This window comes from Gobius niger, assembly GCF_951799975.1.
Source record: "Gobius niger genome assembly, chromosome: 14".
Classification (NCBI taxonomy): Eukaryota; Metazoa; Chordata; class Actinopteri; order Gobiiformes; family Gobiidae; genus Gobius; species Gobius niger.
This window is the reverse complement of record NC_136865.1, coordinates 1,637,187-1,688,653: the sequence shown is the minus strand read 5'-3', so window position 1 is coordinate 1,688,653 and position 51,467 is coordinate 1,637,187. Positions and strand designations below refer to the sequence as shown.

Genomic DNA, 51,467 nt, shown 5'->3' with positions numbered 1-51,467 from the left:
ATGTTGGAGCCCCCCAGTATAAAGAAACAGCTCCCACAAATGCATCAAAACATACAAATAATGGTACAATTGTACATTATCCTTAAACTTTACAGACAGCACTAAATCAAAACACTTTATATGGGCTGTAGTGTAAGTATGTGATGAATGTCTTAGAAAAGTATATTGTATTTTTAATTTTTAATTTAATCTTTATTAAACCAGGAAAGTCCCATTGAGATTGAACACCTCTTTTTCAAGAGAGTCCAGGCCAAAAGGCAGCAAAAGATACAGTTACTACAGTGGGAGGAAAACATGAGTACACCAGGTGGAATTTATTACATTTCTACCTAAATTTGTCCCTAAATGTGGTCCGATCTTTATTCAAATCACAGGAATGACTGAACTGCAGCAGTTTTGTAAAGAGAAATGGTCCAAGATTCATCCTGATCGTTGTGAGCGTCTGATCTGCAACTACAGAAAAGCAGTTATTGCTGCAAAAGAAGGATCAGCAGATATTTAATACAAGGGTTCACTTACTTATTCACATGCTGATGTGAATGTCTCAGGTTTTTTTGTAAAATATCTTGATAAACTTGTGAATTCATTTTTCCATTGATGATGTCACGTTGTCCAGGCCCTGAGGAAACAAACTAGCCCCACATGATTCTCCTGCTCCAGACTTCACAGTGAGGAGAGGGATTTGATGTTGGTGTGCATGAAGTTGTGTGTCCTCCCAAACTGTTCGACTTTGGTTTCTGAAAGAGCTCTTGGATGCTCCAAAATATTCAGTGGACTGATGGACCCAAAGTCGAATATTTTGGGAGGAACACACAACGTCATGTGAGGAGGACAAATGGAACAACATCAAAACCCTCTCCTCACTGTGAAGTCTGGAGCAGGAGAATCATGTGGGGCTGTTTTGTTTCCTCATGGCCTGGACAACGTGACATTATCAGGTCAGTAGGATTCAGGGGGTGTACTTACTTATTCCTCCCTCTCCTGTGAATGTTTATATGTTATGGCCAATAAAAATATGATCAAATGTAAATGTTTGGATGGTCAGATTAAATTTAGTGACCAATTTAGGCAGAAATGGGAGAACCTCCACACGTGTACTCACTTTTTCCTCCCACTGTATATATGCTGACATACACATTATAAAAAAACAGTTTCAGGCAAACAGCGAGCAATAAATGATCATTTGAACACAAACAGTAAGAGTCAACACTCCTCCTCTACTAAACATGCTCATGCTGCACTGGAATAAATGAACATTATTGTGGTGTCGGGAAAAAATATCACTTAAGTACTGGTATCGTGGGAAAAAAAAGTCACGGTAACCAGCCCAGTGCATGATTGTGTGAGTCGTGTTTTAATTGCTTCGGAATCCTCGTGGAGATGGCTTGGACAGAAGATGCTTTTGATCTTCTGAAGGGCTGGGGACAGAGCCCATTTGATCAGAAGTATTGGTTAACAATGAAACAAAAAAAGTTGGGAACCACTGTTTTCACGCCATAAGGAAAACTTCTTCTTCTTCTTCACTTTCACATTTATTGAAACAGTTTTGAATATTTGTATAGTATTATATGTCTGCAGACATGACTGCTTCACAGCTCTAACGCCCCCCCCCCCCGCTTGTTCCCTTGTGCACAGCTCCACAGCGCCCCCACACGGCCGAGGTGGTCATCTCCTCCAGCGCTGTCCTCACGGCTCTCTTTGCTTTGGTGGCTTTCATGGTTTACAGGTGAGAGCAGCCACATTTGTTTTATATAAAGCATTTATGATTCACAGAGATGATAGAAATATACTTGGTTTACAGAATCAACAAGGACAGAAAGTTTAGGTCATGGGCCCTGATTTCAAATACACTGAAGTCCAAATTGAAAACCAAAAAAGGAGCATGCAAATGTCTGGAACATACTGGGTTCATTTATGGTTACATGGTTATATTATAAACTAAGTCCAATAATAATTAAAGCCGCAAGTAGTGATCGAGGCCCTCGCCCTTTGGCGCAATTGTTAATTTCGTTGACTATAATATTTCATCACAATTTTCGTCAAAGTAATATTTTTGTTGACTAAAATGAGACAAAATCCACATTTAAAGTTGTTCATGAGACTAAAACTAGTCTATGACTAAAATGGGCCAGATATTTTGGTTGTACAATGAAAAGAAGACATTTTTTATCTTATGTAAGTATGTTTTGAGGTGCAGATAAATTAAATGTATTATTATTATTATTATTATTATTATTATTATTATTATTATTATTATTATTATTATTATTATTATTATTATTATTATTATCATTACTTCCAATGACAGTTTGAAAAAGCCTTATATCATTTAAATTCACTGCCAAAGGAACAGCTCTGAGCTTTGTTCATGTGGAGAACAAACCTGAAGCAGAGGACCATGATTGTGATGATTATAATAACATGCAATATTGACAAAATGCATTTTAGATTTAGTCGAAAATCAGACTTATGTGACTATAACAGAGTGAAGCCTGGTCGCGGGTCGTGAAGCCTGGTCGCGGGTGGTGAAGCCCGGTCGCGAGCCGTGCTCCTGAATGATTTCCTTTGTGTCCGCAGGCGTTACCGAGTGTACCGGCCGATCCGCAGGACGCTGGTGAACCGTGGCCTCGGCGCCGTCAGGGTCCAGGGCGGCGTGCTCCGTCTGCGTGACTCCCTCTTCCCCCCGAGCGAGGAGAGCCGTCACCTGCTCACCCAGCCATGCCCCCTATAATCTGCTGATGCTCTCCAGTCAGTGCTTTGTACATGGTCCATCCAGAGCTGCATGATGGGAGAAAAAAACCTTTGCCAAACCATTTCAACACATTATATTAGAATCATAATCACCATCAATTAGTTTTGTTTATTTTATGTCAGCAAAGTGTGTCAAAACAACAGCTGGACTTTTCAACATTTGAATAATAATGTAATATCCTGGGGTGTGCACCAGGGCCCCCCTTTATTACAGTGTCTGTCTGTATCTCTGCATTTGTGTGGGACGCTGCTCATCGTCAATGTAAACGATAGGGGAGGCCACGAGGGGGCACTGTGCATAATTATAAAGATTATATTACAACACCAAGAAAGAAAATACGTTTAGCTTGCTCTTGGGGAGAGACTCTGCAGAATGAATTACAACAACTATTGAGAATCACTTTGAGTTTTCTATCTTCATCTGGAAATAAGCATTTCTTTCTTTTGATGGCCATATTAGATGAAAGCAGAGAGGGTTTTGGATATCTTGACTCTTTGAATGAATCTGTTCAGAAAAAATAGAGCCGATCAATCAGTTTAAAACATTTAATTTGCTTTTGGGGGGTTAAACTTAATGAATGACCCTAGGAATCCTTGGACAACAAATCCTTCTAGGTATGAGACCGGAAACTGTTTTGCGTGGACATGTCCCTGTAGTGTGAGAGTGTGAGAAAATAATCATTTTCTAAAAACAGAAATACAGAAGTTCGAAGTCCCCCATAATGACATCATTGTTGTTGGATTCCAGCCTGAAACCTGAAGTCCACCTTAACACATTTACCTAAAGGTCTGCAGATTGTGCTCAGTGTTCAGTGTTCTCTGTAGTTTGCCTTCAGGAAGTGGCTTGGAACGAGCTGGAGGGCGTCTGGAAGAGCCACAAGAGGGCGCCCTCTGTTGTACACAGCACTGCTCTGACTATGTATTGAACTGTACACACAATAAATGTGTTCACCTTTAACTATGGTTTTGTTTATTTAACACCCAGTGAAACAAATACAATGACAGAACTTTTGCACATGTTGAATGTGAGCAGGGATCACAGGTTTAGTCTGTCCCAGGCAGAAGCCTCACTGACTGTGTGGATTATTCTGGATCATAGAACACACAGCTTCTGCTCACTCCCCGTTCACCATAATGACCATGTTCCAAAGGGAATCCATGGTGGGTTTACAGACTCCTCCTACACTGCTCCGATCGAGCAGGTTCCTAAAAAGAGCATAAGGGCAGAACCTCGGCCCTCGCGGGGCGTGTAGTTCATTAGTATACAAAATTGTTTGTTTTACGAAAACCCACCTGGTCCCTTTACTTGTAACTAACCCAGCGCTATCACCAGGCCCTACAGTTGCTTACAATGTGTCTAAAGTGCAATGCTTTCTAATGGAAAACTAGCTTGTTCTGCTGCCCCTGTATGGAGGAACTGCAGCAATGGCCCCTAGCGTCGCATCGACACACCAGACAGATGAGTGCACTGCAGGACCAGATTCTAGATTATAAAGAGGATTTTTGACCTGATCTATTTTTTATTTTCATGTTTTCTCTTTCCTTAAACTCTCGATCTGTTGTCCACCATTGCACTTCCCACAATCAATATTATTCTCTCTCTCACGCACGCACACGCACACACAGGGCAGTGGTTGTGATGACAGACTTCCACCACTAGAGGCTCCCATAGCACAACACTTCAAAGTATTTATTTCTTCACCGACAGAGCCCTCCATAATAAACACTTTAGGGAACTATGCAGATGCTACAACTTTAGACTGGTCTTTTTGTTTTGTTTGTCTATCGCATATTACTCGAGTACTGAGAAACGACATTGGGGCAAAGAGGAACTATCCATCTCTGCTTCATTGTTTGACGTCGGTGTCTTTGCTGGTTTGCACTGTTCCTGTCTGTAGATCAATAGGTGTGTTTAAGATGAGCGAGGCGCTGCAGGCGGCTGCACAGAGTGTCCAAACAAAGACATTTAAGGAGAAATAAAATCCAAATAATCCAAACATTTCCCTTTAGTGTTATTTTATTTCAGCAGCTGTTTCTTAAAGCTACAGCAGCAAATGATCCATGCGGCTTAAGTTTCTACTAAATGAAAACAAAAGCATTTAATCTGTTTCCTGAGTTTCCTCTTTAACACTGACATGTGACTGAGCTGTGGGGACGACAACATGGATTTATCACTTTTATAAAGTTTGGCTTGTGCACAATCTTAATTTTTAATGATTATTATTTTTTATTATTAAATGTGCTCCTGTCAATCAACAGTGGTTGTGCATGAATCACTCGAGGGTGGGGGCGAGGGGGGTGGGGGGTTTGGTGCAGTGGCTTGTGGGATGGCACATAGCTCCTAATCACCGGTTAGTTAGCATCAGAGGTCCCTATGCTAAAGTGGCTATGAGAGTTAGCATCAAGGCTCCTTTTCCTAACTCCTTCCTAACTGACTTACCAATTCGGAGGCAACTTGCCATGGCGGACGCTGACGCACATCCGGTTTGGCGTAAGAGCTCTTAGCAATCTGACCGTTTCGGACGCAGCACGAGGCTGCATCTAATGTCAGTTCAAATACAGCTGCTCTGTGATGGTCTCAGGTCTGTTAGAGACTATTGTGGAGCAGAAGCATCATGAAGTCCAAGAACACACCAGACAGGTCCGGGATCACGTTATTGAGAAGTATAAAGCTGGGTTAGGTTATGAAAAGATTTCTCAAAGTACAGCATCCAGGAATGGAAAGAGTATGGCATCACTGCAAACCTACCAAGACCCGGCCGTCCTCCTAAACTTACTGACCGAACAAGGACAGCACTGACCACAGCTGTTACCAAGAAGCCTATGATGACCCTGGATGAACTGCAGAGAGCTACAGCTCAGGTGGGGGAAACTATTAGTCGTACACTGCACAAATCTAGCCTTTGACAGAGTGGCAGGAACAAGACATTTTTTAAAGAAAACCATGAGAAGTCCCGTTTTCTGTTTGCCAGAAGCTACATAAAGGCTCCTGGCAAACAGAAAACAGGACTTCTTATGGTCTTTTAAAAATGCCTTGGTAACCCAGCTTTATACTTCATGATGCTTCTGCTCCACAATAGTCTCTAACAGACCTGAGACCATCACAGAGCAGCTGTATTTGAACTGACATTAGATTACACACAGGTACGATTTAGTCACTGGGTCAACATGTGGTCATTCAGAAATCATCAGGAAACTTCTGAAGGCAGTTGGTTGCACTAAAAGGAAGGGGGGGCCTATACTTTTGCACATCACATTTTTTGCACACTTTTTAGTTTAAAAAAAAGTAAATCATGTATACATTTCATTTCACTTCACGATTGTGTGTCACTTCGTGTGTGTCTTTCACATAAAATTTCAATTAAATATGTTTATGTTTGTGGCCCATAGTACGGTAGCCTGGTTTTACCAGACCCTTGTATTTACTTATCAGGTGGGAGGGGGGGGGAACTCCTTTGAATCAATTGGATCTGATTTTCGCTAGCGTTTGGTCGTGACATATGTAATGCGCTCGATTGGGCTTCAATCTTAATTTCTGGATATTTGGGAGCTGAGCCAGGACGGATCGAAGAGCTTCCATTACTTTCGTATCCGCCGCCATCGCCAAACTACAACCAGCAAATGCGGCGCAAATGCTTGACGTCACCTACAAGCCCCGCCTCCCCCGCTCGCTGAATGGTAGGTAGAAAGTCAACCGATGTAACGCGGCCACTGAGATCAGCCCAGACGTACATGTAGGGAAATTATAGTTGACCGGAGTTCATGGATGGCTAAGGCCAGGCTAATAGTTAAAGGGGGGCCCATACTTATGCATAACGCTGTATCTCAGTTTTGATTTTTTTTCAAAAACCTTTTGGATATTTGTCACGTACTCTTTAGTACTCATTTAGATGAAAAGTAAAGTTCTCACATTTAAGACAAACACCACCATGGGAATTTGATATACTTTTTTATTCATGTAGAGGCATTTGACAAGTGGTGCTGTGAGCGACACGAGCATGACTGCTGAAGGGAAGAAAACAACACGCTCGTTTCCAGTTCAATCGGAGTCCATTCACTGAAAGCCAAGAGCCGCACCGGCCCACCTTTACAACTGTCAAACCAAAGAAAACTCAAGGATTTGCTCCTTCTACTACCAAATGCAAAAACCAGAAAGAAAAAGAGTTCCGATATATGTACGCCACACCACTGAGAAGAAAGCAGGAAAAAAAATACTTTTTTTTTTTTTTTTAAGTTTCAATTAAGAGGATATTCAACAGCGGAAAGAAAATATTTAGGAGACTTTTCATTTATTTAGGGAAAACTGGGTTCAAAATCATAAAAGAATGCCTCTATTTCATATATGTGTCTAAGGAGGTAGATCGGACGAACGCTCGGGAGGGGGACACTGCCAAAACTATGTTCACAAAAACTGAGGAAAACTAAACCAAAAAACAACACTTGAACTCAAAATTTCCAGTAGTTATTGACAGGACTTCTTCTTAGATGTTTTTTCTTTTCTTTTTACTTTAAAGCTATTTCTGCAGGTTTTGATACTTTTTCTCTCATACTGAAGAAACTTAAAAAAAACTGCCAATACAAAAAAAGGATCACTTTAGGTCTGGAAACTAACACGCAGACGTTCTTTTGTGTAGTAAAACTGAGCTGCCGTTGATTTTCACTAAATTTCGCCGTGAAGTGGCATAAAGAAATCAATAACTTACGACAGAAGAGAATGACTTGTTCCACAATGATATACCACCCATATAACTTCATAATTAAATCTAGATTAGCCAAAACTACACAAAATTGTGGTTTCAAGTGTGATAAACGGCGCGTTTCTTTTGGCAGTGTGGACCTTGTGCCCCTCGGTGTAGTGCCCCCGGTGGACGAGCTGAGGTATGGAGCGCTCGGGCTGAGGTAGAGCATTTTTTTCTACTGTGGAAGCGTGGACACATTAAACATAACCATACATTCCGCTAACCAAATTTTTGCCAAGATCATTGCCTTTTCAGATTCCTTTCCGGCCTGTGTCACAGAACTGGGGCCGCTTGTTTGTTTTTTTCTTTCGTCGTTTTACAGATCACATATTGATACGTACTGAAGGTTCTAATTAGCTAAGTCCTTCTCATAAACACAAAACAAAATGTCTCTTATCCGTGTGACGCCCCCTACCCTCGGCATGCGGAGATATTCTTTACAGGTGACGAAAACAAAAGGCAGTCCAGAAGGCGGGGAGGGGGGCGGGGCCGGACCGGACCAGGGCGGAGCCCAGGCCCGGACCTGGCAAATCAAAGTACCGATAATGTTGAGTCCCAAAAATCAAATGGCATCGCTGCTGTTGGGAACGGTTGGCATGGTAACTAGTCTCGAGTTGGTTATTCTGGGATGGAGCCTCGGGAGAAAAACCAAGGTCATTTTGTGATCAGCGTGAGCTGCGCCAAGACGACCCGACTCCTGCCACCTACAGCGTGGAAGGGGAAGGGCAGGCGACAGCGGACCCAATTTTAACTTTTCTTAAAAAAATAAAAAATGTTCAAAGACTATCAGCTTTATAAAGTATACAAAATACCACAAAAGCAAAATAAAAAAGAAAGGAACATTTTTCCATATATATAATCATTTTCTTTTTTCTTGAGGTACTAGATCCTGAGGTAGTTGCGTATAATGCATATTCAATTGCTTTTTCAGGGCAGCAGCGGGCACCATTTCACTGAGTCAGTGCACTGCCCTCACCTCCAAATATATATACTTCTATGTGTATAGGTCTATCTATAAAATGCATCCGAATTTATAAAATGCCCCTATCGTCAAGGCCAGGACCCCGAAAGAGCCCCACTCTGAAGCTAATCTTTTCCCATACTGGCAACCCAATCAGAGCCAACCCTCCCCCCCAAATAAATCTCTATGGCCCAACATGGACCTCCATCGCAATGCCTTTTTCCCCAGAAAACGGAGCCAAAAGCTTTAACAACCACTGAAACACTAAGGAGAAACCAAAGATACTGTCGAGTCCCCGTCAGGGCTGAAGCACCACACCACTGAAGGGGTACGTGTGTGTTAGGGACCAACTGAAAAGGGCCTCTAGGACCATGAGGGTAGTCTGAGGTCAAGGCAATGACTACAGGCGCCACAGACAGTTCAAGTAAGATCCTTCAAGATGATGGCACCTCCATGTGGCAGTGTGGACCCTGGAGCCCTCACTTCCTGCGGGGGACCGGGGGCTGGGGCCCGGGCCCGGGCCCAGGGCCGCCTGGGGGCTTCGCCTGTTGCTGCTGCCTGCGCACCTGAGCCAGGATCTCCTGGATCTTCCTCTGGGCCAGCTACGAAGAGACAAGAACGGTTAGACACCTACCTCACATAGTCCACATGGGAGTGAATTATAAAACTAAACCCTCAGACCGGGCTCCGCTAAACCCTCAGACCGGGCTCCGCTAAACCCTCAGACCGGGCTCCCCTAAACCCTAAGACCGGGCTCCGCTAAACCCTCAGACCGGGCTCCGCTAAACCCTCAGACCGGGCTCCCCTAAACCCTAAGACCGGGCTCCGCTAAACCCTCAGTCCGGGCTCCGCTAAATCCTCAGACCGGGCTCCTCTAAACCCTCAGCCCGGGGTCCGCTAAACCCTCAGACCGGGCTCTCCGAAACCCTCAGACCGGGCTCCGCTAAACCCTCAGCCCGGGCTTCGCTAAACCCTCAGCCCGGGCTCCGCTAAACCTTCAGCCCGGGCTCCGCTAAACCTTCAGACCGGGCTCCGCTAAACCCTCAGCCCGGCCTTCGCTAAACCCTCAGACCGGGCTCCGCTAAACCTTCAGCCCGGGCTCCGCTAAACCCTCAGCCCGGCCTTCGCTAAACCCTCAGACCGGGCTCCGCTAAACCCTCAGCCCGGCCTTCGCTAAACCCTCAGACCGGGCTCCGCTAAACCCTCAGACCGGGCTCCTCTAAACCCTCAGCCCGGGCTTCGCTAAACCCTCAGACCGGGCTCCGCTAAACCCTCAGCCCGGCCTTCGCTAAACCCTCAGACCGGGCTCCGCTAAACCCTCAGCCCGGGCTTCGCTAAACCCTCAGACCAGGCTCCTCTAAACCCTCAGCCCGGGCTCCGCTAAACCCTCAGACCGGGCTCCGCTAAACCCTCAGACCGGGCTCCGCTAAACCCTCAGACCGGGCTCCGCTAAACCCTCAGACCGGGCTCCGCTAAACCCTCAGACCGGGCTCCGCTAAACCCTCAGACCGGGCTCCTCTAAACCCTCAGCCCGGGCTCCGCTAAACCCTCAGACCGGGCTCCGCTAAACCCTCAGACCGGGCTCCGCTAAACCCTAAGACCGGGTTCCCCTAAACCCTAAGACCGGGTTCCCCTAAACCCTAAGACCGGGTTCCCCTAAACCCTAAGACCGGGTTCCCCTAAACCCTCAGACCGGGCTCCGCTAAACCCTAAGACCGGGCTTCGCTAAACCCTCAGTCCGGGCTTCGCTAAACCCTAAGACCGGGTTCCCCTAAACCCTAAGACCGGGTTCCCCTAAACCCTAAGACCGGGTTCCCCTAAACCCTAAGACCGGGTTCCCCTAAACCCTCAGACCGGGCTCCGCTAAACCCTCAGACCGGGCTCCGCTAAACCCTCAGACCGGGCTCCGCTAAACCCTCAGACCGGGCTCCGCTAAACCCTCAGACCGGGCTCCGCTAAACCCTCAGACCGGGCTTCTCTAAACCCTCAGACCGGGCTCCCCTAAACCCTCAGACCGGGCTCTCCTAAACCCTCAGACCGGGCTCCCCTAAACCCTCAGACCGGGCTCCGCTAAACCCTCAGACCGGGCTTCTCTAAACCCTCAGACCGGGCTCCCCTAAACCCTCAGACCGGGCTCCGCTAAACCCTCAGACCGGGCTCCGCTAAACCCTCAGACCGGGCTCCGCTAAACCCTCAGCCCGGCCTTCGCTAAACCCTCAGACCGGGCTTCGCTAAACCCTCAGACCGGGCTCCGCTAAACCCTCAGACCGGGCTCTGCTAAACCCTCAGACCGGGCTCCCCTAAACCCTCAGACCGGGCTCCTCTAAACCCTCAGCCCGGGCTCCGCTAAACCCTCAGACTCACCTGACAGGCAAAAAAGTGTCCGGTGATTTTGACCACAACTTGGTCGTTCTCGTCAGGCGTCTGGTCTCTGGGCACCACCACCTCGGCACAGGACAGGTTCTGCAGCTCCGTCACCTACAGACGTTCACACGTTAAAACACAGGTGGAAAACAGCCATGGCTTAAAGGGATGTTTCAGGATTTTTGACATAGAGCCTCATTTCCTCGTTATCCAGAGTGTTGCTGATTTCTGGAGATATTTTTTTTGTTTTTCATGCAGTTCTTATGTTTGAAGAGTTTCGTGGCGCTAGACTAGTACAAGGCTAGCACATTTCTATGGTATCAGCTAGCCTGCATTAAAAACAGTGTGACCCGCTCCACAGTGCACCTGAGGCAAATCATTTATAACACCAGACTAACCATATAAATGTCTGTGTCCATAGAATCATTTTTTGGAATATAACTGACCTGCATCACATGAATGACCGCATTTTGAGGGACTATTTTCTAGCAGATCACTCCGCCGCTGCGTAGCTTATACAACCATGAAGCTGATGCTGCTCAAATACAAGTTATTTTAAATACAAAATGGTTAAAATTATTCTATCGACACATACATTTATATGGTTAGTCTGGTGTTATAAGTGATTTGCCTCAGGTGTGTGGAGTGGGTCACACTGTATTTAATGCAGGCTAGCTGACATCGTAGAAGCTAGCCTTGCACTAGCCCAGCGCCATGAAACTCTTCAAATATAAGAACTGCCTGAATTACAAATAAAAAATGAAATATCCCTTTAAGTCAGTTCTTCACACTGGAACACTCCCATCTGCTGCTCTGTGCTCAGAGCTTTGAGCTGCTAGTGCATCTGCACACCCAGTGGGATGAGCAGGTTTTCACTTTAGTCATGGTACTGTACAATTCTACATATATACCATTGATCTAGTGGCAGTTGGCACTACTGGCTTGTACGGTCTTTTATTCTGCATGTTTTAGGGCTGGGACAAAATATTGTTTGTATTGTAATGTGATACTTCCTCAAATATGACAAGACTTTCTATCCTTGTGTTAGGAGGCTTTTTTATCATCACTCCTTTGTTTCCAGTAACAGTTACACAGCACTTTATAACATTAAGTTTTAATGCACTTTTCAATCTTAACACTTAATAAATGTCGAAAGCATTTTATTTATACATTTTGGACAAACTACTGTTTCTTTTTACACATGTTAAGGTTAACATATTACCCCTCATAGTTACTTATTGTATCGCAATACGTACCAGATCGGCCCTGAGTATCGTGACAAAAGTGGATCGTCCGATCCCTGGTATTCCTATTGTGCATTTGTTGAAGAGCTGTGCCTGCACGGTCATCCTGCCTGCAGGCTGCATTCTGACAGTACACATGTGGAGGCGGCACAAGCTCAATCTCATGAAGGAGCCATCTCCTGCTGCCTCCACTGATCTATGTGAAATCCAAACCAAAAGTGGCTTTGGTGGCAACGACAGAAAAACATGAGGCATGCTGCTTCATGGTATGCTGCCACATACAAACACATCATTTTTCAAAAGTAAATATTTAGTGGATTTGTGGTGTGCTTGATTGGATCGGACTCTTACCAAGTTCCCTGCATTTGTGCCCAGAGCAAGTTTCCCCTTGTGGGACAACAACGTTTATCTGATCTCATTTTAGAAAGCACATGTTGTGATTTTTAAGAAAATTAGTCCTAGATGATACATGTGTAATATATTAGATATTGTTACAAGGTAATTTAGCATTTTCAAGACCTTAAAAAAGTTTTTTAAGGTTTTGTAAATGTTTCAGGGGATCCTGAATCCCCATGTGGGTCCAGTGGGCACATGGGAATCCATGGGGATTCAGGATTGTGACGTCATATCGCTAAGCATCATGGGATTTGCAGCAAGCTTTTCTCTTATAAACAAAGGGAGATTTAAAAGTATAGTACTGCAGTTACTGACAATAAAACATTGGAACACTACAGTGTATTTACCAGCAGTGACTCAGCAGTGAATGGAGCTGTCCCATGGCTTTTTTCTCCCCTTCTGTTTTAACTAATGTTATTTAGTCTATGTAAAGGTTTGCTAGTACAACAAACATGGCAGATCTCCATGGTAGCAGTGAATTTATAACATTCCAGTGCAAACTCTATTAAGAGCATGCTGAACACAATCAGGAAACGTTCATCCAATAATATACTGAACAAAATGCAGAGTTTTCTCTTCTTGTTTGCTATTCTCTCAGCCTGTACCTCCCAAATGCAAAACGGGCGAGGAATAGCAACATGAGGCACACTAGGACCCTGTGGGAACGGCATCTGCAGCCAGAGAGAAAAGCAGCAGCACAGACCCTCTGTCGACCGATGTAGAGTGACGTCTTGTTTGTTTGGCAAACCAAAACTTTTGCAAGAAATGAACTGATAATTCTACTAAACTGAGGAGTGGAAAGGATTTGACATGCGCAGAAATCAACATACTCTCGAATAAAGCATTAAGTTTGCACGTTAATGCATGTTTGTTCAGATTTGATTTGATGGAGTAGGATTGTTGCATTACCGTTTTGCCGCCCTTCCCGATGACGCGGCCGGCAGCAAACGAGGGAACTTTGATGTGCGCTTCCAGCTTCACCTCCTCTTTAGGTCCAAAGAAGTTCTCCTCCTTTAGCTTACTGAAGATACGGCACTGGGCCTGCAGGGGGGAAAACATCAATGTCATGCATCAGGCCATCTTAAACTAGACAGTTCAAAACTAGCATTTGATATTTTCAACATAAAAAAAAAAACACACACTGCAGCCCAATAAATGTGTGTAGCTGCATTTAATTCATTCAGCCGTTAATTTGGCTGAAAAATACATCAAACGTGACTTCACCCCATTGAAAAAATTGATTTATTTAGGATGATTATTTGTGCGTCTATTGGCTTGGTGTTACTCCTACTGACCCGGACATGGACGTATTCTTCAACGTGATGTTTACATATGACTCAGGATTGTCCATCAGGAACTCACTCCTAATCCTGAGGTATTTCATAATTGTACACTATCACTTCCATACTGAGACATGTTCCTACCTGAACTACTCACATAACTGTATTTAAATGGGGAAAACGTGGAAGAGCTCCATAGAGGAGAGGAGGAGAGGCTACATGCTAATCGTTGGTCTTTTTGCGTGACCGAGCGCATGCGTAGAGACCAGACAGTTGTGCACTGGTCTCAGGTAAGAACATATCTCAGTGTGTAGAAACGGCGGCCTGTTCCCTTAATATGGAAATAACGAGAGGAGAAGTCACGTGACCTCTGGAGAGTTCATTCTGGATGGTTGACCCGACACTTTATTTTTCAGGGGCTTTTACTCAGATACTCTGTGACAAGGCAACATGAAGGCTCAGGGAACTCCCTACATTCCGTGTGGTTTAGTAAGGTTTCCATAGATTTGCATTTGTTTACCTTGGACCGGTGTCAAGAGTTTGCAAGAACAGAAGGTTTCAAATCTGTTTGAACATGGTTTTCATACAAAAGTATTAGAAACAGCTTTGGTTTAGTTGTAGTTTTGTCATAGCCTTCCTGGGGCTAAAAGCTCAATAATTAGAGAGCGGTCTACAGCGTGGCTTTAAATAGAGACAGAATAGCAGAGGGTAGGGCGGTACCTTAAACTGTGCCTCTGGGGGGCCCACGATGATGGCAGTCCGGTGCTGACAGTCCTTTCCTTCTGCAGGCGCAATCTGAGCACAAGCACCAACACTTTTAGACACTTTTTCACCTGGAATCTTTAAATCAGGCAAAACCAACACTTTACTGTTGAAATGCATTATGTTGATCTAAGGAAAGCTTTTATACTGAGGAGTTGCAGTATTGTGATGCCTTTAATAATAATAAGAATAATAATAATATCATCATCACGTTGTGTTAGTGTGTTCTTCTATAGACCACTAGATGTGAGAAAATTATTTATGACCAAACCAAAATGTATGTCTGGATGGGTTTTCTCCGGTTTCCCTCATCACCCCAAAACATGCACAATAGGTGAATCCTCGAGCCAGGTGATTCTGACCATCAGCCTGGCTCCACTGTTCTTTATAGGTCATCTCAGAGGTGTCGAAGGATGGGTCGAATGCAGAGGACACATTAGCATTAGCTACGGGACAATAAAGTTCACTTTGTGTTATGCAAACTGGGACCATCTTGGTCCAAACAGTACACGCATGGTCTCAAGCCAAACAAACCCTTTTAAACCCCCGTAGATCATCAGGCCCTGGCGGTACCACCACTGCAATATACTTGAAAAGTACAGTATACTAAGCTTTGACAACTTGATCAGGTACACGGTGATATCCACTTGGTTCACAAAATCCATAATGTACATATGTACATATGTACAGCTATGCTCAGCTAACAAACAGAGCATTAAGGTCTGTATGCAGGGGTGACTGCAATGTTCCTAAAAGAAAGTCTGCAATGTTCCTAAAAGAAAGTCTGCAATGTTCCTAAAAGAAAGTCTACCATGTTCCTAAAAGAAAGTCTGCAATGTTCCTAAAAGAAAGTCTGCCATGTTCCTAAAAGAAAGTCTGCAATGTTCCTAAAGAAAGTCTGCAATGTTCCTAAAAGAAAGTCTGCCATGTTCCTAAAAGAAAGTCTGCAATGTTCCTAAAAGAAAGTCTGCAATGTTCCTAAAAGAAAGTCTGCCATGTTCCTAAAAGAAAGTCTGCAATGTTCCATAAAGAAAGTCTGCAATGTTCCATAAAGAAAGTCTGCAATGTTCCATAAAGAAAGTCTGCAATGTTCCATAAAGAAAGTCTGCAATGTTCCATAAAGAAAGTCTGCAATGTTCCATAAAGAAAGTCTGCCATGTTCTTAAAAGAAAGTCTGCATTGTTCCATAAAAAAAGTCTGCCTTCTCCCAGTCAGTCTTTCCCTACAAAGCCATCAAAGTGGAACGGGCTCCCAGACAATCTAAAGCACAATGCAGATGTTCACAGCTTCTCTCGGGCTCAAAGACTGGCTTTGAGACCACCAGGCCTGCCCACACTAACAGTACCAGACAGGTATTTGGCATCAGATGATCCCCTCGCGGGTACCGTCTGATGGCTATTACACTGTATTGTGTTTTAATGTGTAATGAGGATTTTGAAATAAAAATAAAGTGCTACACACTGTTAACACTGCACACTAATTGGTAATTTGCACTTCTTACACTATTTGTATATTGTACTTTATTTGTAAACTGCCTTTTTATATTGTATGAACTGCCTTTTGTTTTGTAATTTTAACTCTTATGGAATTTTAATTGTGTAGGTCTACAGAGTGCTAAATCTGGTGCAGACATATTTTTAATGTAACTGCACATTGTCAGCGACCACAAGGGGGCAGCCCAAGTCCACGCATCACCTCAGGCAAACCACCCCTGTCTCCCTTGTTAGGGTTGTGTGCATGTTAGTGCTTGGGCTGATGCCTCTGATGGATATAGATGGAGGTGTTGATCAGGGCTCACCTTGATGGAGGCCCCGGCGAAGTGCGACAGCTGCCTGATGTGCTGGCCCTGCCTCCCAATGATGGCCCCCACAGCGTGAGCCGGGATGAACAGGTGCACAGATTCACACTCTTGCTGGGACTGAGGAGAGACACCATTGGCATTCTTCAATAACCAGGAAAAAAACATTACAATAAAGAAAACAGATAAAGCATAATATTAAGCTGACCGACCAGCACCACTCGCTCACTACATTCACCCATTAGTGACTCATCATTACACACATCAGTCTGACACTGTATAGACAAAACACAACACAAACCACTTGTATTTGTATGACTTTGCTGAACACTTTGTAATAGTAATATTAATACTAGTAAATCCAGAGTCTATGTTACACTGGGCAGTGAGGCCCCATTCATCTCACTGCTGTAATGAGGGGGTAAATATCAAACTCATTTAGAATCAGGTCGAAAAGAATCATTCATTGCACGCTATTGCACTTCCTGAATTCTACACTGCATCATGTTAGACCTAAAAGCTGACAAAAAAGTACAGTTCCATCAATGATCCAAACCCATGTGATGAGGAATGGTGAGGCCTTACCCCGAAGGACGAAGGCCCTCCATGAGCCCCCGGGGGCATGTTGGACATGGAGGGGCCCATACACGAGGCCCCAGGAGGAAACAGACCCAGAGCGTTCAGGTTCAGGCCTGGGATCATCGTCGACTGTAGCTTCAACACAAAACACACAGTCACTCACAAACGGGGAAGAAACGTGTGCACGAGAGATCACAGAAACGTAAAGACCGCTTTGTGTTTCATTTACAAAACGGGGGATTTGTTCTGAGGAACAGTTTTCAGTTCCTGTTCTCATTTTGTCCTTGTGTACAGTATAATAATCACAGAAATGTGTCTAGAATCTCTATGAAGAACTGTGATTTCAGGCGCACACACTAAATTGTTAAAGGATCCGTTTGCCGCCACATAAAGGCCACACTCGTCCATAAGCTGTAGCCGTCCACACAGGCAGCAGCAGAAAAGCTTTTCAATTCTTTCAATTCTTTAACCTCTTAACCTCGGCCTGAACATTTTCTTCAGCTCCGCTTTACCCAAATCTAAAAGCTTCTCGGCTGGAGCTTACTACAGGCCAGTGGGACGCCTCACTTGAAAGACTTTTCCTCGTGTTGTCATCACGTTTGCGCTACTTATTCATCCCTGTTTTGACGCCTGTTTTGCTTTTGTTGCCGTTTAGATGTTTTTAAAAGACGCTTTTTAGATTTGGGTAAGGTCGAACTGGAGGAAATGTGCTTGGTTCAGGCGGGGGTTAAGAGGTTAAACCCCTGTGCGTTTACTCGGGGCCCTGTCCCAATACCGATGATGGGTGCGAGTGCGTAGGGCGTCCCAATGCTCCAGAGGGGTCTTTGGTCCCGCCCCCTTTGCACCCCTGATCCGCACTTCGCCAAAGCCTGCATCCAAGGGGACTTTGGTCTGTACCGCAAAGAATTATGGGCTGTATGCTTTGCCAAAGAGACAGAACAATGGCTGCGGGTCTTGTGCCAAAATATTTCAACTTTTCTTACGCTGTATATGCGTAAATACAATCAAGGTTACTTGGAAAGAAGCATAAATATCGGATGAAACCGGTATTTATTTATTTAACAATTTCATTGCTTTTTTTGTGCAGTCGCTCATATAAAAATCTATTTCAACTTTTCACTTCAAAAAACTTGGGATGTATAAAAACATAAAACTTACCAGATACCAGTTAGTCACCCACTCCACGTTTAAAATTTCAATTACACAGCGAGCTCAAATAAATCCTTAATATCCAATATACATTTATTTTAACGTGTTTTAACACTTCAAACAAGTGCACACTTCATAGAGGAGCGTAGGGCGCAGTGTGGGTATTGGGACGGGCCCTCCCAGGGGGTGTGGCCGTGTTTCCAGCCGCCCTCCTCGGCCTGTCTGCGCTCGCCGGGCCCCTGGTGAACCGCTCGAGGCTAGCTTTTGACGCGTTTAGCTTGCGCTTCCCCTTCTCCCTCCATAATATTCCAGCAGTGCGAAAAGTGATTGTATTTATTTAGCATCCTGCTGGCCCCGCCCCGTGTGCAGCAGACAGACATGGGGTTTGTCTCCTGTCTGTTATTGTGCAGATGAGTGGGAGACGTCTGAAAGGAACCAGTGAGAGTCTCCATCATCCCCTCAGCTTTATGTTTGGATTTGGAGCCGTTTCTCACGCCGGAGTTCTTTCATTAGAAATAACTGTGTTTTTGGATAGTTATTGGTAGCGGTAGTTATTGGTAGCGTGACACAGTGGTAATTTCGTCGACTAAAATATTTAGTCTTAATTTTAGTCAAAGTGATATTTTTTCCGACTAAAATTGGACTAAAACTAAATTAAAAGTTTCTCATGAGACTAAAACTATGACTAAAATGTCCAGATATTTTAGTCGACTAAAATAAGACTAAATAAAAATGAAGAGGAGAGACTAAAATCATCCAAACTTCTATTGAGCGTCTGAAAGAGCCTCATATGTAAATTCTCTGCCAAAGGATCAGCTCTGAGCTTTGTTCATGTGGAGCATGAAGCAGAGGAACCAGATTAAACATGATTATAATGAATATTATCAATGCAAAGTCGACTAAATTAGTCTTAAATTTAGTCGACTACATTTACTTGCAATTTTAGTCGACTAAAACTAGGCTAAAATCGAATTACATTTTCGTCAAAAGACTAAGACTAAAACTAAATTAAAATATGTTGTCAAAATTAACACTGGCGTGACACAACATTCAGTATGACCATAAAATCTATTGTTTAAGCTGTAAGCATCAAAGCGTGTGAAAAAAGTGTCAGCTTACAGTCCGGAAATGACGGGAATCATCCCCTGCTTTAACTTTGCGTGAACATTGCAATGTAGAAAAACCTGCGTGGCTGAGCGGCTCGTCACTTACACTCATGGCAGACATGTCGCTGTCGTAGGCCTCGCGGACCTTCTTCATCACCTCCTCCTGAGCACTGGCGCAGTTCTCAATGGGCCCCAGGGTGGTGAGCGTTCTCTCCGGGTTGTGCATGGTCAGGTCATAGAGACTGGAGAACGTGAAAAGATGCATGTTGAATGCCTTTGCTATAAAACATCCAGGAAACAGCTTTGCTCATACTCAAGTCTGAGATGTGCTCGTTCTGAATTGTATAAAAGTATCACAAGCCTACACACAACTGCAAAGGGCATCATTTTCTTCAGCCACAGTTACAGTGAGTTCAGAGGCTTTTCAGACCATTTTAAAATATAGCCATCTGATACTAAAATGCTAGATTTATTTCCAAACATAAGACGTAGAAGCCTTTCATTTTGTTCAAAAGAGCCCCTTAGTTGATGACTCACTATAACAACTTCCAACAATATATCAAAAATCTGAATGGTCAGATAATCCTGGACACATGTGAAGATTATCAATGGAGCTTTTTGTATGAAACTACATGAGATTAAAGGTTTAAAGGGGTTTGGCCCTTTTAATTGACTTAACAAAGGCTTTGGATTCTGTAAATCATCAAATACTGTTTAAGCAACTACAGCACATTGGATTTGATTTAAAAAAAAAAAAAAGCCTATAACTGGTTCTCAAACTATCTCTCAAACAGAACACAAGCAGCTGTAGCGGATTGCTTTAAATCAGAGTTTTTAATCAAGTCAGGAAGATTTTGATGAAATTCAAAATTCATTAATAAAACTTACTCTCCCTTAATACCCGCAAAACGTAAGCATATGTTATTTTCTGGGAGGTAAGAAGCTCAACCTTTACATATCCAGACATTTGATGGCACAGTTATAGAACGAGTTTCCTCTTATAAGTACTTGTGTTTTAAAAGTCAATTTCTCATCCAGCCAGAAACCTATGTTTCAAAACTATGCCCCAGCCTTAAATCCAAATGATCATTTTACTGCAGAAACAAATCCTGTATTCCATTGAAATATAGAAAAGAAATTGTTCAAGCTACGTTTTTATCAGTTCCTGACTATGGCGTCACAGTTTATATGCACACTTCACCTTCCGTTCTTAAACCTCTCGATGCTTCTGTCATTCTGCTATTGGATTTATAACTCATCCCGGTCTGCTGTTGGACAAACCGGAGAGAGCAGACCTGTAACTTGTGTATTTAGAAGGGACTTGTTGGGAGGCTTCCTGATTATTTCACATGTGAACTAAACTACAGCTCAAGTCGATACAACACTAGGTCACATGTCTGTTTAGTTCTAAAAAAACTCATAAAGAGGCACAGGAAAAAGAGGCTTTTCTTATTATGCTGCCCACAAGTGGAACAAACTACGAAGACTTTTACAATTGAACTCTTTAGTGCCTCTGTCACATCTAAAATGCTTCGTACGATATTTGTATTAACATTTTACTGTAAATACTGTATTGTTGCGCTCACTGGGCCTTCCCTGTGCTGTGTCGTGATGGGCAGAGTAACCATGTAATTCTCTTCCATATCAGGTCATTTCTTTGAGACAAGAGAATTAGTGATGCATGTATGCGGCAGGTGGCGGTGACAGTGGCATTGTGACTATAAGGTGTTCCTGTTCATGACACTTTGATGAAGACTGAACGTCGCCTACAGAGCTGCTGGTGGTGTGCCTCGCGATTTTTTCAATGAAAAAAAATGTGCCTTGATCTAGAACCTTTGATTTAACAGACTCACGAGGAGATGGTGATGCGTGTGCCCGTGTCCAGTTCAATCTTCTTCAGGTTGCGGCCCTCCTTCCCGATCAGACGGCCCACAAAGTTATTATGCACCAGTATCTTCATGGGCACTTCTTCATTGCTGTGGAGAGAAGGAGGACGTTGAAATCAGCTGCAGCGAGAGCAGGGTGGATCAAACAGCTCTGGTTTTGACTGGGAAGCAGAGAGACTTTGCTGTGTGTATATTACAAGCCTGGCACAGCAGCATAACGCTCCACTCCGGCACTGGCGTGGGCTCGTACCGTTTAAGTTGGAGCATTTTGGGTTGACAATGGGCTCAAATGCAACTCAGGCCTTTGTGACAATTTCCAACTTATCTACATTTATTTAAAAAAAATTACCAATACATAGCATCTAGAACTGCTAGAACTCGAGATCCAATCATTCTTCGCAGGGAGGTCGTGCCTTTTCTGATTTCTCAGACTGTTGCGAAGAGGGAGCTACAGACAAATGTGGCGCTAATGTGGTGCTAACGTGAAGCTCTGATGTGGGGTAATGTGGAGCAAATACGGAGTAAATGTGGTGCTAATGTGGAGCTAATGTGGAGCAAATATGGAGTAAATGTGGTGCTAATGTGGAGCAAAATGTGGAGCTAATGTGGAGCAAAATGTGGAGCTAATGTGGAGCTAATGTGGAGCTAATGTGGAGCAAAATGTGGAGCTAATGTGGAGCTAATGTGGAGCAAAATGTGGAGCAAAATGTGGAGCAAAATGTGGAGCTAATGTGGAGCAAAATGTGGAGCAAAATGTGGAGCTAATGTGGAGCTAATGTGGAGCTAATGTGGAGCAAAATGTGGAGCTAATGTGGAGCTAATGTGGAGCAAAATGTGGAGCTAATGTGGAGCTAATGTGGAGCTAATGTGGAGCTAATGTGGAGCAAAATGTGGAGCTAATGTGGAGCAAAATGTAGAGCAAAATGTGGAGCTAATGTGGAGCTAATGTGGAGCTAATGTGGAGCTAAATGTGGAGCTAATGTGGAGCTAATGTGGAGCTAATGTGGAGCAAAATGTGGAGCAAAATGTGGAGCAAAATGTAGAGCAAAATGTGGAGCTAATGTGGAGCTAATGTGGAGCTAATGTGGAGCTAATGTGGAGCTAATGTGGAGCTAATGTGGAGCTAATGTGGAGCTAATGTGGAGCTAATGTGGAGCTAAATGTGGAGCTAATGTGGAGCTAATGTGGAGCTAATGTGGAGCTTATGTGGAGCTAATGTGGAGCTAATGTGGAGCTAATGTGGAGCAAAATGTGGAGCTAATGTGGAGCAAAATGTGGAGCTAATGTGGAGCAAAATGTGGAGCTAAGGTGGAGCAAAATGTGGAGCAAAATGTGGAGCAAAATGTGGAGCTAATGTGGCACTTTTATTTTATTTTAATAGAAACAGAACTATCAAAGGGCACAAACAAAGTGCTAAAAAATGACACTAGCTTGGAGTGAATCGGACACTATGGGGGGGCTGATCAATTACCAATCAATGATCAATAACTCAAAAACGAAGTGTGCACAAACGCTAATTTTGTAAGCACAAACAAATGACACTATTTTGAAGCAAATTGGACCCTATGGGGGGCTAACTTCACACGAGTGATATATCGAGCGGCTGTAATGTGGAGCGAATGGCACTAGTGCTAATGTGCGCTTAATGCTAAACACTTACAACTTTGTGTCCAGGGCTTCTTTATGCATGATCTCCATGATGATCTTGCAGGCGCTGGTGCAGCCTTCTGGAGTGGAGTGGATAGTGATGGGCTTCTCCGCAGCTCCAGCATTCTCCTTTCTGTGGATGTCGATTCTAAACAGCACAAGAACAATTTGTTCAGTTTCTTTTGACAAAGGGTTTTGGAAACATGGAAACACTGCAAAGGTCGTTCTTTCCTAGCAATAAATAGGTTTTTTTTTGCCATGCGTAGGTTTACACGTCCCCACCAATGTTTCAGTATGGCCAAGTTGTCCCCACCAACTTCATTCACATTGTGTGATCTTTCACAAAGACTTGACTCAGATGTGGCACTTTCGGCTTGGGAGAGGACGATCGGCATCACAACACGTTTTGTTTTGTGTTGATTGGTCAAATATTCACGGAGAAATGCATATTTTCAGGTTGTAACGCAGCTTCTGTCTGTGTATGAAGCCTTATTACGTGAGAAGCAGTTACGTGTCCGACGGAAACAAGCCATGTTTCTCCTTTATTTAGGTCGGATGTTTCACTCAACGATCGTTGGTATGCTTGTTCCATAACTTATTTTATTAACAAGTTAAGTGGGAGAGGACAGGACAGAACAGGAGAGAACAGGAGAGAACAGGAGAGGAGAGGAGAGGAGAGGAGAGGGGTCAGGAGAGGAGAGGAGAGGAGAGGACAGGAGAGGAGAGAACAGGAGAGAGGAGAGGACAGAACAGGAGAGAGGAGAGGAGAGAACAGGAGAGAGGAGAGGAGAGAACAGGAGAGAGGAGAGGAGAGAACAGGAGAGGAGAGGAGAGAACAGGAGAGGAGAGGAGAGAACAGGAGAGGAGAGGAGAGGACAGGAGAGGGGTCAGGAGAGGAGAGGAGAGGAGAGAGGAGAGAACAGGAGAGAGGAGAGAACAGGAGAGAGGAGAGAACAGGAGAGAGGAGAGGAGAGGAGAGAACAGGAGAGAGGAGAGGACAGAACAGGAGAGAGGAGAGGAGAGAACAGGAGAGAGGAGAGGAGAGAACAGGAGAGAGGAGAGGAGAGAACAGGAGAGAGGAGAGGACAGAACAGGAGAGGGGAGAGGAGAGGAGAGAACAGGAGAGAGGAGAGGACAGAACAGGAGAGAGGAGAGGAGAGAACAGGAGAGAGGAGAGGAGAGGACAGAACAGGAGAGAGGAGAGGAGAGAACAGGAGAGAGGAGAGGAGAGAACAGGAGAGGAGAGGACAGAACAGAACAGGAGAGAGGAGAGGAGAGAACAGGAGAGGAGAGGAGAGAACAGGAGAGGAGAGGAGAGAACAGGAGAGAGGAGAGGAGAGAACAGGAGAGAGGAGAGGAGAGAACAGGAGAGAGGAGAGGAGAGGAGAGAACAGGAGAGAGGAGAGGACAGAACAGGAGAGAGGAGAGGAGAGAACAGGAGAGGAGAGGACAGAACAGGAGAGAGAAGAGAACAGGAGAGGAGAGAACAGGAGAGGAGAGAACAGGAGAGGAGAGGAGAGGAGAGGAGAGGAGAGGAGAGGAGAGGAGAGGAGAGGACAGAACAGGAGAGGAGAGGAGAGGAGAGAACAGGAGAGGAGAGAACAGAAGAGGAGAGGAGAGGAGAGGAGAGAACAGGAGAGGAGAGAACAGAAGAGGAGAGGAGAGGACAGAACAGGAGAGAGGAGAGGAGAGGACAGGAGAGAGGAGAGGAGAGGAGAGGAGAGGACAGAACAGGAGAGAGGAGAGGAGAGGAGAGGAGGGGAGAGGAGAGGGGAGAGGAGAGGACAGAACAGGAGAGAGGAGGAGAGAGGAGAGGAGAGGCGAGGAGAGGAGAGGGGAGGAGAGAGGAGAGGAGAGGACAGAACAGGAGAGAGGAGAGGAGAGAAGAGAACGGGAGAGGGGAGGAGAGGAGAGGAGAGAATAGGAGAGGAGAGGAGAGGAGAGGGGAGGAGAGAGGAGAGAGGAGAGGAGAGGACAGAACAGGAGGGGAGAGGAGAGGAGAGGAGAGAACAGGAGGGGAGAGGAGAGGAGAGGAGAGGGGAGAGGAGAGGACAGAACAGGAGAGAGGAGGAGAGAGGAGAGGAGGGGAGAGGACAGAACAGGAGGGGAGAGGAGAGGAGAGGAGAGAACAGGAGGGGAGAGGAGAGGAGAGGAGAGAACAGGAGGGGAGAGGAGAGGAGAGGAGAGAACAGGAGGGGAGAGGAGAGGAGAGGAGAGAACAGGAGGGGAGAGGAGAGGAGAGGAGAGAACAGGAGGGGAGAGGAGAGGAGAGGAGAGGAGAGGAGAGGACAGAACAGGAGGGGAGAGGAGAGGAGAGGAGAGAACAGGAGGGGAGAGGAGAGGAGAGGAGAGGGGAGAGGAGAGGACAGAACAGGAGAGAGGAGGAGAGAGGAGAGGAGGGGAGAGGACAGAACAGGAGGGGAGAGGAGAGGAGAGGAGAGAACAGGAGGGGAGAGGAGAGGAGAGGAGAGAACAGGAGGGGAGAGGAGAGGAGAGGAGAGAACAGGAGGGGAGAGGAGAGGAGAGGAGAGAACAGGAGGGGAGAGGAGAGGAGAGGAGAGAACAGGAGGGGAGAGGAGAGTAGAGGAGAGGAGAGGAGAGGACAGAACAGGAGGGGAGAGGAGAGGAGAGGAGAGGAGCGGCTTCTGTGCCATGTTCTCTGAGTGCAGCATTGAGGGGAGGGGCAACACGGGGAGTTTAGAGACTGATTTTCAGTAACAAAACAACTGCAACAAAGAGTCATATTAATATGACTATGTGACAATGTTTGACAAGTCTGGAGGCATTATCTTTGTAAAAAAAATACATATATTTTTTTTTTAACATTTATTTATTTTATATTCAAAGTGTCCCCACCAATAGCAAGAGCAAACCTAGGCCCTTGTTTTTTGCAGTAGCAGAGCCTCCCCAGTGAGAGTATTTACACACTGTTGTGGGTGTTAGCACTAGCCGCGTTAGCTAGTGCATTAGAATTAGCCCATTTATTAAGGAACCATAGTTATGGCTTTCCTACAAAGATGGTGTAGCCATACAGCAGGAGCTAATGTGATAAATAGCTATTTAAATTAGTGACCAGGTGACAGTGATACAGACACAGTCACAGTGACTTAATCCGCTTACAAATGTTTGCAATTTTACACAGATTATGCAAATATTATATGCATTCTATATTAGTTAGAATAATATGTTATAAACCAAACATAAAAAAAAACGTTCATTATTAATTATTATAAATGACTGGTCAAATACGCACTTCAAATTCAAGACGGAAATCCACATTCACAGAAAATTGAAGAGTACGGTCTAATAATGCATTTTTCTTTAAAAGACATTTTAAGACCCCACAAAAACCTTGTTGTGCTTAGTAAGAGGGCCTCAGGTAGGAAGTTTTGCCTTATGGCGGGTGTACACTGGGGTGTTTTAGCCGTCTGCGACGTACGATCACCGGTCGTGAGAACAATCGCAGGTCTACAGTCGTACAGTGAGACTCTGTTATACGACCGACATCAGGCAGTGTCTGACGAGACGCAGAGTGAGCCTCCTCTCGCTGCAGAGTGAGCCTCCTCTCGCTGCAGAGTGAGCCTCCTCTCGCTGCAGAGTGAGCCTCCTCTCGCTGCAGAGTGAGCCTCCTCTCGCTGCAGAGTGAGCCTCCTCTCGCTGCAGAGAGGATCTCTGTCAGCGTCTGTCAACATGTCAGCCAGAGTCAGCCGAGGCCGGGCATGAGCGGGTCCGATGACATATTTTACAGGATTTTCCCTGCGAAAGTAAACCCTACGAGCATGTGGCGCTCGCCTAAACACACGCCTTCTGGAGCCTCAAACTGCTAAACCTTTGATCATGGCCGTGATTGGAGACGAGAGCAGCTCACAGTTTTACCAGCCCCACGTCGTGCAATGTCTAAAAATCAAAAAATAAATAAAATATTAAAAATATAAAATAAATGAAAATGACACAGCGTACACCCGCCATAAGACACACTGAGACCTTGTCAGACCCTGCGGACACCCTTCTATGATCAAATCCTTACTGGGCCGAGGGGGTTTTATGCTGCTGGACCACGGACGGCTCGAACTGAAGCGTGGTCTGGAAGGTCCCCGATCCAGATCTTTCATTACATCTATGGTGAACACTTGACACTGGAGGAGCACGCCCTCCAGACTTACTTTGAATGTGTCTGCTTGGTGATGTTGCGGATGGTGGCGCCCTCTTTGCCAATGATGGCGCCAACAAACTGCGTGGGCACGAGCATGCGTAGGGGCAGGTCTGAGTGGCCCTTGGGTCGGGGGCTCATTCCAGGGGAGCTGGAGCGAGGGGTGCCCCTGGAGTTGAACCCTCGCCTTGGGCTGGGGCCTTCAGTAGCGTTCTCATCGGGGATATAGGACACCTTGAGAGCGTAGCTCTCCATCATGGAGCCGTTCAGCTTCTCCACAGCCCTGAAACAGAGCAGGCATATTCAAACTAAACACAACACACAGTATAAGACAATACCGATGGGCCAAGTGATATACAGTGCATGCATAGTTTATTTTAATCTATTGCCATTTTTGCTCCAAACAGTGTGAAAGTTCAAGAAAAACAAAAAGGAGTAAAAAAACAACAACAACAAACCAGCCAAAAGGTATATGGCCAATAACACCGAGATCAGTGGTTCTCAAACTTCCAAGTGCCACTCAATAAAATATTTACCTTTCAAAATATCACTAGGCCTGGATCATTTTTATAGTGGTTATTTTAAGATCAAGTGCTTTTCAAACTTTTTCTTTCTTTTTTTTAGCTTTAGAGTTGGTTTCTATGGCATTTTAAAAGGCAATATTTCCGTGGCTAAAAATACCAAATTTGAATTTCTGTAATGGTGACAGGCCAGGGCGGACAATAGGCTGCTTTCACGTTCTAGAATTTGACAACACCATAATCTCAGATGGAGGGCAGGGGCCAATACAACTCCATTGGACAGAGGCAGATCATTGACAAACAGAAGTGTCAGAAAGGCCAGCTGCCCACCACCTCATATTTAAACTATGGGCTCTTCCAATTGTTGTGACGTCACGTGAACACAGCCTATCACCACATGTTACGGTGACATGGGGAGGAGATTACAGAACAGTTGTACTTACAGCCGGGCCTGGTCTCTGGCCGAGTATCGTACATTCACTACAGCTGTTTCCGTGTCTGTGTTCACTGTGGAGCAAAGACAATGTTCAGTCAGCACGTCAACTGCAGATCATTTAATGGGTGTCAGTCACAGATCATGTAAAACAAACTGTGCACACATTAGAACATTGCATAAGCACATCCTTCATAGTTATTAGAACTAAGTTCTCTTGATTTGATTTTGCAGTGCAACTTTCAGAGATAAACAAACCGTCATTATTATTAATGGGTGAGGGCGTTGTACACGTCGACAACAGTTCCCACTCTCTGAAAGCCTAGTCCTGCTGACGGCACTGCTGAAAGCTCTTCATGTACACTGCAGTAACAGCGTTCATAAGTAACACTGTTAGAAACTGCGTTGATTTACCAGAAACAAGTAAACGCATTCATTTCTATTTCCTCGGTTAGACGAGCCATTGAAATGATTCTCCCCAGTGTTTATGATAATTAAGGATTTGATCATGGCTCGTCTCGTCCCTTGGATCCTGCTCCTGTCTCAAGCTCAGTGTTTCAGGAAGTGATAAAGAGCAACAGTGACGGTGATTGGCTGACACAAGGGACCAATCAGAGCGAGGCGGCGACATCTCGGACAGGAATCTGACCGACATGCACCTCATGTGTTTCGCGGCTCAGAACCTTCTCTGAGGGGAACTGTAAAGGCCAAAGGGATGATGGGAAATGAAGTGCAGTTAGCACAGTGGACTGACACACAGGTCTGAACTCATCAGATCTACTTTGATCTGCAGAAATGCTTCATATGAGACAGAAAGTGCCAAGGATAACACATAGATTTAAATAATCCTTTATCATCCATTTTAATCCTAAAGTGTCCTAAACTGTTTGTCCTTTGAACTCGTGGTGAGGCGTCTGGTGTGTGAGAGAACAAACTTTTAAAATATGTAACTGACAAACTAACAAACGTGAGCCGCTGAGTGACCTGCCTCCTCTGCCTCCTCCTCTGCCTCCTCCTCCCTCTGCCTCCTCCTCTGCCTCCTCCTCTGCCTCGCCTACACTTCATCTTAAACACACCTATGCTTTGTTTTAAGCACCACGCGGGCTGTTGTTCCGTCTTCTCCTGGAAAACTGGAACACATGATGTTGGCCTGGCCAAACAAATTTAATTTCATCACTTTAAAAAAATAGTATTGAGAAGCAAAAACGGCACAGGGCCTTTTAAGTCTTTGTCATGTGTATCAGGGAAATGTTAACAAACCCTCGGGCTTTAAGAGAACCTGTTGGATATATAATATTGGGGGAGTTTCCAATACAATTGTTAAATTCTGCTTTGCAATGTGATGTGATGAAAATGTGACTCATTACTGCATTTAAAAGCTCATCATAAGATAAAGTCAGTATGTGAGCGTATTTACCTTGTTCACAGCTCTCCACTGTGCCGTGCTGAGCGAGCATACTGTCCAACACCTGAGAGACAGAGAGGGCACGTTAGACACATGTTCACCTGCTGAGCCTTTTACCAGCCTGCTTTTACCCCTAATGCTTCATTCCTCCATCTCAAGGCTGCACCAAACAATAAAACAGCAATAACCATGTATCTATTGTCCAGGCAAAAATAATGTCCAAACAGAGGTGATGCACTGGCAGATCATGCGTTTGTTTGATCGAGGCTGGACTACTGGAACTTCCTGCTGGCAGCGTGTCCTAAACGTTCCCTGAGAAGTTTTCAATTAGTTCCAAATGCAGCTGCAAGATTGTTAACGCGGACAAAGAGAAGAGAACACCTCACACCTGTGCTAAAGTCTCTCCTCTGGCCTCCTGTTGAGTTTAGAATCAAGTTTAAAATCCTGCTCCTCACATTTAAAGCCATAAAGGGTTTAGCTCCGCTCTATCTCCAAGACGCTGTTGTTCCATATCAGCCAACCACAGACTCCGCTCTCAAAACTCTACTAGTGATTCCTCTCTAAAGTCTCTAAAATTACTATAGGAGGCCGAGCTCCGGTTTTATGGAATAGGCAAGAGTCCGAGCTAAAAAAAAAAAAAGAAGAAGAAAAAAAAAGGCTGCTATTGGAACACACTTCAGAGGTGGCAAAGAGATAACTTTGATGCTGAGTGGGCTGGTGGCCTGAGGAGGCTAAAGACTAAAATAGGACAAGCTAAATAAAAAAAAAAGCAATGTTTTTGTGGGCTAATAAATACTAAAAAATGGAAAAGGGGACAACAAAAATAGGATAAAGGATAGGATCAATTAAATTCAATGCCCAAAAAAAAAAAAAAAATATTGGCCCATGAAGCAGTGCCATTTGTTTGAATATGTTTGAATAAGATCCAAATCATACTCAGGTTTCCAATTGTTGCCTAAGACTGAAGACCTGAAATGAATTATTTGACCAAAGCTACGGGACACTGGCTGGCCGGCTGATGAACAAGTCAGAGAATGTATTTCTATTCAGGTTCCATGTAGCTGAAACAGCTCTTCATCATCTTCATACGGTTACGCTGGTTCATGTTTAAACTTTGTGAGCTGGAGCAGATGTAGACCGTCTGAAGTCTGTGACCACGCCCACATCAGACCGAGGAGAGGCGCCGAGGCCAGAGGATAGAACAAATCCTCAAACCCATTTTTCAGAAATCCTTTTTCTTTAAACCAAATTCCCTTTTTATTCTTTTATTTTTGTCAACATAATCAATGGAAACCCTCCTGGAAAACGCAGACGTCGGCAGATAATGGGCTTATCTGAAACACAAGGTTATAGGCCAGGGGTTCGCCAATTTTACAGCATCACAATAAACATCTACGTAAGCAATTGTGTTACATTTTTTCTTTTTTGATAGATTTGTGCTTATAATTTGGCCTTTCACAAATGGAACGGCTGCTTTCATTTGAGGGTTTTATTATAGTGTCAATATCTCCTCTTGACATTATTTTAGGATCCCCGACTCGGAGCCTCTCCTCCCCCCTGGAGGGTCCCGGCCTCCGCTTTGAGACCCACTGTCCCATGTTCAGGCCACATTTGGTGCTTGTAACACATTCCAAAGGGATGATTTGGTAAGGGACTCCTTGTTCACTTTGAGCACGGTTCTGGCAGAGCTCACCGCGAGCTCCCAGCGGCTCTGACCATTCGCTGTTCCCTCTCTCCCCCTTTAAGCCACGCCCCAGTCCCTGCCCCCCCATGCTCCACCCCCTTCTGTCGGTCCTCTCCTCCCATTGGCTCCGCTCGCTTTACCTCCAGCCTGAAGATAGTGAGCCCCGACAGGACGGCGCGGCTGGCCGTCACGCGCCGCGGCCAATGAGAATCCAGGCCAGTCCGGAAAGGGTGGGGTGCATTCCAGCCGGAGGAGGAGGAAGCTGCAGCGGGGGTGGGGGGCTACGTGCCCTGTGAGTCGGGCAGTGCGGAGTGCAGACAGACACCACAGGGCTGCACGCATTCAATCACACGCAGGAGGTTTGCAATCAAAAGGGAAAAATGCAAAGCAATATCCATTTTTTCTGCAAACCACAATATGATACATAAAAACAAAAAAGGGCCGACTCTGCTTACTCACTCTTACAAAACTGCACTTGGGTTTCACTGTGTGTGAATTCGATGTGTAGAAAATTCCCCTTTACTTTCCAGGATGAGACTGAGCCCTATTATTGCCTCTTTATTTAGGCTGAAGTGTGTCAGGGATGGGACGACCTACTAAATGGGCCGTTTTCACTTTACATTGCGTGTGGGGAAAAATCTAAATGTTTCGGTGCAGACTTGGAAAGCCCAATTGCACCGTTCTAAAGCCACTAAAACACACGAGCACTCTGTGTAAAATATGTGCTGTGTTAGATAAGGCTGCCTAAATCTTTTCAATAAATGATGAAAACACAGTGAAAGGGTTGAGTTGGTGATGGGACTGGAGGACAGTGATGAGAGACGGGCAGAACAGAGGAGCCTGCACTGTCCTGACCTCGGACACCAAAACAAGACTCACATTAGGGACGGCTGGATCCATACCACAGTATTGACATATCGGTTATTTGGTGCTAATTAGTATCGATACTTTTTGCACAGATTTAATGCTTAAGTATACTTTTTAAAGTACGGCAGCAATTCTAAACACAAAAGGACAACGGACTTCTTTGCTGCTGTGGACTGAGGCCTGGACTGAGCCACTTTAGCTTTCGTTTGATATTAAAGTATTCATTTCATTTATTCTTTGTTTATGTATGCATGTTTTCACATTAACAACGTTAAATAATTAATAATAATTTACATATTAATTATATTTAAAAAAACAGTTGTAGAAATGTATATTTTATTTATTGAATGCATTCACCTATGTGAAATTACCAGTATGGACAAAAATGACCAAAAGTATTGATTCCAGAAAATGCAGTATTGTGCATCACTAACTCTAACTAACACCAACAGTTTAAGTCACATTTATATTTGAAACCCAAAAGCTTTGATTTGTATAAACGAACAGAAACAACCACTGACATAATATCAATAACTGAGGGTCATTTACTAAGACTGGAGCTAAACTGCGAGTAGTCCTTAAAATCCGTTGGCCGTGGTCGGCATTTTACATTTTCATATTTGATAAACATTTTATTAAAATCCTATAATCAGCAAAAACAATGTCCATGAGCAGTGCATTGCTTCTCTTGCGCTGTAACAGATCTATCATTTTATGAAACCGAGTTAGAGGCCTGTATGCATCAGCTGTTGCCGACCATTCACCAAAACATCCGGCGAAAATTGCGGAAGTATAAACAATAACAGTGATCGCTCGTATTAGCGAGTGTGTGTGTTATTAGTGCTGCACATGTGATATGCAAATGAGTTTACTGCGTGAACACAGTCAGCGCAAAACTGCTACTGCTGTGCAGATGTCCACAATCAATAACAACAACTCTTCATTATTGTTATAGCAACCCAATCATCTTGGCTTAAAAATGGCCTTTAGACACTGGCTGATTTAATGGTGGAAGTGCAGGTGTTGTTGCTGGAAAAAGAGGAAAAACAAACAAACTCTGCGCTCTCCACGTGCTGGTCCAAGGAGCATGAACGGCAGCGCCCGGAGCACAAGGTCACATCAGGGACTTAAACCAGCTGGAGCAGGAAACAGAATGTTTGTCCCAACATGATGAGATCTCTTATTATGGACTCCTTAAAGCAGCAGGAGGAGACAGAGGCCCGGGCCGGAGCGGAAGGTGAACAGTGAACGTCCTCAATACGTCACCGCGCTCAAGCCCCTGCGGATTTCGTAAGGATTAAAGACTTTAAAAGGACGTGGGACAGACTCGTGGAGCCTTTTCATGGACAGCGGCTGTGAAGTGCATCTCCATGTAGAGGCAGAGCCATGGGAAACAACGGGTACTGTCTCTATAACCATCAAAACAACCCGTTATCATATTATCTATGCAAATGAAGCAGACACACCACACTGTCTTATACCTGCTTATCATGCCATGAGAACTATGACAGCGCTCCCCAAACGCAATCATTTGCCTCACCTCAAATTGTGGCAAAATGCCTTCATTTGCATATTCAGGAGGACCACGCGCTAAGTTTTTTTAGAGACGCAAATCACTGCACTGGCTTTTTGCTCCACTCCAGTTCAATCGCTTCGTAAATGACCCGGAAGATGTTCACTATGATTTAGTATTACAAATAAATGGTGACGAGTACACACACACGGCACGGTAGCACAGCGGTTAGCGCCTCCGCTTCACAATCGTCCCGGGTTCGATTCCCACCAGGACGGGGCCTTTCTGTGTGAAGTTTGCATGTTCTCCCCGTGTCTGCGTAGGTTTCCTCCGGGTACTCCGGTTTCCCCTACCACTAAAAACATGAGCCTGGGTCCCCGGGCGTGGCACTGCCGCCGACCACTGCTCCTTACGGGTCGCCTCAGCGGCATCGAAGGATGGGTTAAATGCAGAGGACTAATTTCAATAAAGCACACACACACACACACACACACACACACACACACTAGATAAAATGGTTCATCCCCTGGTTAAAGCAGCGTTATTAACAGAACCACTCTGGTGCGTGAAGGGAACACAAAACACAATCTGTGCCGTTGCAGAGCATCACCAAGCGGCGCAGCAGTTAGCACTCGTGCTTCACAGCGAGAAGGAAGAAGTTTGCATGTTCTCCCCGTGTCTGTGCCTCTCTCTGCCCTGACCCGCCTCTCTCGGTCCCACAGAGGGAGGGCGGGTCATGGTGAACGTCACAAAAACACCCGGGTGCAGCCGCTCACAGACGCCTTCCCTCTCCATCAACAGAGTCGCTTTAGCTACGAAGGGCATGGTTTTAGTCCAGACGCCCAATGCACCTCCATCACGACCCAGCCAACTGCTGAGAGCCGACAGTGCTGCGACTGAAGACTCTTTTGGAGAGTTCCAGGTTACGACATTTTCCCCTGGTTGTTCAGAATGACTTGCTCCACAGATTACTCTGACATGCATGAGTAAAACCAGGCACCAGGTCTGTTTGCGAGCCATGTGTCAGGCGCTTCGACCTTTATGTCAGAGCAATTTTGACTAGATGAAACCACCGATGATCAAACTAAACAAGCCAACTCAACACACCCAGCCATATCTGCATGAGCATTTAGCCAGTTCGCACTCACCTCCCACTGCATGTGAGGCGGGATGTTCCTGATCTGCAGCTTACAGCTCCTGGAAACACAAGAGTGGAGAGGAAAACAGTTAGACAGCGCTTTACACAGACGGATGGTAGATTTGATTGTTGGACCTCAAGGAGCTACTTTCCTTTATTTTTTAGAAATGTCTCTCAGCTGTTTTTTATTTTTTATTGCTTTTATTTATCAACTTAAACCAAGTGTGCACTGTGAACTATCTCTAAGTATTTCCTCATAAAGGCGTCCGAAAGTGGAGACAATATTGAAAAAACATAAGCGGGATGTTGGTCAGTAGAATAAGAAAAAAGTGAATCCACACACTGTCAAATAATGATCAGGGAAAACTTTTGGACATTTTCTTTATGGGAGAGAAACCATTTTTGAAAGAAATTCCCATAGAGTAGTATTGGCCCCTGCTCCAACTCAATATTGCCACGGTTTCACTACAAGTGAAATGCAGTTTTGTTCTTAAAATAATTGCTTCCCCATGCAAGCGCTCCATCACGGCTGCTCGAACCTGCGTTGGTTAAGATCCTGGGGGCCTGTTTTAAATCTCGTCTTAAAACCCACTTTTATTCTCGCGCTTTTAACACCGCGTGAGTTGTGTGGTCCTCTGTGTCTTGTTCTTTTCTTTTATTGTTTTAATTTTCTTTTATTGTTTTAACAAATTTTGTTAAATTTCTTTTATTATTGCATCTTATTTATGTTTTAAACTATTTTATTGTTTTAGCTGAATGTATAGTTTGGTTTCACTTGATTTTATTTATTTATTTTTTATTCCTATATTGCCGATGTGCAGCACTTTGGAAACACTTGTTTATAAAATGTGCTATATAAATAAAGTGGATTGGATTGGATTGGCCTCTGGAGGTGGTCATGTGGGAGGGTCCATAATTTAGCATTTAGCCGTTAGCACAAACTCTTAAGCAGTTTTTCCACTGAACACAGTTCGACTGCGCATGTCACGATCCATGTGCTCAAATGTATCAACCAGTTCACGCTTGTGTTTCCACAACACAACCCCAGCTGTTGTGGGTTCTGACGGGGGTTATGGAATCATCCAGAGATGCTAAGGCTAATACTAGAGGAAAGAAGCAGCTAAAAGGAAACTATGCCAGCTAAAGTTGCGCTAACAGCAGCTGGATGCTAATGTCGGCAAACCCCCCTTTTAGACCAGTGGTGTGATGTAGTGAAATATTTAGACTATAATCCACATTACGTGCATGTTAATAGTGGCTAATCAGAGGTCAGCGTATGTTCACGTCACGTCAGTCAGTTCAGCGCTTTGGCCAGAGGTCGGTCCTAAACCGATACCTGGTCAGACTGGTTTGGCCCTGGCCTCGGCAGTCGAAAAGCTTGCCCAACCGGGTTGACCACTGGTCACAGCTGGACGATGTCTGTCCCCAAAGTCCTGGCGTCCATTTGGTCAGCAGCTAGCTATATTGTGTCTAGAATGTGGTCTGTTTGGCAGCAGCCCTTCATGCCTGCAACATCTCGGAGCAAGCATGACTTTGACTTTGTGTGAAAATCTTGGGCACATTGCAAATATACTAAAAAAAACAAAACCAATGTATAGGTATATTGATAAATTAGGCAGACTTTAAGAAAAAACTGACAATACCTAAAAAAAAAAAAAATCTATATCTATCTATATGAACACCAGACTAACCATATAAATGTCTGTGTCGATAGAACAATTTTTGGAATAAAACTGACCATCGCATTTTGAGGGACTATTTTCCAGCAGATCACTCCGCCGCTGCGTAGCTTATACAACCACGAAGCTGATGCTGCCCAAATATAAGGTATTATAAATAGGGCTGCTCGATTATTGAAAAGATAATAATCACGATTATTTTAGTCATAATTGAAATCACGATTATTCAAACGATTATTTGTTGCCTTTTTTTTTTCTTTATATATTTATTAACCAAAAACTGTGCTGAATATTTTCTGTTTTCTGAACAGTCATATAAGTACAAATGATTCATGTATGCCTCGATTAATATAAGGAGAGGTCTCTGTTTCACACCTGCCCCCTGCTGGCCAGCCCTCACACCTGCGCAAGTAAACTGAGCAGCGCAGCCTGATGACATCATCACACAGCGCTGTTTGTTTTTATGTCAGGCAGCATGCGAAGGGAAAATAATCCCAGCGCCATGAAATAATGCAAGTCTGCTTTGCAAAAAAAATAAAAAAAAATCATGGAGGAAAAAAAATAAATGATTTTTTTGTTTTTGTTGATGATGCTAATTTTGTAATCGTTTAGTGTAATAATCGAAATTGTAATCGAATTTCGATTAATTGCACAGCCCTAATTATAAATGCAAAATGGTTATAATTATTCTATGGACACAGACATTTATATGGTTAGTCTGGTGTTATAAGTGATTTGCCTCAGGTGCTCTGTGGAGCGGGTCACACTGTTTTTAATGCAGGCTAGCTGATACCATAGAAATGTGCTAGCCTTGCATTAGCCTAGCGCCACAAAACTCTTCAAACATAAGAACTTCATGAATTACAAAAAAAATATCTCCAGAAATCAGCAACACTCTGGATAACGAGGAATTGAGGCCTGTGTCAAAAATCCTGAAAAATCCCTTTAAAACTATACTTAAAAGTATGAATATGTATGAAATTTTGGAGGACGTAGTGAAATGACAGCATGAAAAAGGCAGGCACCATATTTGATCATACTTCACTTAAACCTAAAGTTCATTAGTGCCCGTTGCACCTGTTATTCATACTTACAGTATTCTCTTGACTAAAGAACCAAAAAACAGCAGTGCTATATTATAATGTAAAGAAATATCAGGCAAACAGTGTTGGAGGTGACTGACCCTATGCGACAGCCAATGAAGTTCTTTTAGAATGGGGGGGGTGCGGGTCAGAATACTCGCATGAAAGCAAACTATTACAATAGTCTAAACGTGAAGACCCAGGCTCACTTCCTGCCAGCGGCCCCGTCTGCTCCTCCAGAGCGTCTCTTTTTCTCAATGCAAACCAAAGTGATAAACTAACCCGCCTTTTGGTTTGGCCCCGGCGCTGTGTCCGCTGGGGCCCGTTCCTCAGAGCACCTTCTCCATCGCCGCAGCGTGGGGTTCTGTCCATTTCAAGCACCAGCGTGACAGAAAACAGATGTTCTCCTCCATGAATGCTCTCACACTGAACTCCGAGTCACCGCTGACCGTCGGAGGACACGCTCCGCCGCATCGTCCACCAGTGACAAGCGTGAAAGACGTCGGGTCAGAGATGGTCAATGTGTTGGAATTTCAGTGAAGCGATATCAGCCGATGAGGAAGGGGCAGGAGGAGGAGGAGAATGTGACGGATACTTGTGGCCTTTTGCCGTAAATGAGAGATTTCAGACCGCCCTGCCTGATTGTGACGCATCTGAGGAGACGAGCAAATAAAAAAGCTTTTGTTTTTGTCAAGCTTTAGTCAAATAGAAAAACTGAATCTTGAAATTTCTATGATTTGACTTAAACATTCAGGCAAACGTCACTGCTTCATGGAGCACCAAGGACTGGATCTGTTTGATGAAACCCATCCTGTATCAATTCAATGTCTACTATTTGATTTATTTTCAGTCAGTAAACCCCCCCCCCTCCTCAGCAGACCATCCCCTCTCCCCTGGATGACACATACAGTATCTTCCTTTTTCATTTTGCAGCGTCACTTCCTTTGCCTCTGAAGTGTGTTCCGTTAGCAGATCTTTTTGGACCAGGGTGGGACAAAGCCAGTGACAGGGCACGTCCCACACAGGCCACACCGGAACAATTCCCCTTAAAAACACTACATCGCTCCATCATATTCAGTATTCACCATTCCAGTTCTCTCTCCGACAGAGCTCCACATCCTGCAGCTCCAACAGAACCATTCTGTCCAACAGGAAATGAAGATGTAAAAGCTCCATTTTACTTTCCTAATTTAGTTCAATCTTAGCCTCGTTTCGGCACAATTTCCTGAAAAACAACTGTCTCGTCTCAATACTGGAGGCCGATAGATCAGGACGATATTTGGGGATTTTACAATATTGGCCAATCTAACGCCGAAAAAAGCTGATATCTCCAGGACTGAAGGTGGATTGGAAAGAGCGAAGTCAGGGCTTTAAAACGAGCTCCCACAGCTCCCTCAGGGACAAACATCGCCACGGAAACTGATCAGCTACAAATGTGTTCAATACAAGCTTCACTAAACCTCCGGCGATATGGACATGCTGCAGGTCAGAATTCAATCGCTTAGTTTTAACCTCCGCAGTTGTATTTTTCATCATCGTGCAAAATTCTTCAGCTAGCAACAGCATGCTAATTGCAACTAATAAGATAAGATAAGATGGTACTTTATTGATCTCACAGATGGAGAAATTGCATTCGATGAGAGAGCATCCGGCAGCAGCACCCATTCAGTGCGCACCACTCTTTTTTTTTTTCCTTTGTGAAAGATCGTTGTGTCGCGGCCGCCATCTTCACTGTTTTGGTCACAGGAGGAGCACTGGTCAAAGCTAATCAAAGGAGCACTAATCAAAGCTGGGACAAAAACTATGATTGGATCAGCTTAAGTAATATACTAGAATTAGTATTTATGTTTTCTACAGGACTAGACCAGACAAAATATCTGCATTTTTATCAAATAATACCGATTTGAAGCCATTTGCAACAGGAATCTGATCTTTCTACAGTGTTTAAAGAAAAACAATGCAGGATTAGTCAGGCAATGTTTCCTTTTCCCCCAAAAAGAGCAGCTCTGCCCTGAACATGTCCCCGAACAGCAGGCAGTGGCTCCCGCTAGGGCTGGTACTGGGGAACACCGGGGCCGGTGCTGGGGCACACCGGGGCCGGTGCTGGGGCATACTGGGGCTGGTACTGGGGAACACCGGGGCCGGTGCTGGGGAACACCGGGGCCGGTGCTGGGGCTGGTACTGGGACACACTAGGACCAGTACTGGGGAACACCGGGGCCAGTGCTGGGGAACACCGGGGCCGGTGCTGGGGCATACTGGGGCCGGTACTGGGGCTGGTACTGGGGCCGGTACTGATGCCGGTACTGGGGCTGGTACTGGGGCTGGTACTGGGGCTGGTACTGGGGCTGGTACTGGGGAACACTGGGGCTGGTGCTGGGGCTGGTGCAGGGGCTGGTACTGGGGCTGGTACTAAGGGCTGGTACTGATGCAGGTACTGGGGCTGGTACTGGGGCAGGTACTGGGGCACACTGCTCCAAAATGTGTGGAATTTTCCAAAATTCTAAACTGTCAAAATGCTTTGTTTGTTTTTTTGTTGGCTAAACAATTGATGAACTATTATTAAAGGGGATTTCAATATGACCAGACCAGTTCCGAGACTGGTTCATTTAGGGAGGGGCAGCCCCCGCAAGTTTATGTTTCAAGTGACTTTCGGGTAACGGGTCTGGGTGGTTATGGGAGTCGCCGAGGACATTTTTGTTCATGTGGCAACAATCACTGCCTGATATCACTGAGCTTTAGTCCTGCATCAAAACCTTTGTGTCCGCCATTAGGCGGGGCAGAGCGTTAATCTACAAAAAATACTTATGTCATTATTCTATATTTTATATTTGCCTTTTATATTGAACAGCAATAGAAAACTCTTGTAAATATTTTCCTAAACGAATTTCTAAAATAGACGTGAATAACGCCTGCCCTCCTCTGATTGGCCTCTCAGTTCAGTCCACACAGAAGTGAGAGTAAAAAGCAGCAGTTCATGTGCTTCCTGTTAACTTTCACTTTTACAAGATCAGACCAAAGTTAAGAAGCGACAGCGGAAAGATCGTGGCTGTGTTTCAACCGTGGGAATAAACTTTTACCTGGACATGGAAACACTTACGGCAAGACTTGGATCTATTTTCATATTATTTCCTGCACTTTTCGGATGTGCGTCCTGATCGTCTGTGGACTTTACACATGAGGACTTTATCTGGTGTAGCTGCTTCTTCCAAGGCTAAACCAGCACCGGTAAATCACAACAATGCCCAAAACAAGTAAGATTATTATTCTAAGTGACAGCCTCGTGAATCCAAAAAGGCCTCGCTCCTGTCATTTAGGTAATAAGAAAGAATGTATGGGGAAAACTGTTGTGCAAATCAAACTTGAAAAATTGAGCAGTACAATATTGACAAAAATATGAGAAAAATATATGATTTATTGAGTGTTTTCAAATCATATTCAGGCATGTGGGCTGAGCAGAGAGGGCAGAGATTAGCCATATATTTTCTGTGAACAAGTCATGATAGAGTCTGGTTTAAATTTGTGAAGGGAAAGATAACACAAAGGCCTGACCAATCAGAGCGGCGACTTAAATGATAGACTTTTAAAACAACATATTTAATTATACATTATACATAATTATAATGATGAATATATGCAAGACGGATCCGAACATGGAATAAGTCTGTTCTATTTGCAAATGCCCTTGTTCGTATCAGCGACACATTTCTCAGCTCATCTCTGCTGCGATAGATATTTCAGTGTAGAATTATCAAATCTCATTTTGAAACTTGAGTTTATATCAGTATCTAAACACCTTCGGGTTTGTTAATTCCCTCGGAAAATTTCCAAAATTGAAAATCCCCAGAATTTTACAACCCTGTTAAAAATGTTTAGGAACTACTGTGTGTACCGAAAAAAACAAAGTCACAGGGGCAGCATTTAAGGAAAGGACTGTTTCAGCTCATATAAATGATATCTAAAATAAAATGTCTTTTATATATTATATTTAACATCAGTGTATTATAGTTCTATCTCATTCAGGTGTTGCTATTGAAATCTTACGTATCATTAAAGAACTGTGTATAGAAAAGTACCGGTCCCCAGGAGCCGAGGCCCCCGCTCAGACCCACATCCTGTACCGCGTGGTGTGACTGCAGCAGCTCCAGAGGACCACACCACGCCACTTCCTCCGACACAAGTTCAAAGGTTAAAGCGCTGCGACTGGCCGGGCCCCCAGCTGATGTGTGGACAGGAATGTGAGGGGCCCCGCTCACCAGTACCTCCATTACGCGGGTTCACATCTCATTTGGGGTCCACGTTTTGCCGTTATGTGAGCTGATTCAGGACAATACTGTATTTTTACTGCAGACATTTGACAAAACACTGCAGTCTAAAAGTCCCTGACACCATCTTCAGCTCCTGTCGAGGACCATGAGGTTTAGAATATCATAGAATATCATAGAATATCACTAGAAGATCATAGAATATCATAGAATATCATAGAATATCATAGAATATCATAGAATATCATAGAATATCATAGAATATCATAGAATATCATAGAATATATTAAAGAATATCATTAGAAGATCTTTTGCATATTTCATTTGGTACGATTTGTAAATATTCAAAATGTTTCTGCATTTGTGGTATTAAAGATATATATTCAAATGGTATTACTAAACATTCATTTGCCCGGCTGCTGCTGTAGATCAGTGCCTTAGAGGTTAGTGTGTGCTTGCAGATTAACACTATATCTTATTATAGCATTATATATTATTACATTATACATTATATCAACTACTTCTTCACGGTTTCAGCTCTGTGTACATGTCCAGTGTGTTTTTATGTTTTGTTTGTACATCCACCTGCGAGCGGGTCTGCACATGGAAATGAACCCGAGACATTTACTGACACGCTTCCCCTTTTATCTTAAATATATAGAAATAAATAATAAATAGGGCTGGGCGCCATTACCGGCACTTAAACACACTCAAATATGTCAAATATGATTAGAACCAGCAAACAAAACAATAGTGTTTATTTATTCCATAAAAGACCTTTTTCTTTTAAATGTGTAGCATTTATTTGAGCTGAAACAACCCAGTCACTTTAGTGCCGGCCCTGGACCAACAGCATGGTACCACGACAGCATGGCACCACGACAGCCTGATACCACGACAGCATGGTAGCACGACAGCATGGTACCACGACAGCATGGTACCACGACAGCATGGTAGCACGACAGCATGGTAGCACGACAGCATGGTAGCACGACAGCATGGTACCACGACAGCATGGTACCACGACAGCATGGTACCACGACAGCATGGTACCACGACAGCATGGTACCACGACAGCATGGTACCACGACAGCATGGTACCACAACAGCATGGTACCACGACAGCATGGTACCACAATAGCATGGTACCACGACAGCATGGTACCACGACAGCATACTGGTGTCATTTAACAGTAGCCAGACACTTTGTATACAGTCATTCCAGACTGAGTTAAACCAGGTGCACTTTCAATGGTCACAGTTAATGCTAAATATTTGAGTAATGTCTTAAAAGCTGCTGACCCGGAAGTGAAGGCCGTTGTGTCAGGAAAAGAGATGTTGTAGCCAAATAAATACATTTCTGCAGCATAACACTATATAATGTTATATATTAGATTAGAATAACACTGAATTCCATTTACGATTTCAATGAATTAACACTTTGTATTTGAACCCATGTGTAACAGGAAACTAAGCTTTAAACAGTGTTGAAACAAAGACAAAAATGGACAGATTCATCAGGAAATGTTAGACAGTAAACGGGAAGTGGCGAAGAAGCTGATACAGTATAATATAAGATAATATAAATATAAATAGAATAAATGAAGACCGTAATTCAAATGAAAACCTCTCAAATAAAGAAAGCTCCAATAGCGACTAAATGGATCTGATACGGCACTAAAAGCTCAAATAGAAAAATGTTGGTAACGAGTTGACATGTGACCCAGTGTTTTTAACCAGTGTCTCTCACACACACACACACACACACACACACACACACGGTTCCCAACACCGAGGGCCCACGAGGCACCGAGCTGGGGGCCCGTTCACACACTATTATGGTTAAGGGGGGGTCCTGTGTTGTGGGGGGGGGGGGGGTCGCAACCTGAAAAGTTTGGGGGAAACTCGGGCCCAACAGCAGCACCAGCTCCCGCTCCCCCTCCGCCATTTTCAGCTCCACGTCACGCGCAGTTTACGATCGAACTTGTTTCAGGTCAGAGCTGCGGCCACGGGCTCGACGCAAACACACGTGGATCCAAACTCGACCCGAGCCCTCGTCACGGGGGCCGAACCGGGCCAGATCAAAGTGCAAAAAGCGCATTCTGGAACTCTGCGCGCTGGAACACTGGGGCTTCTGCGCGCACCAGGCCCACAGCTGACACACGGCCGTGAAATCCAATTAAAACAGCACCAAATCAGTTCCAAATCGTGGAAAATACAGCAACAGGAGATTTGTTTTGTTTTGTTTTTTTTTGTGGTGGGGGGTGGGGAGGGGAGGAGGGGGGGTAAATCCATGTGAAAGCTTGAAACCTAACGAGGGCGGAGGGGCGGAAGCAGCACGGACACAGCCTACACGTATCCTCCCCCCGTCATGGACGACTCCCCTGTGCTAGCAGCCAGTACTCGGCTCCCACTCGTGTCCAGGGGCGTGTAGGCCCGTTCAACCCGGGCACAACCGACGTGGGGGGAAATGATCCAAAAAAAAAAGTCCATTTCAAAACACAAAGCCCTGAAACGCACCGAGAGCGCGCGAGGACCGAGCGGCGGCAGCAGCAGCAGCAGCAGCTACGGTCCAGAGAGCGGGGGCGCATGGCGAGGACCAGCACAGCACGCTGCACAACGCCCCTCTCCACAGTGTGACCCCCAGAAAAGAAGCGGAGTCACGGGGGGGGGGAGGAAAGGTCAAAACCCCGTCGACTGCGGGTGAATTCCAGAAGAGCTCCGGCCTGTGCGCGGGGGAGTAACGCGCCTGCCCCGGTGACCCCGGCACAGGATAAAAACACTCGTGTAGTAAACTGGTGCCTACCTTTGGCGTTTAGGGACCGAGTGTTCCACTTCCAGCGTTTTCCCGTGAAGCTCAGCTTTACCTAAAACAAGAAATACATTTAAAAAAAAACAAAACAAAAAAAAACACGACAGCCATGAGTTTCATTCATTCATCGCCCCCGTTTCCTGCTCCTCGCCTCCTCGCCAGTGTGGCCTCAGACATGACACCTCTGCTCCAGGGAGTGTAACCTCCTGCTCGGGCTGGGGAAGACTCTGTATTATCGGTGCCATTAGTAAATAAAGACGTGACCTACTTTTACGCCACGAGCTCCTGCACAAACGGGAGCCGTAGTCAAGTGTGCGGGTCTTTGGGCAACATTAGAGGAGGGTTCCAACGCTTAGAACACAAGACAAATGGTGCTCGAGCTGCGGAGGGGCCCGGGGGCTGCAGGGGCCTACGGTTCAAGCCTCCGGGGTGGTGGATGTGGGGGGATGAGCGAAGACTGGATCACCGGTTCTGTCCAAACTTCTACACACACACACACACACACACACACACACACACACACACACACACACACACACACACACACACTGAGCCTCCCCCTCAGACCGGTGTGTGAGCTGCCGTGTCAAAAGGCCAAGAAGCGGAGGATGCCCCTCCAGCCCCGCGCGGCCACATGCCCTCCGCCCTCCGCGGCCATTGGGGACACACACACACGCATCCTACGCTACAGAGAAGCCACTTCACCTGAGAGGGCGTCGATGGCCTTCATCGCAGCCTTGTCGTCCGGACAGTCCACGAACGCGTAGCCGGTTTTGAGGAGGAACGGGCCGCTGTAGGGGATCTGCTTCTCCTCAAAGATACTTTCGAAGTCCTTCTCCGTGGCTTCTGCGCTCACGTTGCCGATGTAGAGCTTGTTCATGTTTGCAGGCCCCGGCGGGGACGTGAGGTTCGCTGCTCTGACTGGAAAAGTTGGGAGTAGATTCCGAAATCGTCTTCACTGCTCCTACTGCTCCTACTACTATTACTGCTACTACTACTACTACTACTACGGAGTGGTCGCGGCGTGCTTCCCACCGAGCGCCGCAGATACAGGGCTGTGCGTCCGCGCTCCTTCGCCCTCGGAAGGAAAGAAGGGCTCAGTTGTGGAACTCCCCTGGTGTCTTCCCCGGTAGCTCCGCGTTGGAGAGAGTGTGGCACGGTCTGGGTTACGGCTGGCGCCCGCCTCTGGGTCCACAGTCGCCGCGGAGGAGGAGGAGGAGGAGGAGGAGAAGCGGGGTTTGGGGGGTGGGGGGGGATCGCTGCCTTTTTTTTTTTTTTTTTTTTTTTTGAATGAGCCACGTGTTCAAACTCCAAATGAGCCCACACGTGGGGAATCCCAATTGCTCAATTAAGAGCGGGTCCGGGGAGGAGAGGAAGAAGGGTGGGGACCGCCGGGGAGGCACGGAGGATGCACGGCGGAGAGGAGAGGGCCGGTGTTGGCGTTGGGAAAAGCCTGGTGCGTGAAGGGACTCCGTGCGTTGCTACTAGAGTCACACCGCTGTGCCTTTCTCTGTGGAGCCGCGCGCTGATTGGTCCGGCGCGGCGTAGTAAAACGCCAGCGCGCAGGCCCATAGGAGAGGAGGACATGAGCGAAGTGCAGAGCGGGGGGTGGGGCCATTCATAAATAATGCTCTAATGTGTGTGATGGGCCCGGGTTAGAGGACAGTGGTCTGCGCGCTCCACGGGCCCCGGAGCCCCAAGCCCAGAGTCCCGCCGGAGCCCGGGCTGAGGGGCTCGCGCTGGGTTTGCAGGGTTTGGTGTTTCGGGGGGAGGCGCACATGGCTCAGCGGCCATACTGTGAGCAGAGGGAGGGGTCAGGGCTCATCTGGGTCTAAGGCCAGTTCATGGAGCGAGTGTCCGAGCTGCAGGGTGGTCAGGACGGACGTTAGGCCTGCGTCATCTAAATCAGTCCATTCTGTGTGAAGCCAGTGTTTAAGACGTGTGGGCCATTTGCTCTGAAATGAAAACGCAATGACGTCATAAACTCTAAACGTCACTGTGTTTTGTAAATGACATGTTTTACGTCGTCAGCGTAACTTCTGGAGCTTCTAATGACCTGCGGGTCAAAGGTTCATTTGTCTGGGTTGGTTTGTCACAGATTTACTGGAGGTAAAAGTATTTGTACTGGAGTACTCCCCACCCCGATCTTCAGAGTACATGTTTCAGTTATTTCAGCCGGTACACGATGTACAAGTACACGTACTGGAGACATACTTTGACCACACAGTACTTTTTACTTTGACTCATTTACTTCAAAGTAAATGTGCTTTTACATTCAGAGTCAAACTGTCCCTGCTGCCCTTTATTCTTATCCAACTTATCTGTTTTATACTTGCCTTTAGTTTATGATTCGGATCCCCATTAGCTGTGCTTTACATGAACAAAAATACTACAGAATCTGTAGTATTTTTATATCAGATATAAAATAAACTCTGCATCCTCAACACAAATGTACTTCTTCAATTGTTCTTTAAAAACAGATTTATTTGAACCCGGTTTTGTGGCAGGACCTTCATAGACAAAAGTGCTTTTGAGAACATTTGGATTAAAACCGGTCCTTCTGATGCTTTATGGCCACGTGACGGTCTTTAAATGAACGAAATACAAACACAGGATTATTGAGTTTAATATCGTTTATTAACAAACAATTGCAATAAGGAAAAACCGTTTTATTTTCTATAATAATCACATTTTAATAAAATAATTATTCTGAATGAATTTGACATCATTGGAAGAGTTTCTCACGTCCTCCACAGGCCACATTAAAGTGACGTCATCTTTAAACTAAAATAAGATACAAATAAACTCAAGCAAACTTTGAGTATTTGCTCTGTGTTTGCAAATGAAGTTTTAGTTAAAGGACCTAAACTGTTGTTTATTTACTCCCAGTTGAAACATGATCTTACTTTAGGACATAGGGGTTTCTTTCCCCAAATCTATTTTCATTCACCTTAATTTAACCAGGACGTCCCGCAGAGAACGAGCTCCAGAGGAACCTATTGTAGCCTCCATGTTTCTCTAAACAAGTTCTAAATGGAGCTTTAGTTTTCGCTGCTGCCTCTGAGGGCCTCCTCCTCCCCCCCTCCCCCTCACCCCTCCTCCTCACCCCACCCCCCCTCCCCTCCTCCTCCTCCTCCTCCTCACCCCCCTCACTCCCCCTCCTCCTCCTCCTCTGCAGGTTTCAAACACAAAACACTTCTGATTTCGACACTTGCAGGGCCGAAGGTCTGCTCGAAGCCTGAGCACGAGGAGCAGCCTCCCCCCTCCCCCTCTCTCCCCTCTCTCTCTCCTCACCCACACGAACCCCCCCTTCCTCCCGCGCTGATTGGCCGAGCCGCTGGCCCAATGATCGCGCCGCCTGGGATCGGCCTGTGCGCGCTCCTCCATTGGCTCCGGAACCTGTGCTTTCTATATGAATCCGCGCGCCAACGACTATAGCTCTCCCCCCCTCCCTCCCCCCTGAACCCCCTGTCCCCCCCTCTCCCAGGCGCGCACTGGAGCGTGGAGCCGCAGAGACTCCCGAGTCCTCTGCACGGGCCCACAACTTCCCCGGAGCATCTGCTGTGGCGTAAAGTTCCAAAGCAGCGCGAGCGTCCGGAGCGTAAATACACCATGGTGCGTTCAAACGCTCCTGGACCCCTCGTTTTATTATGACCCACTTTCTCCGACACTCCTGGGCATCTATACGGTCTGTTTGGCACAACATCAGACTTCCCCCTTGTGCACGCGCAGAGGAATGTACGGAAGCGGCCCCGCCCCCGTACGCACAGATTCCATAGGCACACGAGTGCGCGCGCAAGGGACGCATAGGGCGGTTTGGGACGGCATGTTCCCGGGGGGACACGCAGCTCAGCATTTCCATAGTTTAGAGCTGAGCTGTAGCGGGACATGCTGTGGAGCCCGGACACACTCGGTGAGAGCACATATATATATATATATGTATATATATATAATTATTATTTGTATTATTCTATATAATACCTGACGCGCTGACGCAGAGTGGAGCGGTCAGCAAACTTTGGGAGGATCGCCATGTTGGACCTCTGGCTGAGGTTTGACTTAGGGCTTAGTTTTGCTCCTTTTGTCTGACTTTTACAAACTTCCTCTGCGTTTCCGGCCTCGGGCCGCGAGGCTCTGATTTGGGTGAAAATATCAATCATTGTTTTGAATCCGTTGACCCAGAATGTGGCTCCGTTTGGCTCAGACCCCGGGTTAGAAAATGGCGGAGTGCGCCTCTTCAGAAGCAGCAATAAAGGACAGAGGAGTTCTTAGAATTACTGGGATGTGGGTCAGCACAGACACAGGCTATTTTAATATTCGTTTTCTCCTCAAAACTATTTATTTTTTAAATAAATAAGTCAATAAAATAATGACGCTGGTTTCCTTTTTTAAACCCGGCCTAAATTGTGAAGGATGTTGTCGTTTTTTGTTGAGCCTTAAGTTATGAATAAATGGAGGAAAACGGCCTCATCATTTACATTTCCATGACTGTCAGAGGAAAGCACTTTAGGAGGACTTTGGCCTCAACTTCAGTCAGTCAATCAATATTTGGAGGAATTAATATTTACTAAATGTTCAGTCGGTGGTAAAAGGTTCATGTTCTCACAGAATAATCATGTTGTATCTTATCTTTGAAATATTCAAAATAATAATATAATTATAATATTATTAAAAATAATATTCAGTCATTTTAAGAATATTTAGTGAAATCCAAACAGATGAATGAATCTTTCAGGCTCTGGTTTATTCACGACATGCTTATTATGGGATACTTTACACTTGAGGAGGTTGATTTGAAGGAACAACCTGCTGCTCAAACATCAGGTCTGATATGAAGATATTTGTAACATAATGTCATCATGTGACTGTGTTACTGTTCATTAAAGGCCTGAGGTATTTCTCATAATATTGTAAACTCAGATCATTGTAGAAAAACCCAGAGCTTCTCTGTGACAGGGAAGAGTTTAAACACGTCAGAATGAAGCCTCTTTGTATAATAATAATTGTGTAATAATAAAATCAGAGTCAGGTATGGGGCCTTTAACCTCTTTAACTCCCGCCTGAACCGAGCACAGTTTCTCCAGTGTGGCTTTACCCAAATCTAAAAGCTTAAAACAAAACCTCGAAGTAGCGATAAAAACAAAGATGGAAACACATCAACAATTCAACAAAAATGTGTCGACAAGCAACAAAAAAATGAACAATAACACGTAAAAAAGCAATGAAATAAAGAGATGAAAGAGCAACAAAAAAGTGACACAAAAAACATGACAAACATGGATTTGGGTAAAGCCGAACTGGAGAAAATGTGCTGGGTCCAGGTTAATGTGAAGTATTGTTGACATGTTAGGGACATAAACACAGCCCTACGGAGAGCAGCCTCTCGTGATCAAACATCCTGGGCCCGTTTTCAGTCACAGCTTTCACAGAATAAACTTTAACGTTGCTTTATAAATCTGTTTTTCTATTGCTGTTTTTATTCTGTTATAACAGACACGTTTCAGGTTGAACATTTTGTTCTTTCCTGCTCTGTCAGTGTTTAATAAATCTAATCTAAAAACACTGATAATATAGTTTTATAGTTTTATATAATTGGAAATGAATTCAGGCGTCAAGGGGTTAATAAAATATATAAAATATAATTATTGCAAAAGCATCTGAAATTATTTATATTAAAGTGACTTTTTCAGTGACGTTCATAATTCTTCCACTCCAATCCAGCCAGGCCGGTTTGTGTCGCCGCCTGTGGAACATGGTGTTCTAGAGCTGTGTGTGTGTGTGTGTGTGTGTGTGTGTGTGTGTGTGTGTGTGTGTGTGTGTGTGTGTGTGTGTGTGTGTGTGTGTGTGTGTGTGTGTGTGTGTGTGTGTTTTCATCCAGCCCGCGAGATAATTCAGTCCGGCCCATAACCTGTAGGACATAAATTCATAAGTATGTCACAAAAAAAAAAAGTAAGTCTCGAGCCCATTCCTGTGCAGAGTTATGATTTTTTTTTAAATGACCAGAATGCTCACTCCAGCCACTAGGGGGCAGATTAAATAAGAATAAAAGGAAAGAATTCCACAGGTGTCCAGCGGAGGGCACTGACATAATAAGAAATCAGGATATAAACAACCTGGGCAGCTGTGGCTACAATAGTAGTTTACTACCACAGAGTGTGGAGTGAATGAATATTGACTATAATGCAGAGACTTGTGACACAGGCCTGTGAAGTGCAATAAGTGTGAGTGTTTTTATGAGGCTACAGTCCTGTCAGGCTCATTATTATTCATTTATTGAAAAAAAATCCTCAATGTATTTTCCCAATCAAAACATTTTTTTATTTTGGAGCTTTTGTTTATGGCCCCGGCGATTCACTCCTATATCCCGATATAAGTTTGAGTTATTGTTAGTGCGGCCCTCTGACTCAATTCAGGCTTCTCATGTGACCCCCTTATGAAAATGAATTGCCCCCCCCCCCCCAATCTAAACAAACCTCTTAACCTCCACCTGAACCCAAAAAACCCTTAGACAAAAATAAAGACGAAACGCGGCAAAAATGCGACAAAACAAGTCAAACGAGCTCAAAAACACTGAAGAGAGACGAAAACACGACAAAAACACTACAAAACGCAGCAACGATTTGGGTAAAGGAGCGTCCTCACCCCCACTGTGGGAACCGTCAGACGCACTTTCACTCTTTCACATGTCCAGTGGTTTTAAAGTGTCCTAATGCCTCAAACACATATTTCATTATTAAGGTTTGAAACATTTCATCAAACAGAAGAAACAGAACTGGACTAAACGGGAAAGTGTTTCAGATCAACTCCAGTCAAACATGGCAGCACTTTCCTAAACCTTTACATTTAAAGCCACTTTGAATGTAAGGCTTTGATTTTGTTTTTAATGCCCCGTTTAAATGAACGTCCTCTTTGCTCTTTATCAGCGGCATCAAAACCAAACTGACATTTAGGACCAAACCCAGGCCAAAAAGCTAAATGAGGACAATCCCGGCTAAAGAACCAGTGCTGAGGTTCTTTAGCCGGGATTGTTAAACTTGTTATCATCATCATTCATTCAATCTTTATTAAGGACACAAGTGAGAACACATGATCCATATATATGTTTAAAAGAAAAAATATTAAAATACTGCAGATCATTGCAGCAACAAAACAAGGCACCAGCAATTCTCTAGCTGCCACTCACATAAAGACACGAGCGCCAATGATTCCACATTTTTGAGGTGAATCTCATTGAGCTGATCTCAGGACACACCAGAG

At 44.9% G+C, this 51,467-nt stretch overlaps 2 protein-coding genes across 3 annotated transcripts in view; one reads left to right on the top strand and one right to left on the bottom strand.

The window, feature by feature from the left end:
* gpnmb (glycoprotein (transmembrane) nmb) overlaps positions 1 to 2,799 on the top strand; it is a 17,771-nt gene extending 14,972 nt beyond the window's left edge. Inside the window, exons 11-12 of the mRNA XM_079570548.1 lie at positions 1,636 to 1,726; positions 2,578 to 2,799. Coding sequence (XP_079426674.1) covers positions 1,636 to 1,726; positions 2,578 to 2,731 — 245 coding nt within the window. The 3' untranslated portion in view covers positions 2,732 to 2,799. The remainder of the gene's footprint in view (positions 1 to 1,635; positions 1,727 to 2,577) is intronic.
* A 4,654-nt stretch (positions 2,800 to 7,453) lies between these two features.
* igf2bp3 (insulin-like growth factor 2 mRNA binding protein 3) lies at positions 7,454 to 45,447 on the bottom strand. 2 transcript variants are annotated; one of them, XM_079570549.1, is made up of 15 exons: positions 44,916 to 45,447; positions 44,205 to 44,265; positions 34,384 to 34,432; positions 29,184 to 29,235; positions 27,777 to 27,840; positions 26,826 to 27,095; positions 22,676 to 22,810; positions 20,983 to 21,105; positions 19,236 to 19,371; positions 16,881 to 17,009; positions 16,296 to 16,415; positions 14,456 to 14,530; positions 13,365 to 13,496; positions 10,816 to 10,929; positions 7,454 to 9,053 (listed from the first exon to the last, which is right to left on the bottom strand). In XM_079570549.1, the coding sequence occupies exons 1-15, from the start codon at positions 45,088 to 45,090 to the stop codon at positions 8,931 to 8,933; spliced, it is 1,758 nt and encodes a 585-aa protein (XP_079426675.1). In that variant the 5' UTR covers positions 45,091 to 45,447; the 3' UTR covers positions 7,454 to 8,930. The 2 variants fall into 2 exon arrangements, with proteins under 2 accessions (XP_079426675.1, XP_079426676.1); XM_079570550.1 differs by having other exon boundaries at positions 16,881 to 17,003.
* Positions 45,448 to 51,467: the final 6,020 nt, after the last annotated feature.

Bases quoted from the DNA above. Each gene is read 5' to 3' on its own strand.
- igf2bp3 (XM_079570549.1), bottom strand. From the start codon at position 45,090: ATGAACAAGCTCTACATCGGCAACGTGAGCGCAGAAGCCACGGAGAAG. The intron at 19,372-20,982 runs GTGAGTCTGTTA...CACGTTCTCCAG, and splicing joins ACACGCATCACCATCTCCTC to TCTCTATGACCTGACCATGC. The intron at 13,497-14,455 runs GTACCGCCCTAC...TCCCCCCTGCAG, and splicing joins CCCCAGAGGCACAGTTTAAG to GCCCAGTGCCGTATCTTCAG.